Source organism: Cervus canadensis, chromosome 17 (assembly GCF_019320065.1).
Source record: "Cervus canadensis isolate Bull #8, Minnesota chromosome 17, ASM1932006v1, whole genome shotgun sequence".
NCBI lineage: Eukaryota > Metazoa > Chordata > Mammalia > Artiodactyla > Cervidae > Cervus > Cervus canadensis.
In genome coordinates this window covers 60,459,369-60,531,457 of record NC_057402.1, presented here as the reverse complement: position 1 = coordinate 60,531,457, position 72,089 = coordinate 60,459,369, and the positions used below count along the sequence as shown (strand labels likewise).

The window sequence follows — 72,089 nt, the reverse complement described above, 5'->3', positions numbered from 1 at the left end:
CAGTTCAGTTCAGTTCAGTCACTCAATCGTGTCCAACTCTTTGCAACCCCATGGACTGCAGCACACTAGGCCTTCTTGTCCATCACCAACTCCCAGAGTTTATTCAAACTCATGTCCATTGAGTTGGTGATGCCATCCAACCAACTCATCCTCTGTCGTCCCCTTCTTCTCCCACCTTCAATCTTTCCCAGCAACAGGGTCTTTTCAAATGAGTCAGTTCTTCGCATCTGGTGGCCAAAGTATTGAAGTTTCAGCTTCAGCATCAGTCCTTCCAATGAATATTCAGGACTGATCTCTTTTAGGATTGACTGGTTGGACCTCCTTGCAGTCCAAGGGACTCTCAAGAGTCTTCTCCGACACCACAGTTCAAAAGCATCAATTGTTCGGTGCTCAGCTTTTTTTATAGTTCAACTCTCACTTTCCATACATGACCACTGGGAAAACCAGAGCCTTGACTAGACAGAGCGTAGCTGACAAAGTAATGTCTCTGCATTTAAATATGCTGTCTAAAGTGCTCGGGCCTGGTGCACTGGGAAGACCCAGAGGAATCGGGTGGAGAGGGAGGTGGGAGGGGGAATCAGGATGGGGAATACGTGTAAATCTATGGCTGATTCATATCAATGTATGACAAAACCCACTGAAATGTTGTGAAGTAATTAGCCTCCAACTAATAAAAAATTAAATATGCTGTCTAGGTCGGTCATAACTTTTCTTCCAAGGAGTAAGCGTCCTTTAATTTCGTGGCTGCAATCACCATCTGCAATGATTTTGGAGCCCAGAAAAATAAAGTCAGCCACTGTTTCCACTGTTTCCCTATCTATTTGCCATGAAGTGATGGGACCAGATGCCATGATCTTAGTGTTCTGAATGTTGAGCTTTAAGCCAACTTTTTCACTCTCCTCTTTCACTTTCATCAAGAGGCTCTTTAATTCTTCTTCACTTTCTGCCTTAAGGTGGTGTCATCTGCATATCGGAGGTTATTGATATTTCTCTAGGCAATCTTGATTCCAGCCTGTGCTTCCTCCAGCCCAGCATTTCTCATGATGTACTCTGCATATAAGTTAAATAAGCAGGGTGACAGTATACAGCGTTGACGTACTCCTTTTCCTATTTGGAACCAGTCTGTTGTTCCATGTCCAGTTCTAATTGTTGCCTCCTGTCCTGCATACAGGTTTCTCAAGAGGCAGGTCAGATGGTGTGGTATTCCAATCTCTTTCAGAATTTTCTACAGTTTATTGTGATCCACACAGTCAAAGGTTTTGGCATACTCAATAAAGCAGAAATATATGTTTTTCTGGAACTCTCTTGCTTTCATTATAGGGGACTGGAATGCAAAAGTAGGAAGTCAAGAAACACCTGAAGTAACAGGCAAATTTGGCCTTGGACTAAAGAATGAAGCAGGGCAAAGGCTAATAGAGTTCTGCCAAGAGAATGCACTGTTCATAGCAAACACCCTCTTCCAACAACACAAGAGAAGACTCTACACGTGGACATCACCAGATGGTCGACACCGAAATCAGATTGATATATTCTTTGCTGCCAAGGATGGAGAAACTCTATATAGTCAACGAAAACAAGACTGGGAGCTGACTGTGGCTCAGATCATGAACTCCTTATTGTCAAATTTAGACTGGAATTGAAGAAAGTGGAGAAAACACTAGACCATTCAGGCATGACCTAAAGCAAATCCCTTATGACTATACAATGGATGTGACAAATAGATTTAAGGGATTAGATCTGATAGACAGAGAGCCTGATGAACTATGGACAGAGGTTCGTGACATTGTACAGGAGACAGAAATCAAGTCCATCCCCAAGGAAAAAAAAATGCAAAAAAGCAAAATGGCTGTCTGAGGAGGCCTTACAAATAGTTGTGAGAAGATGGGTAGCGAAAAGCAAAGAAGAAAAGGAAAGATATACCCATTTGAATGCAGAGTTCCAAAGAATAGCCAGGAGAGATAAGAAAGCTTTCCTCAGTGATCAGTGCAAAGAAATAGAGGAAAACAATAGAATGGGAAAGACTAGAGATCTCTTGAAGAAAATTAGAGATACCAAGGGAACATTTCATGCAAAGATGGGTTCAATAAAGGACAGAAATGGTATGGACCTAACAGAAGCAGAAGATATTAAGAAGAGGTGGCAAGAATACACAGAAAACTGTACAGAAAAGATCTTCATGACCCAGATAATCACGATGGTGTGATCACTCACCTTGAGTCAGATATCCTGGAATGTGAAATCAAGTGGGCCTTAGGAAGCAAAGGGAGTGGAGATGATGAACAAAGCTAGTGGAGGTGATGGAATTCCAGTTGAGCTATTTCAAATCCTGAAAGATGATGCTGTGAAAATGCACTCAGTATGCCAGCCATTTTGGAAAACTCAGCAGTGGCTACAGGACTGTAACACATCAGGTATCATTCCAATCCCAAAGAAAGACAATGCCAGAGAATGCTCAAATACTGCACATTTGCACTCATCTCACACGCTAGTAAAGTAATGCTCAAAATTCTCCAAGCCAGGTTATGTGAACTGTGAGCTTCCAGATGTTCAAGCTGGATTTAGAAAAGGCAGAGGAACTAGAGATTAAATTGCCAACATCCGTTGCATCATCAAAAAAGCAAGAGAATTCCAGAAAAATATCTACTTCTGCTTTATTGACTATGCCTTTGACTGTGTGGACCACAACAAACTGTGGAAAATTCTTCAAGAGATGGGAATACCAGACCACCTTACCTGCCCCCTGAGAAATCTGTATGCAGTTTAAAAAGCAACAGTTAGAACTGAACATGGAACAACAGACTGGTTCCAAATCTCAAAAGGAGTGTATTGTATCAAGGCTGTATATTGTCACCCTGCTAATTTAACTTATATGCAGAGGACCTCATGAGAAATGCTGGGCTGGATGAAGCACAATCTGGAATCAAGATTGCCGGGAGAAATATCAGTAATCTCAGATATGCAGATAACACCACCCTTATGGCAGAAAGGGAAGAAAACTAAAGAGCCTCTTGATGAAAGTGAAAGAGGAGAGTGAAAAAGTTGGCTTAAAGCTCAACATTCAGAAAACTAAGATCATGGCATCTTGTCCCATCACTTCATGGCAAATAGGTGGGGAAACAGTGGAAACAGTGACAGACTTTACTTTTTTGGGCTCCAAAATCACTGCAGATGATGACTGCAGCCGCGAAATTAAACAACACTTGCTCCTTCGAAGAGAAGTTATGACCAACCTAGACAGCATATTGAAAAGCAGAGACGTTACTTTACCAACAGAGGGCAGTCTAGTCAAAGCTATGGTTTTTCCAGTAGTTGTGTATGGATGTGAGAGTTGAACTATAAAGAAAGCTGAGCACTGAGCAATTAATGCTTTTGAACTGTGTTGTTGGAGAAGACTCTTGAGAGTCCCTTGGACTGCAAGGAGATCAAACCAGTCTATCTTAAAGGAAATCAGTCCTGAATATTCATTGGAAGGACTGATGCTGAAGCTGAAACTCCAATACTTTGGCCACCTGATGTGAAGAACTGACTTATTTGAAAAGATCCTGAAGCTGGGAACGATTGAAGGCAGGGGGAGAAGGGAACGACAGAGGACAAGATGGTTGGGTGGCATCACTGACTCAATGGACATGAGTTTGTGTAAACTCCGGGAGTTGGTGCTGGCCAGGGAGGCCTGGCGTGCTACAATCCATAGGGTCTCAACGAGTTGGACACGACTGAGCAACTGAACTGAACTGAACTGCATTTCACTGACTCTGAGGGCTACTCCGTATCTTCTAAGGCATTGTTACCCACAGTGGTAGATATACTGGTTATCTGATTTACATTCGCCCATTCCCGTCCATTTTAGTTCACTCATTCCTATAATGTTGATGTTCAGTCTTGCCATCTCCAGCTTGATGATGTACAATTTCCCTTGTTCATGGGCCTAATATTCCAGTTTCCTATGCAATATTGTTCTTTACAGCATCAGACTTTACTTTCTCTGCCAGACACATCCACAACCAAGCATCATTCCCACTTTGGTCCAGTCAGTTCATTCTTTCTGGAGCTATTAGTAATTGCCCTCCACTCTATGCCCAGTAGCATATTGAACACCTTCTGACCTAGTGGCCCATCTTCCAGTATCATATATTTTTGCCTTTTCATACCATCCATGGGATTCTCCAGGCAAGAATACTAGAATGGTTTTCCATTTCCTCCTCCATTGGACCACATTTTGTCAGAACATTTCACTATGACGCGTCCTGGGTGGTCCTGCATGGTATGGCTCATAGCTTCATTGGGTTACACAAGCCCTTTTGTCACAATAAGGCTTTGGTCCATCAAGGGGTTATTAGTCAGCTATAATTAATTTCAATGTTCCTATTTCTCCCTCTACTTCCATCAAATCTCTTCAGTCTGCTAATTGCTTTGATGTTGGGTGCATATATAATAATTGTTACATCTTCTTCTTTAATTGGCCTTTTAACTTTGTGTGATGGCTTATTTGTCTCTTGTTACAGTGTGTTTTTTTTGGTCTTAAAGTCTATTTTGTCCAATATAAGTATAGACATTCCTGCTCTTTTGTTGTCACTGCATATCTTTTTTCATCTCTTCACTTTCAGCCTATGTATGCACATAAATCTGAGATGAGTCTCTTGTACACAGCATATGGTTGGGCCCTGTTATTTTATCCATTCACTCACTCTATGTCGTTGAATCATGAGCCTGATTCTTTTACTGAAAGTAATCATTGACAGGTAAAGACTTACTATAGTCATTTTGTTAATTGTTTTTTGCCTGATTTGCAGTTCTCTTGTCCTCCTGTTCTCTTGAGCTCATGATTCTTTTTGCAGTTATATTGTTTATTTTCTCTTCAACTTTTGTGGATCTTCCATAGGTTATTTCTTTTGTAGCTACCATAAGACCACTTATAGTTATAATGATCTAATTTAAACTGAGATTTAATCACAACTTAACTTCAAGTGCATAAAAAGCCTAGGCCTTCCTGTCCATTGCCAACTCCCAGAGTTTACTAAAACTCATGTCCATTGAGTCGGTGATGCCACCTAACCATCTCATCCTCTGTCGTCCCCTTCTCCTCCTGCCTTCAGTCTTTCCCAACATCAGGGTCTTTTCAAATGAGTCAGTTCTTCGCATCTGGTGGCCAAAGTATTGGAGTTTCAGCTTCAGCATCAGTCCTTCCAATGAATATTCAGGACTGATCTCCTTTAGGATTGGCTGGTTGGACCTCCTTGCAGTCCAAGGGACTCTCAAGAGTCTTCTCCAACACCACAGTTCAAAAGCATCAATTCTTCAGTGCTCAGCTTTCTTTACAGTCCAACTGTCACATGCATACATGACCACTGGGAAAACCATAGCCTTGACTAGATGGACTGTGGTTGACAAAGTAATGTCTCTGCTTTTCAATATGCTGTCTAGTTTGGTCATAACTTTCCTTCCAAGGAGCAAGCATCATTTAATTTCATGGCTGCAGTCACCAACTGCAGTGATTTTGGAGCCCAAAAAAAATAAAGTCTGTCACTGTTTCCACCATCTGCAGTGATTTTGGAGACCAAAAAAATAAAGTCTGTCACTGTTTCCACTGTTTCCCCATCTATTTGCCATGAAGTGATGGGACCAGATGCCATGATCTTAGTTTTCTGAATGTTGAGTTTTAGGCCAACTTTTTCACTCTCCTCTTTCACTTTCATCAAGAGGCTCTCTAGTTTTCTTCCCTTTCTGCCATAAGGGTGGTGTTATCTGCATATCTGAGGTTATTGATATTTCTCCTGGCAATCTTGATTCCAGGTTGTGCTTCATCCAGCCCAGCGTTTCTCATGATGTACTCTGCATGTTAAGTTAAATAAGCATATAATATTATGATGGTCTGCCACATATCAGCATGAGTCAGCCATAGGTATACATATGTCCCCTTCCCTCTTCATCTCCTTGCCATCCCCCCCTCTAGGTTGTCGTAGCATCCCAGGTTTGGGTTATCTTCCAACTGGTTATCTTCCTTGCATATGGTAATGCATGTTTCAGTGCTCCGCTCTCTCAAATCAGTCCACCTTCTCTCTCCCCTACTGTTTCCAAAAGTCCATTCTCTTTATCTGCATTTCCATTACTGCCCTGTAGATAGGCTTGTCAGTACCATCTTTCTAGATTCCATACATACATGTTAACATATGTTAGTCTTTCTTTTTCTGACTTACTTCACTTTGTTTAACAGGTTCTAGCTTAATCCACCTCTTTAAAAGTGACTCAAGTGCATTCCTTTTTATAGATGAGTAATAATCCATTGTGTATATGCACCACAACTTCTATATCCATTCATTTGTCAATGGACATTTAGTTTGCTTCCATGTCCTAGCTAAATAGTGCATCATCAGAAAGTCTGCAAACAATAAATATCAGAGAGGGTGTGGAGAAAATGAAACCCTCTTTTTCTTGGTAGGAACTCAAATTGATACAGCCACTGTGGAGAACAGTATGGAGACTCCTTAAAATCTAGGAATAAAACTACCGTATGACCCAGCAACCCAACTACTGGGCATATACCCTGAGGAAACCACAATCAAAAAAACCACATGTACCCCTATGATCATTTCAGCCATTATATTTTAAAACAACTTCTCTTTCTTTTTCCTTTCCCTTTCTGGAATTCCCATAATGCAAATATTGTCCCATGTGATGGTGTTCCATTCTCCCGTAGGCTTTCATCTTTTTGAATTTTTTTTCTTTTTTTGTTCCTCTGACTGAATACTTTTAAATGACTTATCTTCAAAGTCACCACTTCTTTCTTCTGTTTGACTGAGTGCACTGGTGAAGTTCCCTATTGAAATTTTTAGTGTAATAGTTGTATTTTTTAGCTCTAAAGTTTCTATTTGATTTTTTCTTGTTTTTATTTCTTTGTTGAACTTCATTTTGTTCATGTACTATTTTTGGTTTTTATTCAGTTGTTTATGCATCTTCTCTTTTAGTTCTGAGTTTCTTTAAAATATTTTGAGTTCTTTATCAAGTTGTTGTTAGGGCTCCATTTCTTTAGGGTTAGTTATTATGACTTTGTTCATTTCCTTTGATAGTGTTCAACATCTCTGATTATTTGTGATCCTCATATCCTTGTATTGATATCTCCACATTTGAGGAAGTTGTCACTTCAAGTCATTAGAGCTTGGCTTGGAAGAAAAAGTTATTCATCAGCCAGTTCAGCCTGGGATTATGGAAAGGCCAGTTCTTAGCATCCATCGACAGTTGAAGCAAACTGCCAATATTCTGATGTTGAGTGAGGACACTTGCTGGGCTCTGAGATGGGGGAAGGATGGGTTTGGCCTTATAGTTGGGCAGGGCTGCAGTCTGGCCTCTCTGGCTGGGTGAAACTCGTGAAGGGCTCCTTGTTCTAGCAATGCTCCTCGCAAGGCTCTTGATGGACAAGGTTGCTGTTAGGGGTACAGGACTTCTGTCAAGATTTGCAGCATCAGTTGCAGTGAGCTCATGACCCTTTTTCTTGTGCCTACTATCCATGGGTGGTACATCAATGACAGTTCCCTCAGTGTTCCATGTGGGATAAGAGAGAAACATACCTCTCAAACAATGTCCTGAAACCCTGGGGAAGTGAATGTACATCTTAGTTTCTGTTTCCTAAACTGGAGAAATCATGGCCAAAGAGATCCTTCTCAGCATATTGCTGTTTCAGCTCAGGGAAGGGATGAGAGTGTAGAAAATGAAACATTTACTCTAACCCTTCTTGATGTGTTTTTCTTGTTCTTTTGTGCCCCATCAGTGTACTATAGCCTTGCACTTGAGGTGTCAGACTCTCTTTTCATTTGTGTATAGTTGCTAAATTGTTCTTCTGTGAGGGAACTAGGCCCAAGATGCCTCTTTTGCCATGTTGCCAGCGTTACCTTAGATTAGCCTTCAGCCTTAAAATGAGTATCTACACTGATAATAAATATGTTCTAGTATGCCACAAGCCAACTTTGGAAGAATGGAAGCTTTCAAATGTTGATAGAACTGAAATATTACATGAGATATGAATTACAAATGTATTAGAGTCATTGAAAATTCTCTAACAAATTTATATTACTCTTTATAAAACCCATATTGAGAAACAATTATCTTAAAAAAGAAACTTCAGATCAAATTGTGAAAAGAGCTACAAAGTTTTGGACTAGAAAACGTAAATGCCTGTTACTTCTACCCAGAAACTCCAATTCATAATTTCAGAAATATCTAACTCTATAAGAATTTAAAAATTATAAATCAAGGGTAAATAAGAACAACATGGGAAAATGGAAATTACATGATGGGAATTTTTCCTTACAATTTTTCGGTTGTATAATTGTGTGGCTTTTTCATGCTGCTGACCAATTCATTCAAACAGAGAAAATATGCTAATTATTTTGGAATCTTGCAACACTTTTATAGGGCTAAATAATTTAGGAGATAATACAAAGATATGTTGCTTGAAAAAATTCTTTACCACTAACTCCTAAGAAAGCTATCTACATCCAATGTTACCTGGAATATGGTGGCAAATGGACTTGATCAAGATTAGACCTTTATAAGGTATCAAATATTTTTAGTAATGCTGAGTATGATGTTTAGATGGCCAGACAAGTTTCCACAGGCTAAAACTGATGCCCAAGTATATTATCTGTAACACTATATAAGATCTATATAGGTCTATAACATCTAAAATATATCATCTCAACTTTGGGAATTCCTAAATATCTAGAATCCAGTAAATTGCTTCTACATTTTTTGTAATTTAGTAGCTTTGTAACATCCTTCAAATACTCAAAATTTGCCTATTTCTTACCATTTCCAGTTCCTAAAGAGTGGAATAAATGACCCATATCCTAAAATTTATTTGCCTCAGTTACATTAAACCACTCATGATGGCCCAAAGCCTTACCATTGGTTTCATTGAAATTAGATTAACTCCCTCTGGTAAGCATAGTATTTCTCAAATATCATTTAGAAGATGTTTGAATTTAGAGATTCAGCCTAATCCATTTTCTGATGCAGTAAAAAGTAGTCATGATCAAATATAATACTTAAAGATTGTGTGGCCTTCCTGGACTTATTTTGCCATCACTATAGCCAGATGCTATAAAAATTCCACTAAGAAAGTGTATCATCAATGTTGAACAGGAGATCTGGTATATATCGAATTGTTTCAATATCTCACCAGAGAGGTTTACTGATAATTCACCCTGCCATCAAGGTAAAGAAGAAACCCAAGTAGAGGCATATTTCTCTTGTGAGATCAACACCTATGGTTGAGTGGACTTCAATTTGCATTAAGAAAAGAAAAAGAAGAAAGTGAAAGTCGCTCAGTCATGTCCAACTCTTTGCGACCCCGTGGACTATGCAGTCCATGGGCTTCTCCAGGCCACAATACTGGAGTGGATAGCTGTTCCCTTCTCCAGGGGATATTCCCAACCCAGGGACAGAACCCCAGGTCTCCCACATTGCAGGCAGATTCTTTACTCTCTGAGCCACCAGGGAAGCCCATTAAAAACTTTAAGGTTAAAATGTGTTAGAGTTGAAAAAAAAAAAAAAAAAAAACTTTAAGGTTAAATCCTCTAGATAGTAACTAAAAAGTTTCTCTGGTGGACAAACAGCAGGAGAGATAGATTGCTGTGTTACTTCTTAATAATCTTGACCATTTATAATTTTGATATTTATCCTATTTCATGTTAGTTGAGCATGAAGCTTATGGTGTTAGTCATTCTTCCTTTAAAACTAAGTGTATTAACCTCAAGGAATTTTGAATTGATTACAAATGTTCTGAAAATAGAGTGGGAACTCTAGAAACATCTATTTGTCATAACACTTCATATACTTAAATTGGATAGTTTAAATTTAGAAGAATGGAAAATGTCCAAGTCCCATCAACTATCAATATTACCCAAATAACGCAATCTGAAGTGTCACCCTTTGTGTTATTGAATACACCAATGGGAAGAATTTTTTAACCCATCAAACTAAAGACAAATATATTCAAACTGAAAGTCCCTGAACAATAACACAAAACTCCAACCGCTCTCTATCTTACATAGCCACTGGAGTCCAGTTTAGCATAACTGAAATTAATGTCAATGAGAAAGAAGTATCCCCAGCCCCAGGGTATAAAAGGTAGTTTTTATATGTAAAAGGTAGCTTTTTATATATAAAAAGGTAGTTCCTTGCAAAGTCCCAAAATGTATCATCCCATTAAAAATAAGCCTACCCTGTTTAGAACTTGACCATCTCCCTTCCCATACTTAAGGTTCCTAGGATCATCAAATGAATTATTTCTTTTAATATTACTACTTCTAATTTGAGTCAATTCAATGCTACTTGTATGCAACAGGCTTTATCATTATGAAAAGTTTTTACATGAATATTAAAATGGTGTCATGATCAAACTAAATAGATTTACTAAATACTATGTTTATAGATAAACAGAAACTGAGGCCACAATTGCAAACTCTACGGATATAGAAATAGAGACAAACGTACTTAGTGTCTTAGAACAATTGCAGAAAGATGTAACTTAAATGCAAATAGGGTAGAATCAAAACCTAATACAGAATACAGCAATAGAGAAAAGTGAAAATAGAATTGAGAAATGACTTGTAATTGGACATCTGGGAATGAAACCTGCTGGAAAAAAAAATGTAGCCAAATATTTTTCACAAACCTTCACTCATATAACTGAATAACAATTAGTTATTCAACAACTGCAGAACTGAAATACAAAATTTCATCTATTTAGGGCAATAGTTAGATTTGGGCATGTTACCATATATGAAGAGATTAAATAATATAAAAAGATCAATCATAGACAGAAGAGCTGAAACTTAGCAATCGCAGATTGAAACTTCTGAAAACTACAAAAGCTAACTTCATTAAAAGATATGTATCCTCCTGTACATATCTGAAACTAATATATTAGATGGGTACCTGTCCTTCAAGGAGATATATTTGAATTAAGACAATAGAACCTTAAGAAAAACATTTTGCCTATACCAATTTATGTGCTTGTAAGTGAAGAAAATGTTCATCCATTAAGCTTTGTTTAATGATTTATAATTCCTAATAGTGTTGCAAGTTGGGTTCTATCCTTGGCTTTTTTTTTTTCCCTCTCTCTTTTTTCCTCTCTCTCTCTTTACATGTAAGCAGTAAGATATACTGCTAGGAATTACACCTTCACATTAAGTGGGAAGTGGCAGCCTTAGCCATAAATTCATTCCAGATGTATCACTGGCCAAAGCAGTTAGGTTTATTCTTTTAATCAGCCTGAATATTGATGTGAAAGTGAAAGTCGCTCAGTCATGTCTGTGCCACCCTATGGACTGTAGCCCGCCAGGCCTCCTCTGTCCCTGGGGATTCTCCAGGCAAGAATACTGGAGTGGGTTGTCTTGCCCTCCTTCAGGGGATCTTCCCAACCCAGGGATGGAACCCAGATCTCCCGCATTGCAGGCAGATTCTTTTAACAGCTGAGCTACCAGGGAAGCCCGAATATTGATATGGGATAATCTTATCGGTTGACTGATCTACTTGATGTCATCTTATGACAAAATCATTGCTTATTATTTGAATTTCACATAATAATTGTTAAGAAATTTTTCATTAACCAGTATATAGAAGAATGTTTACTACTCATCCAGGTCTCTATACACGACTAAATCCAATATTTATATAATATTAAATAAAGAAAGAAGTGAAAGTGAAGTCACTCAGTCGTGTCTGACTGTTTGCGACCCCATGGACTGTAACCTACCAGGCTTCTCCATCCATGTAATTTTCCAGGCAAGAATACTGGAGTGGGTTGCTATTTCCTTCTCCAGGGGATCTTCCTGACCCGGGGATTGAACCTGGGTCTCCTGCATTGCAGGCAGACTCTTTACCATCTGAGCCACCAGGGAAGCCTGCCTGTATAATATTAAATGGGATCCTAATAGTGTCATGCTGCCTTAGGGTCATTGAAAAAACTTTAACAAATGAAAGACTCTGCGACCATAGATTAAAATATGAGATTCAGTAATTTTCTATTCTTATTAAACCTAACGTTGATTATATTAATGAGGAAACCCATATATAAATTTCAGTGCCTGTATATCATGTTATTGCATTATTTTCAGTATAATGATGTTTGTGCTATGAATGATGTAGGATGCTTGGAAATGAATACTGTTTCTAGTAGCCTGATAATAGATTTGTTTCATGTCACTTCATATGCATCATTTTAGGAGAGTTCATTGGCAGAGACAATGCCAGATGTTACTGGTATGGCATTTTTCGATATTAGAGTAAGAAAAGGCAGCCCTCTTCAGTGTTCTTGCCTGAGAAATCCCATGGACAGAGGAGCTTGGTGGCCTACCGTCTATGCGTTCACAAAGAGTCAGACATGACTGAGTGACTGTATACACACATAAATAAATAAAGGATAATAGTTGAGACGCTCTTGTGTTCTCCTGACATCTTCTGAGTGGTTCTCCAAAGAAACCTGTATTTTGTGTCATTCTTGTGTAGGATTATCAATAGTCTACAACCTCTACACTAGGTCATTTTCTGACTATTCACCATATTGCTCCATTATTCAAGCATTCAAGAGTCATGTTTCACAAGATTTCGTTCTATATTTTAATACCTGTCCTACTCCTGTACCCTTAAATAATGAGTACAAAGGAAGAACATGGTTTGGCTTGCAACCTTGGAAAATTAATGTGATTCAGGTGCCCACTACTGAATATATCAAAATGCCAGTGCAAATTGGTACCATAATTGGCTGGTATGTATATTCAGGTCCAAGTGTATGAATGTGTATCGAGTGCCAGGGCTTGGAACAATGATGAGGACTTGTAGTCTTAAAGTAAGATGCAGACCTTACTGATCATGAAAATCATGATAAATATAATTAAAATGAAGATAAACCTAGGTGACAATACAGGGAAATATGTTAATATAGGGAATCATTATTTCCTTTTTAGACATTGTATTTGGGATTTGAGACAATGAAACCTTGAAAGAAACTCGTGTGAAGCAATCCTGTCTATCTAGCTCAAAGATAAAAAAAAATACTCATCCTGTAAGCTTTGTCTCAGAGATTTTTTTTATACTAAAGTACATTCAGGACCTAGTCCACTGCTTTTATTTCTTTGAGTAAGACATTCAACCAAGAAATGCAACACTGCATTAATGATGGGTGTCCAGTTACCTTTGGTCATATTTATATTCCAAATAGAAAATTGACTGAGGATGATGCACTCCTAAGCATAATAGGTTTAAGCAGAAGACAAACTGAATAGGGATATAGGATTTCCTTTTGAATGAGGGACTAACTTACTTTATCTAAGCTTATAAATTTCATTTGAACATGAAATTAATAATATTGAAGTTGAGAAATTTTGTTTCACTGGTCCCCAGCATAGTGGTTAATCTAATTCAACAAACATGATGAAAATGTTTTTATATTTTTACAGGATTCTATTTGAAGTACTAAAGAATGTCCCATACTGAAGGAAAATGACATTAAAAGGTTAGAGATACAGTAGTTGTACTGTCATAGAACCAAAATTCTTACCTAATAGTTAGTATATACACTAAGCAACATAAAAATTTATAGATCCTAATATGGACTGACTGTATAATAAATGATGCCAAAAGATTCTCATTTACAACTGAACATGAGTCACAGAGTTAGAAATAATTTTTTTTCTCAATGAGCAGCCAGATAACATTAAGGAATTATCAAGGGCAAACCCAGTATTTTGGATGGCGCTGTACGGAAATAGTGTGAGACACTTTCTGAGCCATGTTTGCCACGGGTCGGTGTAATTTATTTTTACCTAAGTATATAAGAAGATACATTTACATGCATTATGAGATGAGTTTCCTCTGTATCAAGTTTATCAGTCTTTAAGTCACATCCAACTCTTTGTGACCCCATGACCTGCAGGACAGCAGGCTTCCCTGCCCTCCATTGTCTGCCAGAGTTTGCTCAGACTCACGTCCTCTGAATCTGCCCCTCATCCTCTGCTGCCCTTTCTTCTTCTGACCTCAGTCTTTCCCAGCATCAGCATCTTTTCCAACGAATCAGCTCTTTGTATCAGGTGGCCAAAATATTGGAGCTTCAGCTTTAGCATTAGTCCTTCCAATTTGTATTCAAGATTGATTTCCTTTAGGATTGACTGGTTTGATCTTCTTGCTGTCTGAGGGACTTTCAAGAGTCCTCTCCAGCATCACAATTTGAAGGCATCAATTCTTCAGAATTCAGTCTTCTTTATGGTCCAGTTCTCACATCCATACATGACTACTGGAAAAACCATAGCTTTGACCATACTGACCTTTGTTGGCAAAGTGATATCTTTGCTTTTTATTTTATTTTATTTATTTTTATATCTTTGCTTTTTAATATGTTGTCATGGGTTTCCCTGGTAGTTCAGCTGGTAAAGAATCTGCCTGCAATGCAGGAGAACCCAGTTCGATCCCTGGGTCAGGAAGATCCCCTGGATGAGGGCATGGCAACCCATTCCAGGATTCTTGCTTGGAGAATCCCCATGGACAGAGGAGCTTGGTAAGCTACAGTCCATGGGGTCACAAACAGTCAGACACGACTGAGCAACTAAGTACAGCAGGTTTGTCATAGCTTTCCTTCCAACAGGCAAGCATCTTTTAATCTCACGGCTGCAGTCACCATCCACAGTGATTTTGGAGCTCAAGGAAACAAAATCTGTCACTGCTTCCACTTTCCCCCCAGTTATTTGCCATGAAGTGATGGGGCCAGATGTCATGATCTTAGTTTTTTGAATGTTGAGTTTTAAGCCAGCCTTTTCACTCTGCTTGAGGGTGAACCTCTCAAGAGACTGTATCAAGTTAGCAAGATATTAAAGAAAACAAATGACATAACAAAACTTTTTTAACATGGTTCAAAAAAGGCCATAAATTAATTTCCAGCTAAAAAATCAAAATTACAAATGCATGTAGATTTAATTTGTAGTCAAAAGACACATGTGGCTTCAAAATATTTGAAACAGTTCTTATGCAATGAAAAAAACAGGTATTGATATAAATCATAACTGATAAAAGCTCATCAATGAAATGATCTCATATATCATAATTAAACATGAAAAAAAGGTAATGAAATGTACAAACAGTCCATTTCTGTGGGAAATAATGGGGTTAACAAAACTATAACAATTACTTTTGAAAAAATATATAATTATCATTTAAAAAGTATATTTTCAACTATGACAATCCTAAAATTCAGAAAATAACAAGGAAAAAGCAACTATGCTTAGTAAAAAAAATTCCTAAAAATATTTCTAATGAATATCAAAAATATTATAGAGTTAATATTCACAAAATATTAATGTTAAACATTTTATACAAATAAGCGTGTTGAAGAAAGAGGAAAACAATACATGAAAATTTTAAAAAAATGCCTGAAAATAAAACATGTTAGCTCCTATTAACTCTCCTGTTGAAGAGAGATGATGGCTTAAAAATCATGTTCAGTAATGTAGTGAGGCCCAGTGGAGGTGGCAGTCCAGGGGCAAGAGGTTGAGAGTGATTCTGTCCCTTTCATAGCCCTGGGATTTGGGTGTGGAGGCACCCAATCCCTCAAGAAAAGCCCTTGAGACTCCACTTTTTCTAGGGGCTTCCACATGGCCAAGGTGTGGTCCTGCCTTCAGCTTTCCTGATCACTACTTCCACCAATCACCCAGAGACCATAGATGGAGCCTTTCCTTAACTCCTTCAAATTGTTCCTTTCCATAAGATATTCTGGTGAGAGTCTCACCAGAGACCAAATGAATACTTTTCAAAAATTAATTAGAAACATTTTTAGAGGTATTTTTACTAAGTATAGTTGTTTGTTTCTTGTTTATTTTTTCAATTTAGGATTGTCATAGTTGTGTGTTTTTTTTTAAGTCTTGTTAAATACAGGTTTTGTGTGTGATCATTATATACTCTTTCAGAACATTGACATGAATCAGCCATGGGTGTACATACATGTGTCCCCACTCCTGAACCCCCCTCCCACCTTCCTCCCATCCCATCCCTCAGGGTCATCCCAGTTCACCAGCCCTGAGCACCCTGTCTCATGCATTGAACCTGGACTGGTGATCTATTTCACATATGATAATATACATGTTTCAATGCTATTCTCTCAAATCATCCCACCCTCACCTTCTCCCACAGAGTCCAAAAGTCTGTTCTTTGTGTCTCTTTTGCTGTCTCGCATATAGGGTCATTGTTACTATCTTTCTAAATTCCATATATATACATTAGTATACTGTATTGGTGTTTTTCTTTCTGACTTACTTCACTCTGTATAATAGGCTCCAGTTTCATCCACCTCATTAGAACAGTTTCAAATGTATTATTTTTAATAGCTGAGTAATATTCCATTGTGTATATATACCACAGCTTTCTTATCCATTTGTCTGCTGATGGACATCTAGGTTGCTTCCATGTCCTGGATATTGTAAACAGTCCTGCAGTGAACACTGGGGTACACATGTCTCTTTCAATTCTAGTTTCCTCAGTGTGTATGCCCAGCAGTGGGATTGCTGGGTCATGTGGCAGTTCTATTTCCAGTTTTTTAAGGAATCTCCACACTGTTCTCCATAGCGGCTGTACTAGTTTGCATTCCCACCAATAGCATAAGAGTGTTCCCTTTTCTCCACACCCTCTCCAGCATTTATTGTTTGTAGACTTTTTGATAGCAGCCATTATCAGGGCTTCCCTGATAGCTCAGTTGGTAAAGAATCTGCCTGTAGGAGACACCGGTTTGATTCCTGGTTTGGGAAGATCCCCTGGAGAAGGAAATGGCAACCCACTCCAGTATTCCTGCCTGGAAGACCCCATAGATGAAGCAGAAAGGTGGGCTGTAGTCCACAGAGTCCCAAAGAGTCAGGCACGACTGAATGACTTCACGTTCACTTTCACTTTCATTCTGACCAAAAATGGCCAGGACCTTGCCATTCTGACTTGAATGATTTGAGGTCAGTGGTTCTCTTTGGTTCTGGACACCAGACACAGAGGATGTTGGACTATGGGGGAAGCCCGCCTCAATGCAGTCCAGAAGGGGGAGTCCTTTCAGGAACCTCAGTCTTCACAAAGGAAGGAATCTGGCCGCCACACCATCTTGCTAGTCTCCAAGCCCTTGGCCCTGAAAAGCCTTTCCTGAGACCTGAATTCTAGTCAGATAGTACGTGGAGGCAATGTTCGCTTCCCTGCACCCTGGGAACGTTCACACACGCGCCTCTATACACCTCCACGTGGCACACACTGAGCCACTGAGGGAAGTCTCCTGTGTGTGCTTTTCAGTCTCCCAAGAACCATTGGTAGGGAAATACCGTGCCCCTGGCCTGGTGACAGCGAGAGGCAGGTGGAAACCTGCCAACCAGGTCTTGGCAGGTAGATGTTATTGGCTGTTGAGAGAGCTGAAGTGTGGCCCCTGAGTTTCCATGGGGCTTGGCCAGGTCACCTTCAGGCATGCCAGTGTCTGGGTGAGACCAGTGGTTCCTGATGGGCTGTTTGATGGACTTTGCTTTGATCGCCCACTGGGGCCCCTTGTTTCTGCTGGGGCATTCTTCCTCTCCAGGAGCCACAGTCTTCGATGATAGCAGCCCCAGAGGAGAAACCCCTTCCAAGCACTCCTTCCTAGAAAGAAAGTTGAGAGCCCATAGGAGCCCCGGTATCATCTCCATAGTGAGGCCCTGATTGCCTGAAGTAGAGGGGAGTCCCCATGACTTGAGCCAAGCAGGGAGTATTGCATTGCTTTGTTTGGGGGCCATGGGCAGGCATGGGAACAGACACCCCACCAGTTGACAATCGCTCTTGTCCCTGGTATGAACATTCCTAAGGAAAAAAAAATTCCTATGCAGGTGTTCGTTGTTGGCTGTTAAGAGAAGCAGGCAGCCTCTGAGATTCCATGGGGCTAGGCCAGGTCACTTTTGGGCATGGCAGGGTCTCAGTAAGGCCAGCTACTCCTGATGGGCCCTTTGCTGAGTTTTGTTCCATTTGTACTCAGGCACCATGCGCCTCCTGGGGGCCACAGCCTTAACAATAGCACCTCCAGAAGAGAAACCCCTTTCGAGCTTACTTCCTAGTGAGGCTGTTGAGAGCTCTTGGCAGCCTATATTAACTCCATCATGAGGCACTGTTCACCTGAAGTAGAGGGGTGGTCCCATGACATGGTCCGAACAAGGAGTAGTTGCCTTCTTGTTGTTTGGAGGCCTTCAGAAGGCCATGGAGGGGATGCCTCATTAGGCAATGATGGCTCTTGTTTCCAACCTGAATGTTCGCTAGCAGGGCATTGCCAGGTTGACTCGTGATGAGCCCATGGGCCCGGCCACAGATACCTGCTTCCTCGAGCATCCATTGCGTGGAACTTCTTGACCTCTTTTTTTGTGTGTGATTGCGGCAAGTGGCCAAATTTCATGTTCCCTCAGCCACCCCTTGCTAGCACAGACCCGGACTGAGCTTGGAGGAGCATCTCCATTCCCCAAGACATGTCCATAGAATCTTGGCAGCTGAGAGGTCCTTGTGCTGGGTCTTCCATCAGGTGGAGAGACTATGAGGCTCTGTCTTCTCTCGGGACTCTTTCTTGAAGTCACCATTTCTATCTCCCTGGATGTATTGTTATTCATATTCTCACTCAAACATTGATCCATTCATCCACTTGTTTCTTCATGTTTGTCAGTATGTAGGATGGGAGGGAAAGATGGAGAAAAGTGAGGAGGTAGGGATGTAGCGAAGAGGATGGGAGATCAGAACTTAGAGAGGTAGGGAGGAAGGTCTGTGGTAGATGAGCATTTCAGCCAGGGATTTGTGTCCCTGCATATAGGTGCATTTCGTTGCTTTCTTGTGTTCCTGGACTTGTTGCTCTAGGTATGTCTTGTAGTAACATTTGCTACATCAAAGTGTAGCACACATGACTACCAAAGCCTACAGGGACAGACCAGGAGCTCTCACAGGAGTCTTTCTGCTCTCTAGACAGACAGCATCTGGAAAGGAAGGATTATCTGAATGTGGCCTGCTGCTCCTGGTGCAATTGATATCAGCCTTGGTGCTGCAGCTGGGTAGACAGAAACTCAAGTCCTTTACAGCTTCCTTATTTCCAGAAAGCTCTGGAGGTAAGACTACTTAGGTTCCTGTGCATGGATGCACTTCATGGGGCATGCCTCACTTGGGTTGATGAGAAGAATTCATATGGTTCTGAAAAGAGAAATGATTACCTAAAACTCATGTTCAACAGAAGTATGCTGAGGCCCATTGGAGGTTGCAGCCCAGAAACTAGAGGTCAGGGACATTTCTTTTTTCTCTGAAACCCTGGGATTTTGGTGTGGAGGCACCCTACCCCTCGAGGAGAGTCCTTGAGCCTCTACAATATCTAGGGGCTTCCACAGGGCAAAAGCCTGCTCATGCCTTTAATGATCCCAATTCTCACAGCCCACCAGGAGGTTATGAGGTGGGGTCTTTCCATAGTTCCTTCTTTTCAAATTGTTTCTTTTAGTCAGATGTTCTGTAGAGATTCTTGCCACATGCTAAATAACTTGAGGTGAGTGGCTCTCTTTAGTCCTGCACATGGGCCCCAGAAGGAGGTGGACCATGGGGGAGGCACCCCTTTAGGCAGTCCAGAGGTGGGAATACTTTTGGGAACCTCAGTCATCACCACGGTGGAACTTATGCTGCAGTGGCATTTCCAGGGGCTAGGAACTCCGGTATTGAAAAGCCTGTCATTAAACCTGAATTCTAATTAGATTAGACATGGAGGCAATGTTTGCATCCCTGGCCAACTGGGGTCATCCACACAAAGTTCTCTGCACACCTCCATGCAGAGCATGCTGATTGACTGAGAGAATGGTCAGCTGTGGTTGTTCTTTTCAGTCTCCCAAGAACCATCAGCAGAGAAAGATGGTGCCCCAGGACCAGTGATGGTGAGAGGCAGGCAGGAACCAATCTGCTGGGTCTTGGCAGATAGACCCTGCTGGCTATTGAGAGAGCTGAAGGTCAGCCCATGAGATTTCATGGGGCATGGCCAGGTCACTTTCAGGCATGGTGAGTTCTCAATGTGGCCACTTGTTCCTGATGAGCCCTATGATAGGTTTTGTTTCATTCACTGCATCGCTCAGGCCTGACACATATGTTTCATGTGGCGTTCTTCGTCTCTGGGGGCCATGGCCGCCAATGATAGCACCTTCTAGAGAAGTCCCTACCATGCTTACTTTCATAGTAAGGTTGTTGAGAACCTTTCAGGGTCACAGTATCACCTCCATCGAGAGGCACCATTTGTCCGAAGTAGAGGGTCAGTCCCATGATATGGACCGAGCAAGGACTAGATGCATTGCGGCTGTTTGAGGGCCTTGTGCAAGCCATGGAGGGGATGCTGAACCAGCCAGCAATGACTCCTGTCCCCATCCTGAAGGTTCCCATGCAGGGCACTGACATGTTAACTGGTGCTAAGCCCTCAGGTCCCGTCTCCAAATATCTGCATCCTCGAGCACCTCTTCTGAGGGATTTCATGGCCTTGTTTTCTGCATGTTTGCAGTATGTGGCCAGGCCCATGTCCCCTCTGTGATCCCTTGCTTGCAAAGACCAGGTTCAAGCATGGAGGAAGTCTCTATTCCCAAAACAGATCCATAGACTCTTGGAGGTTGAGAGGTCCTTCTGCCAGGCCTCTGTTGGGTGGAAAGTCCATGAGGCTCTGCCTTCTTTTGGAACTCCTCATTGAATATGCCATTTCTGGCTGCTTGTACATGTTATTCTTATATTCACTCATGCCTTGACCACTTGTCCACTCATTCCCTCATGTTTGGCAGTAAGTATGGTGGGAAGAAAGGAGTGTTTGAAAAAAGTAAAGAGGTAAGGAACTAGAGAGGTAGGGACCTAGTAGGGAGGAAGGTTGGTTGTAGTTATACATTTCAGCCAGGGATTTTTGTCTCTGCATATAAGTGTATTTAGTTGCTTTCTAATGTTCCTGGATGTGTCTCTATAGTTGTGTCTTGCAGTGTCATTCACTGCATGAAGGTGCAGCATGCATGACCACCAAAGCCTGCAAGGATGGAGTAGGTATTCTCATAGCTGTTGTTCTCCTTCTAGACAGACAACACCCCCAGAGGAAGGAAGATCTGAGCGTGGCCTGCTGCCCCTAGGGCAATTGATATCAGCCTTGATCCAGCCTTTGGTGTGGACAGAAACTCACATCCTCTAGGGCATCCTCCTTTCCAGAAAACATCAGAAGTAAGCCTACTCAGGTGCCTGTGCATGCATGCAATGCGTGGGGGCATGCCTTGTTGGGGTTGATGATGAGAACTCATATGATCCTAAAGAGAGATGGTGATCTAAAATCATGCTCAACAGGATTATGGTGAGGCTCAATGGAAGTGACATTACAGGGCCCAGAGATTGTGGTTTCTTCTGTCCTTTCTGGAGCCCTGGGATTTGGGTGTGGAGGGACCCTATCCCTGAGCCTCTACAGTGCCCGGGAGCTTCCATGTGACCAAAGCCTGTCCTGCCCTTGGCTTTCTTTCCTGATCCCTGCTTCCACCACCCACCCAGAGGATATAGCCAGGACCTTTCCTTAGCTACTTCTCTTCAAATTATGTCTTTCAGTCAGACATTCTGGAGAAGGCCTCACTGCGACCTGAACAATTCGAGGTGAGTGACTCTCTTTAGTCCTTAACATGGGCCCCAGAGGACAATGGGCTATGGAGTAGGCCCACCTCAAGGCAGTCAAGATTGGGGAGTTGTCTGTGGTCCACAGTCCTCTCAAAGGGGAACTTCTGCTGCAGTGCCTTCAAGACCATCTATGATCTTGGAGACTGAAATGCTTTCTGTTGGTCCCACATTCTAATCAGATTGATCATGGAGGCAGTGTTTGCTTCCTGGCTCCCTGAGGAATATCCACACACAGGTCTCTGCACACTTTTGTACAGAGCTTGCTGAACAACTAAGGGGATGGTCACCTGCTTGTGTGCTTTGCAGTCTCTGAAAAACAAGCAGGTAGAGAAAGATTATGCCCTAGACCTGGCAATGGTGAGAGGCAGGAACCTGTCCAGTGGGTCTTGGAAGTTAGATGGTGCTGACAGTTAAGAGAGCTAAAGAGCAGCCCCTGAGATTCCATGGGCTGTGGCTAATTAACTTTCAGGCATGGCAGGGTCTTGGTGAGACCACTTGCTCCTGATGGGTCCTTTGATGGGTCTTTCATTTTTCCATTTGGGCCCCAGGCATATCTTGAAGCATTCTCCCTCTCTGGGGGTCATGGCCTTCAATGATCACACCCCCAGAGAAGAAACCTTTTTGGAGTTTAACTTTCTAGTAAGGCTGTTGCAAGCCCTCCAGAGCCCTGGTAGCATCTCCATTATGAGGCTATATTTGCCTGAAGTAGAACAATGGCCTCAAGACGTAACCAATCCAGGAACAGTTGCGTTGTTTTTGTCTGGGGCCTTCAGCAGGCCATGGGAGAGGATATGCACCAGGGGACGAGGCCTCCTGTTCCCAGCCTGAACGTTCCCATGCAGGGCATTGCCAGGTTGACTGGTTCTGAGCCTATGTGCCCTGTCACCAGATATCTGCTTCCTCAAGAATCCATTCCGTGGGACTTTGTGGACTCGTTTTCTGTGTGTTGGCTGCAAGTGGCCTAGCCCCATGTCTTCCATTCCACCCCTTGCTTGCACAGATCAAGATCGAGCTGAGAGGTACATCTCTGTTTTCCAGGACACATCTATAAATTTTAGTGACTGACAGGCCCTTGTGCTGGGCCTTCTTCTGGGTATAGAGCCCATGAGGCTCTCCCTTCTCTTGGGGCACCTTTGTGGAGTTGCCGTTTTTTCCTTTCTGGACACATTACTTATGTATTCACTCAAGCACTGATCCGCTAGTCACTTGTTTCCTCAGGTTTGGCAGTAGGTAGGTTGGGAGGTAAGGATGAATGAAGAAAAGTAAGGAGGTAGATAACTACAGATAGGGTACATAGAAAGCTAGAGAGGTAGCAAGGAAGGTCAGTGGTAGGAGTACATTTTACCCAGGGGTTTGTGTCGCTGTGTATAGATAGATGCATTTTGTTGCTTTCTTGGGTTCTTGGATTTATCACTCTAGATATGTCTTGTAGCATCATTCACTGCATGAAGGTATAGCACACATGACTACAAAAGCCTACAGGGCCAAACTAGATGTTGGCAAAGCTGCTGTGCTCCTCTCTACTCAGACAGTGCTCCAAAGGAAGGAAGATCTGACTCATACCTGTTGCCTCCAGAGCCTTCAATGTCAGCCTTGGTGCAGCACCTGGGGTAGACAGAAACTCACATGCTTTGGGGCTCCATCATTTCCAGAATGAATTGAAGGCAAGCCTACTCAGACTCTTGGCATAGATGCAATGCGTGGAGCTTGCCTTGTTTGGGTTAATGATGAGAAGTCATATGGTCCTAAGGAGAGAAAATGACATAAAAATCATGCTCAAAAGGATTGTGCTGAGCTGAATGGAAGTGGCAGTCCAAGGGCAAAAGGTCCTGGTTCCTTCTGTCCCTTTTGGTGCCTTAGAATGTGGGTGTGGAGGTAACTGATCCCACAAGGAGAGCCCCTGTGTCTCTACCTTGTCTAGGGTCATTTACATAGGCTAATTCTAGTCCTGCCTTTGGCTTTCTTTGCTGATCCCTACTTCCACTGCCTACATGGAGGCCATAGGCAATGCCTTTCCTAAGCTCCTTCTCTTTGAATCTTGTCTTTCAGTAAGACATTCTGGTGAGGGTCTCACCACAACCTGGATGATTCAAAGTGAATGGTTCCCCTTTTTCCTGGACATGAGTACCAGAGGATGAAGAACTATGAGGGAGGCATGCCTCAAGGCAGTCCAAAGGGAGGAGTCCTTGTGGGAACCTCAGTCATCACAAAGGGTGAACTTATTCTACAATGCCATCTAGACAGGCTAGGATCTCAGACATTCAAAGGCCTTTCATTAAACCTGAATTCTACTCAGACTGGATATCAAGACAGTGTTTGCTTCCCTGGTCCCCTGGGGAACATCCACACAAATGTCTCTGCAAACTTCCATGCAGAGCACATCGATCACCTGAGGGGATGGTCACCTATGGTGTGTGCTTTCCAGTGTCCCAAGAATGGTTGGTAGGGAAGGATTGTGCCCCAGGCCTGGCAATGGTGATAAGCAGGTAGTAACTGGTCCACTGGGTCTTGGCAAGTGGACGCTGTTGCTGTTGAGAGAGCTGCAGGGCAGCCCCATGGGGCTTGGCCAGATCACTTTCAGGCATAGTGAGTTCTCAGTGTGGCCATTTGTTCCTGATGGGCCCTTTGATGTGTTTGTTTTGTTCACCCACTCGGGCACCTTGCATCTCCTGGGGCACTCTTCCACTCTGGGGCCACAGCCTTCAATGATAGCACCCCTCCAGAAGAGAAACCCCTTCCGAGTATACCTTTTTCATAAGGCTGTTGCGAGCCCTTTGGAGCCACTGTGTCAGCCCCAGCTTGAGGCCCCATTGCCTGAAGGAGAGCTGTGACACCTTGACAAGGGTCAGGCGAGGAGTAGTTGCCTTGGTATTGTTCGGGGCCTTTGCTGGGACACAGGAGGGGCCGCTGCTCCAGGCAACAGTGGCTCCAGCTCCAGCCTGAACATTCCCAGGCTGCGTGTTGCCAGAGTGACTGTGCTGGGTCTGTGTGCCCTGTCACCAGAGAGCCGCTTCCTTCAGGATCAGTTCTATGGGATGATGTGGCCTCATTCTCTGTGTGTTGGCAGCAAGTGACCAGGCCCAGTGTCTCCTCAGCCACCCCTTGCTTGAACAGACAAGAATTGAGCTCGGAGGAATGTCTCCATTCCACAAGACACATCTGTAGAATCTTGGCAGCCAAGAGGTTCTGTCAGGTGGAGAATCCTTGAGGGTCTGCCTTCTCTGGATTCCTTTATGGAATTACCATTTCTTCCCTCCTGGTCACATTATTCATGTACTCAGTCATGCACTTATCTGCTCATTCACTCATTTTCTAATGTTTGGCCATAGGTAGGGTGGGAGGGAATGATGAATAAAAGTAAGGAGGTGGGGAGGTAGAGAACTAGAGAGGTAGGGAAGAAGATTGGTGGCAGTCATGCATTTCAGCCAGGGGTTTGTGTCTCTGTATGTAAGTGCATTTTGTCACTTTCTTGGGCTCCTGTATGTCTTGTTCTAGGTATGTCTTGTAGCATTATTCACTGCATGAAGATGTAGCACGTGTGACCAAAGCTTACAAGAAATAACAAGGAGTTCTCACAGGTATCTTTTGGCTCTATAGACAGTCAACGTCCCCAGAGGAAGGAAGATCTGAGTGTGGCTTGCTGCCCCTGGGAAATAAATGTCAGCCTTGGTGCAGCACCTGGGGTAGCCAAAAACTCACAACCTTTGGGACATACTCATTTCCAGAAAGCTTCAGAGGTAAGCCTACTCAGGTGCCTGTGCCTGAATGCGATATGAGGGAAGTGCCTCAGTTGTGTCAATGTTTAGAATTCATTTGGTCCTGAGGAAAGATGATGACCTAAAAATCATGCTCAAAAAGATTATGCTGAAACCCAATGGACACGTCCATGCAGAAGCAGGAGGTCTCTCTGTCCCTTCTGGAACCCTGGGATTTGGCTGTGGAGGCCCCGTATCCCACAGAGAGTTCACTTAATTACTCTCAGCAGTGTCTCGGGGCTTCCATGTGGCCAAGGACTGGCTCTGCCTTTGGCTTTCGTTCCTAATCCCTGTTTTTACCACTCACCCGGAGGACATACACTGGGCCTTTCCTTAGCACCTTCTTTCTGAATTGTGTCTTTCAGTCAGACATTCTGGCGAGGATCTTGCCGTGGCCTGAATGATTCAAGATTAATGGCTCTCTTTTGTCCTCAACACAGGCCCCAAAGGAAGACGGACTATGGGGGAGGCAAGCATCAAGGTAGTTGAGAGAGGGGCATCCTTGCAGGAACCTCAGTTCTCACAAAAGGGGAACTACTGCTGTGGCACCATCACAACAGGCTAGGAACTCGGGCACTGAAAAGCCTTTCATTAAACCTGAATTCTTGTCATATCATACACGGAGGCCATGTTTGCTTCCCTTGCCCTCCGGGGAACATCCATCCACACACAGGTCTCTGCACATCTTTGTCCAGAGCACACTGATCTACTGAGGGGATGGTCACCTGTGGTGTGTCCTTTTCAGTTTCCCAGTAATTTTTTGTAGGGAAAGATCCTGCCTCAGGCCTGGCAATGATGAGAGGCAGGCATGAACCTGTCTAGGCAGGTAGACACTGCTGGCTGTTGAGAGAGCTGAAGGGTGGCCCCTGAGATTCCATGGTGCTTGGCCAGGTCATTTTCAGGATGGCAAGTTCTCATGACACCAGTTGTTCTGATGGGCCCTTTGACATGTTTTGTCCTGTTCGTCCACTTAGGCCCCTTGAATCTCCTGCAGCATTCTTCCTCTCTGGTGGCCATAGCCTTCAATGATAGCAACCCCAGAGGAGAAACCGTTCCAAACTTACCTTCCTAGTAAGGCTGCTGAGAGCCCTTCAGAGCCCCGGTATCATGTTCATCGTGAGGCCCCATTTGCCTGAAGTAGAGGAGTGTCTTCATGATGTGAACCAAATAGAGAGTAGTTGCATTGTTGTTGCAGGACCTTTGCAAGCCATTGGAGGTGAGGCTGCACCAGATAACAATGTCTCCTGTCCCCAGCCTGAATGCTCCTGTGTAGGGCATTGCCGGGTTGACTGGTGCTGAGCCCACGGGCCCCAAATCCAGATATCTGCTTCCTTGAGCATCATTTCTTGCTTGTTGCTTCATTTTTCCATATGTTGGTGCCAAACGACCAAGCTCCATGTCTTTTCACCCACTCCTTGCTTGCAAAGGCCAGAAAATGCCAGAGAGGAAGGAAGATCTGAGTGTGGCCTGCTGCCCCCAGACCAATTGATGTATCTTGGTCTGGAATCTGGGGTAGGCAGACTCTCATCCTGTGGGACATACTCATTTCCAGAAACCCTCAGAGATAAGCCTACTCAAGTCCCTGTGCATAGATGCAATGAGTGGGAAGTGCATTGTTTGACTTGATGAATAGAATGCATATGGTCCTGAAGAGAGATGATGACCCAAAAGTCATGCTCAGTACAATTACACTGAGGCCCAGTGGAAACAGCAGTCCAGGGGCAGGATGTCAGGGATCTTTCTGTCCCTTCTGGAGCCCTGGGATTTGACTGCAGAGGTACCCTATCCCTCAAGGAAAGCCCCTCTGTCTCTACAGTGCCTAAGGGCTTCCTTGTGGCCAAGGCCTGGTCCTGCCTTTGTCTTTCTTTCCTGTCCCCTACCTCCAGTGTTTTGTCAAGAGAATGCACTGTTCATAGCAAACACCCTCTTCCAATAACACAAGAGAAGACTCTACACATGGACATCACCAGATGGTCAATACCGAAATCAGATTGATTATATTCTTTGCAGCCAAAGATGGAGAAGTTCTATACAGTCAGTAAAAACAAGACTGGGAGCTGACTGTGGCTCAGATCATGAACTCCTTATTGCCAAAGTCAGACCTAAATCAAAGAAAGTAGGGAAAACCACTTGAACATTCAGGTATGACCTAAAGCAAATTCCTTAAAATTATTCAGTGGAAGTGAGCAATAGATTTAAGGGACTAGATCTGATAAACAGAGTGCCTGATGAACTATGGATGGAGGTTCCTGACACTGTACAGGAGTCAGGGATCAAGACCATCCTCAAGGGAAAAAAAATGCAAAAAACAGAATGGCTGTCTGAGGAGGCCTTACAAATAGCTGTGATAATAAGAGAAGTGAAAAGCAAAGGAGAAAAGGAAAGATATACCCATTTGAATGCAGAGTTCCAAAGAATAGGAAGGAGAGACAAGAAAGCCTTCCTCAGTGATCAGTGCAAAGAAATAGAAGAAAACAATAGAATGGGAAAGACTAGAGATCTCTTGAAGAAAATTAGAGATACCAAGGGAACATTTCTTGTAAAGATGGGTTCAATAAATGACAGAAATGGTATGGACCTAACAGAAGCAGAAGATATTAAGAAGAGGTGGCAAGAATGCACGGAAGAACTATACAAAAAAGATCTTCATGATCTATACAAAAAAGATAACCAAGATGGTGTGATCATTCACCTAGAGCCAGACATCCTGGAATGTGAAGTCAAGTGGGCCTTAGGAAGAATCACTATGAACAAAACTAGTGGAGGTGATGGAATTCCAGTTGAGCTATTTCAAATCATAAAAGATGATGTTGTGAAAGTGCTGCACTCAATATGCCAGCAAATTTGGAAAACTCAGCAGTGGCCACAGGAGTGGAAAAGGTCAGTTTTCATTCCAATCCCAAAGAAAGGCAATGCCAAAGAATGCTCCAACTACCACACAATTGCACTCATCTCACACGCTAGTAAAGTAATGCTCAAAATTCTCCAAACCAGGCTTCAGAAATACATGAGCCGTGAACTTCTAGATGTTCAAGCTGGATTTAGAAAAGGCAGAGGAACCAGAGATCAAATTGCCAACATCTGCTGGATTATCGAAAAATCAAGAGTTCCAGAAAAACATCTATTTCTGCTTTATTGACTATGCCAAAGCCTTTGACTGTGTGGATCACAGCAAACTGTGGAATATTCTGAAATTGATGGGAATACCTTCCCTGCCTCTTGAGAAATCTGTATGCAGGTCAGGAAGCAACAGTTAGAACTGGACGTGGAACAACAGACTGGTTCCAAATAGGATAAGGAGTACATCAAGACTGTATATTGTCACCCTGCTTGTTTAACTTATATGCAGAATACATCATGAGAAACACTTGGCTGGATAAAGCACAAGCTAGAATCAAGACTGCCAGGATAAATATTGATAACCTCAGATATGCAGATGACACCACCCTTAGGACAGAAAGGGAAGAAAAACTAAAGAACCTCTTGATGAAAGTGAAAGAGGAGAGTGAAAAAGTTGGCTTAAAGCTCAACATTCAAAAAACTAAGACCATGGCATCTGATCCCATCACTTCATGGGAAATAGATGGGGAAACAGTGGAAACAGTGGCTGACTTTATTTTGGGGGCCTCTAAAATCACTGCAGATGGTGATTGCAGCCATGAAATTAAAAGACACTTGCTCCTTGGAGGGAAAGTTATAACTAACCTAGACAGCATATTAAAAAGCCAAGACATTACTTTGTCAACCACAGTCCGTCTAGTCAAGGCTATGTTTTTTCCAGTAGTCATGTATGGATGTGAGGGTTGGACTATAAAGAAAGCTGAGCGCTGAAGAATTGATGCTTTTGAACTTTGGTGTGGAGAACACTCTTGAGAGTCCCTTGGACTGCAAGGAGATCCAACCAGTCCCTCCTAAAGGAGATCAGTCCTGGGTGTTCATTGGAAGGACTGATGTTGAGGCTGAAACTCCAATACTTTGGCCACCTGATGCAATGAACTGACTCATTTGAAAAGACCCTGCTGCTGGGAAAGATTGAAGGCAGGAGGAGAAGGGGACGACAGAGGATGAGATGGTTGGATGGCATTATCAACTTAATGGACATGAGTTTGAATAAACTCCGGGAGTAGGTTATGGACAGGGAGGCCTGGTGTGCTGTGACTCATGGGGTTGCAAAGAGTCAGATACGACTGAGCAACTGAACTGAATTGAGCCTCCAGGGCCAACCCAGAGGATGTTGGCAGGCCTTTGTTTAGCTCCTTCTCTCAAATTGTGTCTTTCTGTCAGACGTTCTGGTGAGGATCTTGCGATGGCCTGAATGATTTCAGGTGAGTGGGTCTCTTTGGTCCTAGACACAGGCTCCAGAAGTGTTGGACTGCATAGGAGGCCTTCCTCAAGGCAGTCCAGAGGGCCGAGTCTTTTTTGTAATCTCAGTCCTCACAAGGTAGGACTTCTTGACTTATATCAGGATGGTGGCACCACCTTGACGGGTTAAGATCTTCAACATTGAAGAACCTTTTGTTAAGCTTAAATTCTAGTCATATGGGTCACGGAGGCAATGTTTGCTTCCCTGGTCCCTGGAGAACATCCACACATAGGATTCTGCATACCTCCATGCAGAGCACGCTGATCCAATGGGGGTCAGTCACCTGTGGTGTGTGCTTTGCAGTCTCCCAAGAAGAGGGAATATCCCCAAGTCTGGCAATGTTAAGAGGCTGGCAGGAACCCATCCACCAGATCTTGGCAGGTAAATTCTGCTTGCTGTCGAAAGATGAGTCACAGTCCCTGGGATACTATAAGACTTGACCAGGTCATGTTCAGGCATGGCAAACAACTGTGAGGCCAGTTGTTTCTGACAGACCCTTTAATGGGTTTTGCTTCACTGGCCAACTCAGGCTTCTTGTGTCTCCTAGGGCATTCTTCCTCTCTGGGGGGCCACAGCTTTTAAAGATGGCTCCCCCTAGAGGAGAAATCCCTCTGAGAGTACCTTCCTAATAAGGCCTTTGAGAGCCATTTGGAAACCTGGTATCATCTGCAACATGAGGCCCTATTTGCCCAAAGTAAAAGGTTGGACCCATGACATGGACTGAGTAGGGAGTAGTTGCATTGCTGTTTGCGGAGTTTCATCAGGTCATTGGAGAGGACACTGCAGCAGACAATGATGGCTCTTTTGCACAGCCTGAATGTTCCCATGCAGGGCATTGCAAGTTTGACTGGTGCTAAGCCCATGGGCCTTTCTCCATACGTCTGATTTCTTGAGCATAAATTCATGTGGTCACATAGCCACATTGTGTGTTTTTACAAAGAAAAATAGAAGCCTAGTGTCTTGCACAAGCTGGGTTTCAAAGAGGTAGAGGAACCAGAGATCAAATTGCCAGCATTCACTGGATCATGGTGAAAGCAAGGTAGTTTCAGAAAAACATTTATTTCTGCTTCATTGACTTCACTAAAGCCTTTGTGCTGATCACAACAAACTGGAAAATTCTTAAAGATGGGAGTACCAGACCACCTTACCTCTCTCATGAGAAATCTATATGTGGGTCAAGAAACAATAATTAGAACAAGACATGGAAGAATGAACAGGTTCAAATTTGGAAAGGAGTGTAGCAAGGATGTATATCATCACCCTGCTTATTTAACTTATTTGTAGAGTACATCATGTGAAATGCTGACCTGAATGAATCAAGATTGCCAGGATAATTATCAACAACCTCAGATATGCAGATGATAGCACTTTAATGGCAGAAAATAAAGAGAAACTAAAGAGCCTCTTAATGAGGGTGAAAGAGGAAAGTGAAAAAGCTGACTTGAAACCCAACTTTAATAAAAACTAAGATTATGGCATCCAGTCCCATAACTGTATGGCAAATAAAAGGAAATAAAGTGGAAGTAATGACAAAGTTTATTTTCTTGGGCTCCAAAATCACTGTGATAGTGACTAAAGACATGAAAGTAAGGAAGGAAAGCTATGACAAACCTAGACAGCTTATTAAAAAGCAGAGACATCACTTTGCCAACAAAGGTCCATATAGTCAAAGCTATGGTTTTTCCGGTAGTCATGTATTTACATGAGAGTTGGACTATAGGGCTAACTGCAGAAGAATCGATGCTTTCAAATTGTTGTGCTAGGCTTCCCTCTTCAGAGTCCCTTGGACTTCAAGGAGATGAAGCCAATCATAAAGGAAATCGATCTTAAATATTAATTGGAAGGGCTGTTTCTGAACCTGAAGATCCAATACTTTGGCCACCTGATATGAAGAGCCAGCTCATTGGAAAAGACCTCAATGATGGGAAAGATTGAAGGCAAAAGGAGAAGGGGGCAGCAGAGGATAAGATGGAAAGATAGCGTCACTGACTCAAAGGACACGAATCTGAGCAAACTCTGGGGGATAGTGAAGGACAGAGAAGCCTGCTGTGCTAGTGTCCATGGGGACTCTAAGAGTCAGACAGGACTAAGAGACTGAACAGCAACAGCAGCGGTGTCCTGCTTGTCATCTGTAGTTTGAACAGACATTGAAGAACCAGTAAAAATTTCTCCCTTCTTTAATCATTCCATGTTGTGTGAATCAAATACTGCATAATTAATGGTGCTTTTGATTGCATTCTATATTTGTTTTTGATATAAAGACATGTCAAATAAATGATTTACCTTTAAAAATTTTTATTTCTCATCATTGAATAGTGTCCATTTTTTGTCCTTCATTACAGATTACTTAGTAAGATGGCTTTTTGGTCATTTTTGACTGTGCTTTTACCATCATATCTTCCTGCAATCAATCTAGCCACTTGTACACTGAAATTCAAACTTTATTCCCACTAGGTGCTTTCTGGACCTGTTATGGATATTTGTGAATATGCATATTCCCTAAATAAATTAGTTATTTGTTGAATGCCTTCTTAATAGCTGATACTAATTGGCAGGAATTTTCCAAATATTTTAGTGCTCTTCAGTTTTTATTTTTCAAGCCTTTTGATACTAGTTTTTTGGTACTTTTTATTCTCTTTTTTTCTTTCTGCATGTCTGATTGATAGGTGGTATACAAGTCTATGATATTATGTGAGTGACAACACCAGTGTAGCATGTGGTGACTCAAATTTCAAATAAAGCATTGGACTAGTGAAAACAGGGTTCTATGAAAGTTTCATTCAATTGGGAAACATGAAGATTATAATGGATTTTCTTCATGTAAATGACTGGTATAATTTCCAAGATCTTTTTGAGAAACTTTCATCTATCTTCTGAATTTACTTTAATTGAAACTTCAGAAGTTTTATTATTCTATGGTGAATATTTATCATAACCTAAAAATGTTTAAGCAATTCATTTTCATTGTATTTTAGTGTGGTTATAGTGCTGTAATATGTTTTAAGCATTCATGGACTACTCATAATTAAGAGACCTGGGCAACTGTGGCCTCATGTTTGAGATTCATGTCTATGCTTTGCCTATGATATGTGGTCTTGAGTACAATCTATGCAAACCGATGTATCTTCTAACATTTCTGATACTTGCATTGCTTTACTTCTTTCCTCAGACAGGAAGTGGGCGTCCCTGGTGGCTCAGATGGTAAAGCGTCTGTCTGCAGTGCGGGAGACCTCGGTTCCATCCCTGGGTTGGGAAGACCCCCTGGAGAAGGAAGTGGCAGCCCACTCCAGTACTCTTGCCTGGAGAATCCCATGGATGGAGGAGCCTAGTAGGCCACAGTCCATGGGGTCGCAAAGAGTCAGACAAGACTGAGCGACTTCACTTTCACTTTAGAAAGGAAGTACATAGTACAATTAATTATTATTGTTCTTGATATTGCATCCTTGATAATACACCTAAGGACTTGCTTGTTTATGTCCTTGATTGACAAACCTGTAGTCAACAACATGAGAATTTTGGATATTTTAGAGTAAGAATAATATTCCTTGTGTAGAAATTATAGAATAGTCCACATGAACAATACATACATGAGAGATGTAGTTCTCAATAATAATAATGAAAAAAATGAAATCTCAATCTCCTAAAGCATCTGGTAGATCCCCAGAAATGTTGTAGTAAATGTTCCAGTTTACCCTTGAAAGGTTGTTTTGGTCTACAGGTTATGGTTCTTGCCTCAAGCATGAGAGGTCCCAGGTTCAGATCCCGGACAAGCCCCCAAGATGAAAGGTTGTTGCTGAACCCTGAAAGATGCCAGGATTCTTGGCCTCCAGAGGAGAGGAATTCAAATGATGAGGCTTGATTGCTCAGAGCTTTTGTGTGATAATGTTTTATTAAAGTATAAAAGAGACATATAAAGCTTCTGACATAGACATCAGAAGGGGGCAGAAAGAGTGCCCCCCTGCTATCCTTTAGCTGTATGTTACATATCTATCAGCAGGCTGCTAATTAGAGAAAGGAAATGTCCCAAAACTCATAGTGGCACCCTCATCCACATGAATTTTGAGGTCACATTGGCACAAGGTGAGTCATCCCAGGCCATAAAACAACTGACATGAATCTTGAAGAAAGGCGGGTTTCCAAGCAAATATGTGGTTTCATTAATATAGATTAGGAGAACAATTGTATGAGTAAAACATACTGGTTTGTTGAGCCCTTATCGGTTCTGAGTCTTTTTTTTTTTTCCATTTATTTTTATTGGTTGGAGGCTAATTACTTTACAATATTGTAGTGGTTTTTGCCAACTGAGTCTTAAGCTGAACTAACCGACTTGAAGAAAGACAGAGTCTAGGGTGAAAACATTGTTCATTAACTTAGCTTAAGAAAAACATTTCCATAAGGAAAATGCATTGGTTAGCTCAAGATTTGAGAAAAGTTAAGTTCAGGTGGAACCAGGTGTCATCATGGCAGCACAGAATTTTAAGAGAAAACTTTTAATTTTGTATGGAGAAGGGAAAAAAATCTGACACTTGTAGTTTGTTTCTTCCTGCCGCTTAAGAGAGAGAGATGCCTGACACTTGCAGCCTATTTCCTCTGTTTGGAGACCCCTAGCCTTCCTGCCTGTTACCCTGTCACTCTGACACCAGGGTTTAAAGATACTATATCTGGTAAGAATTTTCAGGAAAGAACAATTAAATCTCTGGGTAGTTTTATAATTTATAATCTTCATCATCAATTAAAAATGGGCAAAAGACATGAATATATTTTTGCCAAAGAAGACAGGTGGAAAGCAGCTTTATCATTTCATTAATGAACTCTAGAATTTACTGGTAGCATTGTTAAGATTTTCTATGTATAGTATTATATCATCTGCAAAGAGTGACAGTTTTACTTTTTCTTCTCCAATTTGGCTTCTTTTCATTTCTTTTTCTTCTCTTACTGCCTTGGCTAGGGCTTCCAAAACTATGTTGAATAAGGTGGTGAGAGTGAACACCCTTGTCTTGTTCCTGATCTTAGCTTTCAGATTTCAGAAAAGGCTTTCAGATTTTCACCATTGAGTGTAATGTCATCTATGGTTTTGTCACATATGGCCCTTATTATGTTGTAGTAGGTTCCCTCTGTGACCATTTTCTGGAAAGTATCATAAATGGATATTGAATTTTATTAAAATAATTTTCTGCTTCTATTGACATGATCATATGGTTTTTATTCTTCAGTTCGTTAATGTGATGCATCACAGTCACTTACAGATATTGAAAAATTCTTGAATCCCACTTGATCATGGTGTATGGTCCTTTTAATGTATTTTAATGTATTGTTGAATTTGTTTTGCTAGAATTTTGTTGAGGATTTTTGCATCTATGTTCCTCAGTGCTATTGGCCTGTAGTTTTCTCTTTTGTGATGTCTTTGTGTGGTTTTGATATCAAGGTGATGGGGTCCTTTCTCTGAATTTTTTTGAGAGTTTCAGAAGGATTGATGTTAACTCTTCTCCAAAAGTTTGATTGAATTCACCTGTGAAGTCATCTGCTCCTAGATGTTTGTTTGTTGTGAGAGGAGTCTTTTCCATCACAGTTTCAATTTCAGTACTTGTGGTTGGTCTGTTTATACTTTCCATTTCTTCTTGATTCAGTCTTGGAAGGTTGTATCTTTCTAAGAATTTATTTCTCCCAAGTTTTTCAGTTTATTGGCATATAGTTTCTTGTGTGGTCTCTCACGATCCTTTGTATTTCTGTGATGCCAGTTGTAACTTCTCCTTTTTCATTTCTAATTTTATTGATTTGAGTCCTCTCCCTTTTTTCTTGATAAATCTAGCTAAAGATTATCAATTTTGTTTGCCTTCCCAAAGAACCAGCTTTTAGTTTCATTGATCTTTGTTATTGTTCTCTTTGTCTCTATTTCAATTATTTCTGCTCTGGTCTTTGTGATTTCTTTCCTTCTAATAACTTTGAGTTTTATTTGTCTGTCTAATTGCTTTAGGTATAAGGTTACATTGTTTACTTGGGATTTTTCTTGTTTCCTGAGGTAAGATTGTATTGCTATAAATTGCTATATTAGAATTGCTTTTTCTATGTCCCATAGGTTTTGGATCATCATGTTTTCTTTTACATTTGCCTCTATATATTTTTTTTATTTCCTTTTTGGTTTCTTCAGTGATCCATTAGTTATTTAGTGGCATACTGTTTAACTTCTATGTGTTTCTGGCTTTTATAGTTTGTGGTGTTTTTTTTTTTTCTTATAGTTGATTTCTCTTTTTTTTAATATAAATATATTTATTTTAATTGGAGGCTAATTACTTTACAGTATTGTAGTGGTTTTGCCATACATTGATATGAATCTGCCACGGGTGTACATGTGTTCCCCATTGATTTCTAATCTCATAGTATTGTGGTCACAAAAGATGCTTGATATAATTTTAATTTTTAAAAATTTACTGAGGCTCAATTTTTGGCTTAAGATGGATCTATCCTGGGAAAAGTTCCATGTGCACTTGAAAAGAATGGGTGTTCTGCTGCTTTTGGATGGAATGCTCTGTATATATATCAATTAAGTCTATCTTGTGTAATGTGTAATTTAATGCCTGTGTTTCCTTATTGATTTTCTTTCTGGATGATATGTTGTCCATTGATGTAAGGGGAATGTTAAAGTTCTCTACTATTATTATGTTACTGTCAATTCCTCTTTTTATGGCTGTTAGTATTTGTCTTACATATTGAAGTGCCCCTATGTTGAGTGTATATATACATTTACAACTGTTATATCTTCTTATTGGGTAATCCCCTGATCATTAGGTAGTGTCCTTCTTTGCATCTAGTAATAGCCTTTATTTTAAAGTCTATTTTGTCTGATATGAGTATTGATACTCCAGCTTTGTTTTGATTCCATTTGCATGAAATATCTTTTTCCATTCTCTTACTTGAGACCTGTCTGTGTCCCTAGATCTGAAGTGGGTCTCCTGTAGACAGCACCCATACAAATCTTGTTCTTGTATCCATTCAGTCACTCTGTGTCTTTTGATTGGAGCATTTAATCTATTTACATTTAAGCAAATTACCAATGTTTGTGCTTAATGCCATTTTGTTCATTTTTCTGGAAAAGAAGAAGTGAAACTCTCACTGTTTGCAGATGACATGATCCTCTACATAGAAAACCCTAAAGACTCTACCAGAAAATTACTAGAACTAATCAATGAATATAGTAAAGTTGCAGGATATAAAATTAACACGCAGAAATCCCTTGCATTCCTATACACTAACAATGAGAAAACAGAAAGAGAAATTAAGGAAACAATACCATTCACCATTGCAACAAAAAGAATAAAATACTTAGGAGTATATCTACCTAAAGAAACAAAAGACCTACACATTGAAAACTATAAAACACTGATGAAAGAAATCAAAGAGGACACAAATAGATGGAGAAATATACCGTGTTCATGGATTGGAAGAATCAATATTGTCAAAATGGCTATACTACCCAAAGCAATCTATAGATTCAATGCAATCCCTATCAAGCTACCAACGGTATACATCACAGAACTAGGATAAATAATTTCACAATTTGTATGGAAATACAAAAAACCTCGAATAGCCAAAGCAATCTTGATAAAGAAGAATGGAACTGGAGGAATATTTTTCTGAATATTTTCTATAGGTCTTTTTTCTTTCTCTTTTGTTCTCTTCTCTTGTGGTGTGATGTACAATTTTAGTGTTGTGTTGGTGTTGCTTTTTCTTTTGTTTGTATGTATCAATTGTAGTTTTTTGGTTTGTGATTACCATACAGTTTTGATATAGCAGACTATATAAAATAAGATTGTTTTAAGTTGCTGATCTCTTAATTTCCAATGCATTTCCAATATCTTGCCTTTTTATACTCCTCACAATTGCTAGATCTGATGCTGTATTTGTGTGCAGATGATTTCCCACTTCTATTTTATCTTTGCCTTTACCAGTGACTGATCCCATTTTTAATTTTTGTTGTTGTTGTTTGTTTCTAGTTGTGGGCTTTTCTTTTCCACCTAGAGAAGTTCCTTTAGCATTTCTTGTAAAGTTAGTTTGGTGGTGCTGAATTCTCTGGGTTTTTGCTTGTCTGTAAAGCTTTTGATTTCTTTGTTGATTCTGAATGAGGGCCTTGGTGGATATAGTATTCTTAGTTGTATAGTATTCTTAGTTTTTCCCTTTCATCACTTTAACTATATCATGCCACTCCCTTCTGTCCTGCAGAGTTTCTACTAAAAAATCAGCTGATAACCTTATGGGGATTTCCTTGTATATTATTTTTTGCTTGTTGGTCTTAATATTTTTTCTTTTCTTTTTTTTTTTCCAGTTTTATCAGTATGTGTCTCAGCATGTTCCTTCTTGGGTTTATCCTGCCTGGGGCTCTGCAATTCCTGGACTTTTGTGACTGTTTCCTTTTCCATGTCAGGGAAATTTTGAGCTATTTTCTCTTCAAATATTTTCTCAAGCCCCTTCTCTCTCTCTTCTTCTGGGACATCTGTAATGTAAATGTTGGTGAATTTAATGTTGTCCTGAGGTCTCTAAAACTGTCCTCATTCATTTATATTCTTTTTTCTTTATTTTGTTATGCAGCAGTGATTTCCACCAGTTTGTCTTCCAGCACATTTGTCTGTTCTTCTGCCTCATTTACTCTGCTACTTATTTCTTCTAGTGTATTTTTAATTTCAGTAGTTGTATTGTTTATCTCTGTTTTTCCTTTATATCTTCTAGTTCTTTGTTAAACATTTCTTGTATCTTTTTAGTCTATTCCTCCATTCTTTTTCTAAGATCTTGGATCATCTTACTATCATTACTCTGAATTCTTTTTCAAATACATTACCTATTTCCACTTCACATAGTTTTCCTCTGGAGTTTGTCTTGTTCCTTCATCTGGACCATATTCCTCACCCACCTTATTTTGTCTAAGTAATCCACAGGCTACAGGATCATAGTTTCTCTTGGTTCTGGTATCTGCCCCCTTGTGGGTGAGGCTGATCCAAGCGACTTGTTCAGGCTTCCTTGTGGGAAGTACTGGCGGCTGCCCACCAGTGAGTGAAGCTGGGTCTTGCCCCTCTGGTGGACAGGGTCATGTCGAGTGGTATATTTAGTAGTAGCTGTGGGCTCAGAAAGACTTTAAGTGGCCTATATGCTGATGGGGGGTGGGTTGTGTCATGTTCCAGCCCTGTGGATTTTTTGGCCTGAGGCATCCTAGCACTGGAGCCTAAGGGTTCTTGGGTGGGGCCAGATGTTGGCATCTAAATGGTCGCCTCTGGAACAGCTCATGTCAATGAGTACTCCCCAATGGCCCCAAACAAGGGAGCCTTACTTGGAGCTCAGAACTCTTACACCTACGGGGGAATCTCTGTGGTATAATTATTTTCCAATTTGTGGGTTTCCCACCTGGTGGCTATGGCATTTCATTGTATTGCATATGTGCCACTTCTACCATCTTGTTGTAGCTTCTTCTTTGTCTTTGGAAGTGAAATATCTTTTTTGTAGGTTTGTCTTTTTGTCAGTGGTTATTCAGCATATAGTTGTGAGTTTGGTGTGTTCATGAAAGTAGGTGAGATCAGATCCTTCTATTCCACCATCAGCCTTGCATCCAGGTTGCTGACTTAGGTGAGTTCAGCACTCACAATATGAGTCATCTGAAAAATTGAACTGGGAAGCTTAGACCTTGAGTAGCCATTCCATTCCTGGGAAGATATTTTCTGAATATACATTCAGCAATCATGCTAGCTTCAGAGCAATTGTCCCTCTGTGTCTGCAAGGGATTTGTTCCAGGAACCACAAGGATAATAGAATCCTAGAGTATTCAATTCCTTATAAATTGGTGTCACTGTAGCTTTTAATGTATTAATATTTATTTTTATTGAAATGCAATTGATGTGCAATATTATGTTAGTATCAGGTGTGCTAACAGTCATTTGACACTTATTACATACATTATGAAATAGTCACCACAATAAATCTAGTAACCACTTGTCTTCATATGTAGTTGTTACAATATTATTGACCATATTCCTTATGCTATATACTACATTCCCAAGGCTTATCTATTTTATAGCTTAAAATTCATACTTCTTAATTCCTTTCACCTATTTTACCTATGTACCCCCACCCCTATAGAAAACACCAATTTTTTTCTCTGTATTTATGAGTCTGCTTTGGTCTTTTGCTTGTATTGATAATTGATTCCACAGTTAAATGAGATCATATGGTATTTGTCTTTATCTGTTTGACTTACTTCACTTACCATAATTACTCTATAAGTCCATCCATGTTTTCATAAATGTCCAGTTGTATTCTTTTTGTGGATGAGTAATATTCAATTGCATATATATATATATTTATCTCATATATTAGTATTCATTCATCTATCAATGGCACTTAAACTGTTTCCACATCTTGGCTATGTAAATAATGCTGTAATAAACTTGGGGGTGAATATATATTTTTTCAATTAGGATCTCTGTTTTATTTGTGTAAATACCCAGCAGTGACATTGCTGGATTACATCTTGAGATATCTCTATACTGTTTTCCATAGTGGCTACACCAGTTTGCAATCCCACCAACAATGCATATGAGTGCAGTTTTCACCACATCCTAAACAATACTTATTTGTTGTCTTTTTTATTATTTAATGTAATTCTGATAGGTGTAAGGTAGTATTTTATGTTGATTTTTATTTGCTTTTCCCTGATGTTTATTAATGTTAGCATCTTTTCATGTATCTGTTGTCCATCTGTATATCTTCTTTGGAAAAATATCTGTTCAGGTCCCCAGCTCATTTTTTAATTGAGTGTTTTTTTCTGATGTACAGTTGTATATGTACATCCAAGCTTGTTTTGGTTAGTTGGAGTCAAGTTTCCAAATTTTAGAATTATTTGTTCCAGCTCTGTAAAAAAACAAATACCATTGGTATTTTCATAAGGATTGAATTGAATCTAAGGTTGGCTTGCATACAATGATCATTTTAAAAATACTAATTCTTCCAATCTATAAGCATGAAGTATATTTCCATTTATTTGTGTCATCTTCGATTTCTCTTATCAGTGTCTTATAGTTTTTTGAGTGCAAGATTTTTACCTCCTTGGTTAGAATTATGCCAGGATATTTTATCTTTTTTGATGCAATTATAAATCAGATTGTTTCCTTAATTTCTCTTTTGAAGCTTTGTTATCAGTATATGCTGCTTCCCTGGTGGCTCAGACAGTAAAGCTCTGCCTGCAATGTGGGAGACCCGGGTTCAATCTCTGGGTTGGGAGAAGGAAATAGCAACCTACTCCAATATCCTTGCCTGAAAAATCCCATGGATGGAGGAGCCTGGTGGGCTACAGTCTATGGAGCTGCAAAGAGTCAGACATGACTGAGAGACTTCACTATTAGGATATAGAAATGCAACAGATTTTTATCAATTTTGTGTCCTGCAACTCTACTAAAGCCACTGAAGATTTCCAGTAGTTGTTTGGTGATGTCTTTAAGAGTTCTTATATATAACATCCTGTCATCTGTAGACAGTGACAGATTTACTTCTTTCCAGTTTAGTTTTACTTTTTGTCTGATTTCTGTGGCTAGGACTTCAAATACTATGCTAAATAAAAGTGGTAAGAATGGGTATCCTTGTCTTGCACCTGATCTCAGATATGTATTTAATTTTTCATCACTGAATTGATGTTAGCTGTAGGCTTGTCATAAATGGCCTTTATTTTGTTGTGTTTATTCTATTCCTAATTTGTTGGGGGTTTTATTAAATGGATGTTGAATTTTGTCAGAAGCATTCTCTGAGTCTATTGAGGTTTTTTTATTTTTATTCCTCAATTTGATAGGAATATCACATTGATTGATTTGTGAATATTGAACCACCCTTGCATTCCTAGGCTAAATCCTAGGAATTAGGAAACCATCTAGTCCTTGACATTTTTGTTAGGAGTTTTAAAATTAATGATTCTTTTTTATTACTGCTAATTTGGTGTCTATACTGTCTGTTTTTTTCTGATTCTGTCTTGGCAGACTGTATATTTTTAGGAATTGATTCATTTTTTCCAGGGTTTTCATTTTATTGGTGTATATTGTTCATAGTCGGAGAAGGCAATGGCACCCCACTCCAGTACTCTTGCCTGGCAAATCCCATGGACGGAGGAGCCTGGTAGGCTACAGTCCAGTCACGAAGCGTCGGACACGACTGAGCGACTTCACTTTCACTTTTCCTTTCATGCCCTGGAGAAGGAAATGGCAACCCACTCCAGTGTTCTTGCCTGGAGAATACCAGGGACAGTGGAGCCTGGTGGTCTGCCGTCTATGGGGTTGCACAGAGTCAGACAAGACTGACGCGACTTAGCAGCAGCAGCAACATTGTTCATAGTAATCTCTTATGATATGTTGTATTTCTGTGGTGTTGATTGTAACTTTTTATTTTTTATTTGAACCTGCTCTCTTTCTTGAGGATTCTTGGTATCATTTAATTTTCTATTATTTCTTAGTCTCTGTTATTATTTCCACTTTTATCTTTATTATTTCTTTTCTTTTAATAACTTTTGAGTTTGTTTGCTCTTTTTTCTAGTTCCTTTAGATGTAATTTTGTATTGTTTGAGATGTGTTTGTTTTCTGAAGTAGGTTTGTGTAACTATAAACTTTCCTCTTATAACTGTTTTTGTGGCTAATATTTTGGAATGTTGTCTTTAGATTTTCATTTGTCTTCAGATATATTATTTTTTTAATTTATTTGTTTTAGTTGGAGGCTAATTACCTTACAATATTGTGGTGGTTTTTGCCACACATTGACATGAATCAGCCATGGGTGTATATGTTTCCCCCCCGTCCCGAAGCCCTCTCCCACCTCCCTCCCCATCCCATCCCTCAGGGCTGTCCCAGTGCACCAACTTTGAGTGCCCTCTTTCATGCATTGAACTTGGACTGGCGATCTATTTCACATATGGTAATATAAATGTTTCAATGCTATTCTTTCAAATCATTCCACTCTCACCTTCTCCCAGAGTCCAAAAGTCTGTTCTTACATCTGTGTTTCTTTTGTTGTCTTGCATATAGTGTTGTTGCTTTTATTGATTCTTTGACCATTTAGTAGCATATTGTTTAGACTCCATGTTTTTGCACTTTGTGCCATTTTTCTTGTAATTGATTTCTAGTGTATAATTGTGATTGGAAAAAATGCTTGATCTGATTTTAATTTTCTTAAATTTATTGAGACATCTTTTGTGGCCTAGCATGTGATCTATCCTGGAGAATGTTCCATGTTATTTGAAAATAATATTTATTTTGCTGCTTTTAGATGGAACGTTCTACATATATCTATTAAGGCTACATGATTTAATGCTTCATTTAAGCCCAGTGTTTCCTCATTGATTTTCTGTATGAATGATCTATCTGTCCATTGAGGTAATTGTGGTGTAAAAGTCCTATGTGTGTGTTAGTTGCTCAGTCACATCCAACTCTTTACAACTCCATGAACTGTAGCCTGCCAGTCTCCTCTGTCCATGGAATTGTCCAGGCAAGGATACTGAAGTGGGTAGCCGTTCCCTTCTCCAGGTGATCTTCCTGACCCAGGGATTGAACCCAGGTCTCCTGTGTTGCAGGTAGATTCTTTACCATCTGAGCCAGTAGGGAAGCCTAAAAGTCCTATACTATTATTTTATTACTGTCAGTTTCTTTCTTTATGGTTGTCACTATTTGCTTTATGTCTTTAGATGATCCTATGTTGAGTGCATAGATATTTTCTATTGTTATACCTTAATGCTAGGTTGATCACTTAATCATTATATAATATCCTTCTTTGTTTCTTATACAGTCTGTTTTAAGTCTATTTTGTCTGATGTAAGTATTGCTCTTCAAGATTTCTTTTGTTTCCATTCACATGGAATACCTGTTTTTATTCCTTATTTTCAGCCTGTATATATCTTTAAATCTGAAATGAGTTTATAGGTAGTATATAGTATATATCTATATCTATCTATCTACCTATCTATCTATCTATATCCTATTTTTATATCTGTTTAGCACCATTTTATGTCTTTTGAGTGGAACAGTCAGTCCATTACAACTAAAGTAATTATTGGTAATTCTGTACTTATTTTCATTTTGTTAATTGTTTCCTGATTTTTGTAGGTTTTTCTCTATGTGTTAAAAAGTGTATCCTATCCTATGTGTTTCAATATGAACACATGTCTTCTGTGGCTATGGAGTATAAATCTATCAGACAGAAGAAGTATCACATTGCATATTTTGCATACTTTAATAATCTTTTAGGTGATATAGCCTAAATTCACGGTTAACTACTGTTTCTTTAGACCTGGGTTCAATTGTTTCTATTATACCACATATACATATCAGCACTGAAAATCACCTCACTGCAATACCACTTCATGTATCTTTCTAGACAGAAGAATCTCAGGATGCTTCTGGAGTTGCCATTATAACCAAAGTTACTAAAATCAAGTCGAGTACCCACCTGTGCTGTTTTCCCTATAAGCTGAATGCAAGTGGTAAATTCTTAAGAGAATTAGTATGGTGTAAGGAATACTTATTGGTTGGTAGTTGTCCTGTCTGGATCAAGGATGAGCATAAATATCAGGGTTACTGAAATCCAGCCAAGTGGCCTTAGACAAGTAACACTCCCAGAACTGGCTTAATTGATAACTTCCTCAAATATCTGTCAATACCACTACCACATGCATGGCATTTTTTAATCATAGGATATTTTTATATCATAAGGTATTTTTATATAGTCTTTATTAGGTACAACTTTAGAATTTTCCATTTCATATAGTTGCTCTCTCATTTGCATAGTTCAGTGGAGAGGATTATAGGCTATTTGCAAAAAGTAAAAAACTCAGAGAGGGAACAAGTGGATAAGTGAAATATGAAGGGTGACAGTGCATGAAGCAACTGTGATGTTTGTGGAAAGAAATGCCTATATGATTCATTAAAATGGAATTATTCATGGTTTGATCTGATCTGTTTTCTTTGTGGTGTTTTGCTGCAGGTCAAAAACTAGAACAAGTTACCCTCCTTTCAAGTGAACAAGTTATTTTCAAGGAAGGAAAGTGAGCAGCTACACTGGTACAGTTGTAATTCTTACGTGTTTTATGACTAATGATGTCAGTAGTCAATGTCTGTGAGGTCATTCATTCAGAGACTAAAGGGAGAATACTTTTATGATAGATATATCTTTTCTTGTGAATGTCTCTATATCGTTCAAGGAATTCTGATTATAGTTTCTTCCTTTTTTAGAACCTTTTTTATAAAGAGTAACCTGAATAATTTTGGAGAGTCATTGTCATATTTTTTTTCTTCACCATTTTGTATTGAATGACAATAATCTTGTAATTAAATGCAAGTATGCTAAACATTGTTACTTTTAATTTTTATCTGGCACATTCAGAACATAGATGCTTCTACTTATATTTGTACTGTAACTATACTGCATATAACTTTGCTACATTATTTAATTTTCAAATTTTTAGTTAAATTTTCTTTATTGTCCCAATAGATTTTATATAATTTTATTAAAACAATTCAAAGTCACAGTTTTCCTCACATATGAGGGATATATATATATGAATTTCATTATTCAGGAGCTAAATATAATGTGTACTATACCAGGTACTATTCTTTATTCATAATGCAGTAGATAAACCTGAAGGAAATGAGCCTGGCTATGGAAATGCTTATTTGTTGGGAGGGTGCTTGTCTGGATCGATGATGAGAAAAACTGTCTGAGGATGCTGAGGGACTCATTCCAGATGTCAATCTGAGGTCCAGATGAATGCCCCTCTAACCGGACAAGTAAGACTCTCAGAGCCTGGCTCTATGTGGTGACCCCTCAATGACGACATGCCAATGTTAGCATGCTTTTTTTCTTTCTCAAAGAAAAGGGCATTAGTGTCCTATCCTGTATGGCAGTATATACCATTATGATATAGTGATCAATTTTGCTTTATTTTGCACTCTTTGAACAAAGAGTCATAAACATGACTCTATATATACATGTGTGGCTTTCCTGGTGGATCAGTGGTAAAGAACTCACCTGCCAATGAAAGAGATGTGGATTTAATCCCTGGGGCAGGAAGATTCCCTAGAGAAGGAAATTGCAACCCACTCCAGTGTTCTTGCCTGGGAGATCCCAGACAGATGAGCCTGGTGGGCTACAGAGAAGCCAGGTGGGCTACACTCCATGGGGCTGCAAAAGAGTCGGAGATGACTAAAGCACTTAAAAAACAACAAATACACTTGTATATAGGAAATAGTTCTTGAGTAATGAATGAGAAAATGAAAAGGGTTAAATTAAGAAGGGGACAAGTAACTGTGACAGGTACTGAAAGTGTCATTAAAGTTGGACTTAAAGAAGGGAATACCACATGCATGCAGTAAATAATGGTAGTAGAACCAAATTTTAGTTCTTTTTATTTCTGCTATTGAATATTTCCTAAGCCTCTGCTTTCCTTTTTGCCGTGCTTTGCTGAGACAGCAGGACTGGAATCGGGCCTTCCCCTTCGGAGGACGGGTGAGTAGCCATCTGAGACTCTTCTTATCATGTGCTCTGTACCAGGTCCCGAGGCTTCTCTGTTTATCTTGAGAATATTTTGGTGACGTGCCCTTTTGCTCACTAAGGTCACTTACATTATTAAATCTTTATAACTTCTTCTTTTGTTTTGACCTTTTTCTGCTTGATGGAAAAATGTCAAATTTTAGAGAATTTTTGGTAATTTCATAGTGAATCAAAAAATTATTGTAGTAAAATTCTATACGTGCCAAAATATTTTGAGATTTTCCTCATCTTTTTAGTTGGGATTTCAGGATACCAACGCGGTAATTCATAAGTATGGTGATCTCAGTGCATTATATTTTTGTTTCTGCTTTAGCATAAATTAGTTGTCTCTCATTTTTGCAACATGGAAAGTTGTACATGCACTTTTTAGATCTCTTCAAGGCCATGAAGTTTTTACATGATAAATTTTGTTCCTTTTGAAACACAAAATAGTTCAATTTTCAATATTGTATGGTACTAGAAAGAGTATTATTTGGAAATATTAAATGGAGAAATGTGAAATATTAATATCATATATGGAATCATCATTATTTCTTCCTGAAACTTGAAATATGCCTCACCAAAAAGAGTAGTCCATATATTTCCTGGCAAGCTATGTTAAAGATTATGTGTTACCTAGGACTTTGACATTAATGCCCTAAGAATAAGTAAATGTTTTTCTTGACAAACCTCTGTCACAAATTCTATCAACTAGTATTTATGCTTGTATTTATTATGTATTGTTTATTTATGTATATATTCTCTAGAACTATAGAATTCTATAGAATATATACAATATATAAAATATATAGAGAATATAGACTATAGTTCTAGAATTCTAAAGAACTGATTAATAACTAAAAATTAGTCATGAATTAAAAAGGAAATTGGCTTAGCCAGATATTGAAATGAACTCTAGAACCTCAATCATTAACAAACTTTGAGCAAGCATCTGAATAGCAGGAACAATGGAAAACATGTTTTTCCTTTAAAAATACCTTCTCAAAACCCCTTATTTGTATATTTATTTCTGTTAGTAGATGCACAGTGCCATGAAGTCAGGGATACTGTCTCAGTCCAAAGACTATAATACCCAATTCCCCAGTGGGTTTTAGGGAAGAATTTTTTTAAGATTTATTTATTTCAGTTGGAGGATAATTACAATATTGTGATGGTTTTTGGCATACATCAATATGAATCAACCACAGGCATACATTTGTCCCCTCCATCCCGTTCCCCCCACACACACACCTCTCCCCACCTAAAAGCAAGTGAGGGAGAGGAGTCACAAGGCATGTGATCAGCTTGTGCAGAACCCTCTTACTGGCTGATGATGCAGTAACAGGGTGGTAGTACCACAAGGGTTAACATTATCAGTCCTCAGGATACAGTAAGTCTGGGTGCCACATGTTCATGGTCATCAAGGAGTTAATTTCCTCCACTTGGTGGATGTTTTAGCATCTGTAAAACAACTCAGTAAATGTGCATTAGATACTGTTATTTAGGTACTTCAGAGAGAAGCTAAAGAGTCTGTGACTGCCACACAACTGATTTACTTTTTAACTTGTTACCAATTCTCCTGGCCCAAATGCTACTTTTGTCACTATATGTTCACATCCTTTCAATCATTAATTCTTGAGCCAGACCTTTGCAACTCCAGGGAATCCTGAGAGACTGTACCTTGTCTACAAACAAGAGGCAGACAGAGGATATGGGGGCAAGGGCCTGTCCTGGGATGGCCCCATAGAGTCCTGTTTAATTATCAAATAAAATGGAAAAATTTATCAAAGGACACAAACTACAAAAATCCAATCATGAAGACTAGATAATCTGAATAACCCTATTAATGAAATAATTAAGCTTGTGGTTAAAATCCTTTCCATAAAGAAAACTCTTAAGTCCATAAAGCTTCACATTAAATAAAAAAAATAATATCAATCTACACAATTGTCTATAAAATTTGAAAGAAAGAAATACTTTTCTATTCATTCTATATGAACAGCTTTACCTTGATTTAAAAAAAAAACATGCCATTTAAAAAATATTAAATAATTCCTCATGAGCATAAATGGAAAATAATCTGATCAAAATTGTAGTAAATGAAATCTGACAATATATAGAAATACTGTATGGCCAAGTGGGGCTTATCCAAGAACTGCAAGGTTGGTTAACATTTAAAAATCAATGAATGTAGGAAAAACACTTCCAGAAAGTCAAAGTGAAAAACCTTCAAATAATTTGCTTCTCTATAAAATTAACAGGAACCCTGACAAAAACGGTCAAAATTACTTTTTCAGAACTTTGGAAATTAACCAAAGATTTATAGAATTTCAAAGAACATTTATTCAAGAAAACTGGCTGACTTTCACCAAGGACAGCAAGCTTTGTAACATTTTAACTTGCCAGCTTCCAGTACCTCTCTCACTAGCACTATGGCAGGCTTGAAAATAGTAGACCAGCAGGCATTAGTGAAAGAACAGGTTTGGAGATCCCCCGAAAGTCCTGTCCTCAGAAAATTATTACATTGACCTCTCTGGAAGCTCCCTGAAACAGTCCTGTTTATGGGACTTTTATTTGTGTTGTGTGTGTCTATAGCAGGGGGGAAGGGCTAACTCAGAGCTCACTCAGTGGAGTAAGCCCTATTCCAGAACAGTAGCCAAAAGGAACCCATGGAATTTTTTTAGTGTGACATGTACTTAAAGTGTTGATAGCAACTGGGTTAAAGAATGTGTCCAAAAAACTAAAAAAAAAAAAAAAAAATCTTGGAAATGAGATGTACAAAGTATTCTTTGAAAACTTCTGAAAATTCCTTTTGACCTAGAAAACTACATATTTGTGCAGAGTTGCTTGACTGCACATGAAACACTTGAACAGAACATAATCGATTGCTTCTGGCTTTCTTTTTTTTTTTCCCATTTATTTTTATTAGTTGGAGGCTAATTACTTCACAACATTGCAGTGGGTTTTGTCATACATTGACATGAATCAGCCATGGAGTTACATTTATTCCCCATCCCGATCCCCCCTCCCACCTCCCTCTCCACCCAATTCCTCTGGGTCTTCCCAGTGCACCAGGCCTGAGCACTTGTCTCATGCATCCAACCTGGGCTGATGATCTGTTTCCCTATAGATAATAAACATGTTTCAATGCTGTTCTCTCGAAACATCCCACCCTCGCCTTCTCCCACAGAGTCCAAAAGTCTGTTCTGTACATCTGTGTCTCTTTTTCTGTTTTGCATATAGGGTTATCATTACCATCTTTCTAAATTTCATATATATGCGTTAGTATGCTGTAATGTTCTTTATCTTTCTGGCTTACTTCACTCTGTATAATGGGCTCCAGTTTCATCAACCTCATTAGAACTGACTCAAATGAATTCTTTTTAATGGCTGAGTAATATTCCATGGTGTATATGTACCACAGCATCCTTATCCATTCATCTGCTGATGGGCATCTAGGTTGCTTCCATGTCCTGGCCATTATAAACAGTGCTGTGATGAACATTGGGGTGCACGTGTCTCTTTCAGATCTGGTTTCCTCGGTGTGTATGCCCAGAAGGGGTATTGCTGGGTCATATGGCAGTTCCATTTCCAGTTTTTTAAGGAATCTCCACACTGTTCTCCATAGAGGCTGTACGAGTTTGCATTCCCACCAACAGTGTAAGAGGGTTCCCTTTTCTCCACACCCTCTCCATCATTTGTTTCTTGTAGACTTTTGGATAGCAGCCATCCTGACTGGCATGTAATGGTACCTCATTGTGGTTTTGATTTGCATGTCTCTGATAACGAGTGATGTTGAGCATCTTTACATGTGTTTGTTAGCCATCTGTATGTCTTCTTTGAAGAAATGTCTGTTTAGTTCTTTTGCCCATGTTTTGATTGGGTCATTTATTTTTCTGGAATTGAGCTTCAGGAGTTGCTTGTATATTTTTGAGATTAATCCTTTGTCTGTTGCTTCATTTGCTATTATTTTCTCCCATTCTGAAGGCTGTCTTTTCACCTTGCTTATAGTTTCCTTTGTTGTGCAAAAGCTTTTAAGTTTCATTAGGTCCCATTTGTTTAGTTTTGCTTTTATTTCCAATATTCTGGGAGGTGGGTCATAGAGGATCCTGCTGTGATTCATTTCGGAGAGTGTTTTGCCTATGTCCTCCTCTAGGAGTTTTATAGTTTCTGGTCTTACATTTATATCTTTAATCCATTTTGAGTTTATTTTTGTGTATGGTGTTAGAAAGTGTTCTAGTTTCATTTCTTTACAAGTGGTTGACCAGGTTTCCCAGCACCACTTGTTAAAGAGGTTGTCTTTTTTCCATTGTATATCCTTGCCTCCTTTGTCGAAGATAAGGTGTCCATAGGTTCCTGGATTTATCTCTGGGCTTTCAATTCTGTTCCATTGATCTATATTTCTGTCTTTGTGCCAGTACCATACTGTCTTGATGACTATGGCTTTGTAGTATAGTCTGAAGTCAGGCAGGTTGATTCCTCCAGTTCCATCCTTCTTTCTCAAGATTACTTTGGCTATTCGAGGTTTTTTGTATTTCCATACAAATTGTGAAATTATTTGTTCTAGTTCTGTGAAAAATACCATTGGTATTTTGATAGGGATTGCATTAAATCTATAGATTGCTTTGGGTAGAATAGCCATTATGACAATATTGATTCTTCCAATCCATGAACACGGTATGTTTCTCCATCTGTTTGTGTCCTCTTTGATTTCTTTCATCAGTGTTTTGTAGTTTTCTATGTATAGGTCTTTTGTTTCTTTAGTTAGATATACTCCTAAGTATTTTATTCTCTTTGTTGCAATGGTGAATGGTATTGTTTCCTTAATTTCCCTTTCTGTTTTCTCATTGTTAGTGTATACGAATGCAAGGGATTTCTGAGTGTTAATTTTATATCCTGCAGCATTACTATATTCTTTGATTAGCTCTAGTAATTTTCTGGTGGAGTCTTTAGGGTTTTCTATGCAGAGGATCATGTCATCTGCAAACAGCGAGAGTTTCACTTCTTCTTCTCCTATCTGGATTCCTTTTACTTCTTTTTCTGCTCTGATTGCTGTGGCCAAAACTTCCAAAACTATGTTGAATAGTAGTGGTGAGAGTGGGCACCCTTGTCTTGTTCCTGATTTTAGGGGAAATGCTTTCAATTTTTCACCATTGAGGGTAATGCTTGCTGTGGGTTTGTCATATATAGCCTTTATTATGTTGAGGTATGTTCCTTCTATTCCTGCTTTCTGGAGAGTTTTAATCATAAATGGATGTTGAATTTTGTCAAAGGCTTTCTCTGCATCTTTTAAGATAATCATATGGTTTTTATCTTTCAATTTCTTAATGTGGTGTATTACATTGACTGCTTTGCGGATATTAAAGAATCCTTGCATTCCTGGGATAAAGCCCACTTGGTCATGGTGTATGATTTTTTTAATATGTTGTTGGATTCTGTTTGCTAGAATTTTGTTAAGGATTTTTGCATCTATGTTCATCAGTGACATTGGCCTGTAGTTTTCTTTTTTTGTGGCATCTTTGTCTGGTTTTGGAATTAGGGTGATGGTGGCCTCATAGAATGAGTTTGGAAGTTTACCTTCTTCTGCAATTTTCTGGAAGAGTTTGAGTAAGATAGGTGTTAGCTCTTCTCTAAATTTTTGGTAGAATCCAGCTGTGAAGCCATCTGGTCCTGGGCTTTTGTTTGCTGGAAGATTTCTGATTACAGTTTCGATTTCCTTGCTTGTGATGGCTCTGTTAAGATCTTCTATTTCTTCCTGGTTCAGTTTTGGAAAGTTATACTTTTCTAAGAATTTGTCCATTTCATCCAAGTTGTCCATTTTATTGACATAGAGCTGCTGGTAGTAGTCTCTTATGATCCTTTGTATTTCAGTGTTGTCTGTTGTGATCTCTCCATTTTCATTTCTAATTTTGTTAATTTGGTTCTTCTCTCTTTGTTTCTTAATGAGTCTTGCTAATGGTTTGTCAATTTTGTTTATTTTTTCAAAAAACCAGCTTTTAGCTTTGTTGATTTTTGCTATGGTCTCTTTAGTTTCTTTTGCATTTATTTCTGCCCTAATTTTTAAGATTTCTTTCCTTCTACTAGCCCTGGGGTTCTTCATTTCTTCCTTCTCTAATTGCTTTAGGTGTAGAGTTAGGTTATTTACTTGACTTTTTTCTTATTTCTTGAGGTAAGCCTGTAATGCTATGAACCTTCCCCTTAGCACTGCTTTTACAGTGTCCATAGGTTTTGGGTTGTTGTGTTTTCATTTTCATTCATTTCTATACATATTTTGATTTCTTTTTTGATTTCTTCTATGATTTGTTGGTTATTCAGAAGCGTGTTATTTAGCCTCCATATGTTTGAATTTTTAACAATTTTTTTCCTGTAATTGAGATCTAATCTTACTGCACTGTGGTCAGAAAAGATGACTGGAATGATTTCAATTTTTTTGAATTTTCCAAGACTAGATTTATGGCCCAGGATGTGATCTATTCTGGAGAAGGTTCCGTGTGCACTTGAGAAAAAGGTGAAGTTGATTGTTTTGGGGTAAAATGTCCTATAGATATCAATTAGGTCTAGCTGGTCCATTGTGTCATTTAAAGTTTGTGTTTCCTTGTTAATTTTCTGTTTAGTTGATCTATCCATAGTTGTGAGTGGGGTATTAAAGTCTCCCACTATTATTGTGTTACTATTAATTTCCTCTTTCATACTCGTTAGCATTTGCCTTACATATTGCAGTGCTCCTATGTTGGGTGCATATATATTTGTAATTGTGCATATATATTTATAATCTTCTTCTTGGATAGATCCTTTGATCATTATGTAGTGTCCTTCTTTGTCTCTTTTCACATCCTTTATTTTGAAAGTCTATTTTATCTGATATGAGTATTGCAACTCCTGCTTTCTTTTGTTCTCCATTTGCGTGAAATATTTTTTTCCAGCCCTTCACTTTTAGTTTGTATGTGTCTCTTGTTTTGAGATGGGTCTCTTGTAGACAGCGTATATAGGGGCCTTGTTTTTGTATCCATTCAGCCAGTCTTTGTCTTTTGGTTGGGGCATTCAACCCATTTACATTTAAGGTAATTATTGATAGGTGTGATCCCGTTGCCGTTTACTTTGTTGTTTTGGGTTCACGTTTATACAACCTTTCTGTGTTTCCTGTCTAGAGAAGATCCTTTAACATTTGTTGAAGATCTGGTTTTGTGGTGCTGAATTCTCTCAGCTTTTGCTTGTCTGTAAAGCTTTTGAATTCTCCTTCATATCTGAATGAGATCCTTGCTGGGTACAGTAATCTAGGTTGTAGGTTATTCTCTTTCATTACTTTAACTATGTCCTGCCATTCCCTTCTGGCCTGAAGGGTTTCTATTGATAGATCAGCTGTTATCTTTATGGGAATCCCTTTGTGTGTTATTTGTTGTTTCTCCCTTGCTGCTTTTAATATTTGTTCTTTGTGTTTGATCTTTGTTAATTTGATTAATATGTGTCTTGGGGTGTTTTGCCTTGGGTTTATCCTATTTGGGACTCTCTGGATTTCTTGGACTTCGGTGGCTATTTCCTTCCCCATTTTAGGGAAGTTTTCAGCTATTATCTCCTCGAATATTTTCTCATGGCCTTTCTTTTTGTCTTCTTCTTCTGGGACTCCTATGATACGAATGTTGGGGCATTTCACATTGTCCCAGAGGTCCCTGAGGTTGTCCTCATTTCTTTTGATTCTTTTTTCTTTTTTCCTCTCTGCTTCATTTATTTGCACCATTTTATCTTCTACCTCACTTATCCTATCTTCTGTCTCTGTTATTCTACTCTTGGTTCCCTCCAGAGTGTTTTTGATCTCATTTATTGCATTATTCATTTTTAATTGACTCTTTTATTTCTTCTAGGTCTTTATTAAACATTTCTTGCATCTTCTCAATCTTTGTCTCCAGGCTCTTTATCTTTAACTCCATTTTGTTTTCAAGATTTTGGATCATTTTTATTATCATTATTCTAAATTCTTTTTCAGGTAGATTCCCTATCTCCTCCTCTTTTGTTTGACTTCGTGGGCATTTTTCATGTTCCTTTACCTTCTGGGTATTTCTGTGCTTTTGCATCTTGTTTAGATTGCTGTGTCTGGAGTGGGCTTTCTATATTCTGGAGGTCTGTGGTTCCTTTTTACTGTGGAGGTTTTACCCAGTGGGTGGGGTTGGACAATTGGCTTGTCAAGGTTTCCTGGTTAGTGAAGCTTGCATCAGTGTTCTGGTGTGTGGAACTGGATTTCTTCTCTCTGGAGTGCAATGGAGTGTCCAGTAATGAGTTTTGAGATGGGTCTATGTGTTAGGTGTGACCTTGGGCAGCCTGTATGGTGACGCTCAGGGCTATGTTCCTGCGTTGCTGGAGAATTTGCGTGGTATGTCTTGCTCTGAAACTTACTGGCTCTTGGGTGGTGATTGGTTTCAGTGTAGGTATGGAGGCTTTTGGACGGTCTCTTATTACTTAATGTTCCGTGTAGTCAGGAGTTTTCTGGTGTTCTCAGGTTTTGGGCTTAAGTCTCCTGCCTCTGGATTTCAGTCTTATTCTTCCAGTAGCCTCAAGACTTCTCCATCCATACAGCACTGATAATAAAACTTCTAGGTTAATGGTGAAAAGATTCTCCCCCTTGAGGGACACCCAGAGAGGTTCACAGAGTTACATGAAGAAGAGGAGAGGGAGGAGGGAGATAGAGATGAGCAGGAGGAGATAAAGGGGGACTCAAGAGGAGAGAGACAGATCTACACAGTTGTCTGTTCCCAAAGTGTTCTCCCTAGCCCAGACACACACAGAGATTCACAGAATTGGATTGGGAAGAACAGGGGAAAGGAGGAAATAGAGGTGTTCTGAGGTAGAAAACAGAGAGTCAAAATTGGGAGAGAGTAATCAACACACTCCTGAATAAAAATGGGAACTGAATATTGGATTCTTAAATGTCCAAAATTTATATCACATACTGAAAAACAAAGATTAAAAATCTAGAGTAGAGGTTAGACTCTTAAAAATACAATATTAAAAACAAAAACAAAAACACAAAAAATTTTAGAAATATATATGAAGTTCAGTTTAAAAATAGGGCTTCTCTCTTTTTTTTTTGCAAGGTTATAGTGAAATGAAAATGAAAATTAAGGGGTAGTAGAGGAGTAATAGAGGACTTTAAAAGGAAATAAGAGAAAAAAAAAGAAAAAAAACACCAAGAAAAAAATTTTTTTCCTAATTAAAAAAATCGTAAAAATCTATGAAAATGAAAGTTAAGGAGTAATGGGGGAGTAATAGGGAATTTTAAAAGAAAATAAAAGAGAAAAAATAAAAAAGAAAAGAAAAGAAAAAAAAATTTTTTTAATTAAAAAAAAGGTAAAAATATATCTAGGAATTTCTTTGGAGCTGTTGCGGTCAGTGTGGGTTCAGTTCAGTTTCAGATAGCTCCTCGTTCCAGCTTACACTTCTCAATATCTATAGGCCCCTTCTGGTGTAGTCGGTGTTATCTCCAGGGATTTTAATCTGTTGCACCGATCCCTTCTGAAGCGGTTCCCTTTGTTTATTTGGCTTCTGTTTGCCGGTCTTTTCAGTGCCTAAATTCAGCCCTGACACAGGCGGGCGGAGGTGGTCTCTTGTTCAGGTTGCTAGTGCCCCCGCGCTGCGGGGAGGGGCTGGCGCTGCTTTCCCCTCCACGCTGGTCAGGCTCCCAGCTGCTCTATATGGAGCGTGCCCTGTGCTGCGCGCGGTTCCAGCCCTCAGGTGTTCCACAAAAGCGCGGACTCAGCTGCGCCTGCGTTTTGTGCATTCCCCGGCCAAAGCAGCTCAGGTAGCCAGGAGCTTGACGGGCACACTCTCCCCGGGTGCATGCGCCTTCTCCCCTCTGAGACCCCAACCCCAGTCCCTGCCCGCGCCTGTCGGGTGCCTGCGCCCTGTGTCTCGCCGCGACCCTCCCGGCGGATGTCAATCATCCAGAATCTCAGGAAGTCTTTGGTTAGAAACTGGAGGCCTGTTTGCAGTGCGGTAGGGGATGCAGTCCTTGGGGCTGAGCCTGCCCTTTTCCCCTCCCCTCTGCCTCCTGCCTCCGGCGAGGCTGGGCTGGTCTGCAGCCAGCTAGCTCCTCTGGACTTGCTCGGTCCCTTTGTTCTGCGAGCGGCCGGCAGTGTGTTCGGGCCGGTTAATTTTCTCTCTCTCTCTTGCTATCCCACAGTTTAAATTGGTAACTCACAAAAGCTCCCTCCGATTGCCCTCAGGGCACTCAGGCCCAGTCCTTACCCTAAGCAATGCCACCTGCTCCTCTCTGCTCTGCCCCCACTTGCTGGTGGCGGATGCGGGCGTCTGGGGTACTTTTCTGCTGGGAGTTGCTTTTAGGCACGTAATCTGTGGGTTTTATTTATTTTTCCCCTCCCAGTTAGGTTGCCCTCCGGGATTCAAAAACTTCCCCCAGACCCGCCAGTGCGAGGGTTTCCTGGTGTTTGGAAATTACCTCTTAAGACTCCCTTCCCGGGATGGATCTCCATCCCTAGCTCTTTTGTCTCTCTTTTTATCTTTTATATTTTGTCCTACCTCCTTTCGAAGACAATGGGCTGCTTTTCTGGGCGCCTGATGACCTCAGCTAGCGACCAGAAGTTGTTTTGTGAAGTTTGCTCTGCATTCAATTGTTCTTTCAATGAAATTGTAGGGGAGAAAGTGGTCTCCCTGTCCTATTCCTCTGCCATTTTGGCTCCTCCCCTCTGGCTTTCTTTTTGTTAATTAATTAATTTTTGGCTGGTCTGGGTGTTGGTTGTGGTGCATGAGTCTCTCACTGCCATGGCTTATCTTGTTGCAGAGCACAGGATCTAAGCACATGGGCTTCAGTAGTTGCAGCTCACATGCTCTAGAGTGTGGGCTCAGTTACCCCATGGCATGTGGAAACTTCCTGGACCAGGGGTTGAACCTGTGTCCCCTTCATTGGCAGGCAGAGTCTTAGCCACTGTATCACCAGGAAGATCCTGCCTTTGGGTTTCTTTGAGGATCTGTCCAATCAAAAGGTGAAGAAGGCTAAGGAAGTGTTGTGAACTACCTTGTGCTTAAATGTAAGCCTCAACACACACAAACACACCCTTAACAAAGGGTGAGAGATGTATTTATTAGAGGCATTGAAGGTAATCTTGGTCTAATTAATAGCTGACCACTAAGATAACCAAGCAGAAACTTCAGTGTCTACCTACTGCTGGGAATAGAGACTTTACACAATTAGTCCATGAGGATCATTTTTAAGACAAACAGCAATAACAGCAAACAACTGCAACAATAAACTTTTGGAATTGAGAAAAACAGAAAAATGAGTTGCCACGTTATATATAAAACATTCAGTTTTCAACAACAGCAACAAAAAATACAAGACATTCAAAGAAACAGAAAATTATGGCCCATACATCAGAAAGAAAATATAGAAATTTTCTATATTTCAATAGAAAATTTTCTATTTTCAATAGAAAATATCTCTGAGGCAGGTCAAGGTTGGACTTAATTGACAAAGACTTTAAATTAGCTAGTAAAAGTCTACTCAAAGAGCTGAAGTAAAGCATATCTAAAAAATGAAAAAGAAGTATAAGAATTATGTCTTACCAAATACACAGTACCAATAAATATATAGAAATTAATAAAGGACTACATGCAAATTCTGGACCTAAAAAATAAAATAACTAAAATCGAAATTACACAAGAGGAGTTATCACAGCAGAGCTGAGTGAATAGAAAAGTTAGTGAACCTAAAGATAGCTCAGTTGAGATTATATGGTATGTAGAAGGAAAAATAATAAAGAAAAATAAACTGAGCTATAGGAAACTGAGATATCATGAAATATACCAATAGACTTATAAATTAAAGCCCTAGAAGGAGAAAAAAGAGAAATATTAGAAAAAAGAGAAAACATAATAACTAAAATCTTTCAAAGCTTGATGAAAAACATTAATCTCCAGCCCACTCCAGTACTCTTGCCTAGAAAATCCCATGGATGGAGGAGCCTGGTAGGCTATGGTCCATGGGGTCACAAAGAGTCGGACATGACTGAGCAACTTCACTCATTCCACATCCAAGAAGATCAGCAAATTCCAAGTAAGAATAAACTCTAAGAGATCCAGACCCATACACATCACAGTCAAACTGCTGAATGATAAAAACAAAGAGAAAAATGACTCAGTAAGTTTAAAAATTGACTTCTAATAAGCCATGCAGACCAGAAGGCATGTGATGACATGCTCAAAATTATAGGGAAAAAATCTCAACCGAGAATTCTATATTTACAAACAAAAATCATTTAAAAGGGGAGAAATTGACAATCACAGATGAAAAATTTTAAAAAAAAGAATTTCTTGCTGTAAGATATTTTCTACAAGAAATGTTAAAGAGATTTCTTCTGTCCGAAATAGAGACACTGGAGAGTAACTGAAATCCATATGACAAAATAAAGAGTAATTGCCTTAGCTGAAATTACAAATATAAATGTAAAAATATAAATGTGTTTTTATTTCACACAACAGCAGGTTGCAAATTCTATTCACGTTTCCATAGACTATAAACCAGGAGACACTGGAACATATTCAAGGACATAAAACAAGGTGCAAAAAGTTCATGTTCTAAAGGTATTGAAATCATAGAGTCTGTTCTCTTATCACTCTAGAATTATGTTACAAATCAATATCAAAATATATTTAAAAATAACCCACATATTTTCAAGTGCAATGTGACATTTACCAACAGAGATCTTTGACTTAGCCATCAAAAACCTCAGGAAGGTAAAGATACTGAAAAAACATAGCGGGTGATTGCAGAGAAGAAAGCATTTAAATGAGAAATTACATCAAAATGAGAAATTAATATCAAAGATACTTTTAATACCCTGTGTATTGGGAAGTTAAATGTCCATTTTTGAATGAAGGATGTATCTAAGAAGCCATAACAAGGAAAATTAGAAAATATTTAAATCAGAATAAAAATGAAAAGAGAATTTATCAGAATTTGTTGCATAAAGTTGAAGTTGCTCAAATACAATGTGAAATCTTGAATAAGGTATGAAAATGAATAATGGACACTAACATAATTTCATGAAATTTGAACAAAATCTGTACTTTAGTTAATAATACTCTGCATACTAAGTTCCTTCAGTGGTGTCTGACTATTTGCGATCCTATGCACTGTAGTCTGCCAGGCCTCTCTGTCCATAGGATTTTCTAGGCAACAACACTTGAGTGGGTTGTCATACTCTCCTCCAGGGGATCTTCCCAACCCCCGGGATTGAACATGCATCTCTTATGCCTCCTGCATTGACAGGCATGTTCTTTACCGCTAGTGCTATCTGGGAAAATAATACTATAAAACATGTTAATTTCCTGTTGTTTTCTTTTTAAGAAATATATTTCTTTATATTTTCAGAAGTGGATTAAAGGTGTCAAGACTTATTCAATTTTTTTTTTAAATCACTAAAGTAATAAGTTTCTAAACTTTTTTAAAATTTTAATTTACAATATTATGGTGGTTTGTTCCATACATTGACATGAATCAGCCATGGGTGTACATGTGTTCCCCATCCTGAATCCCCCTCCTCCCTCGCTCGCCATCCTTCCTCCATGGTCATCCAGTGTACCAGCCCTGAGCACCCTGTCTCATGCATCAAACCTGGACTGGCAATCTATTTCACATATGATAATATATATTTTTCAGTGCTATTCTCTCAAATCATCCCACCCTCGCCTTCTCCCACAGAGTCCAGAAGTCTGTTCTTTACATCTGTGTCTCTTCTGCTGTCTCGCATATATGGTCATCATTACCACCTTTATAATTCCACATATATGCCTTAATATACTGTATTGGCGTTTTCTTTCTGGCTTATTTCACTCTGTATAATAGGCTCCAGTTTCATTCACCTCATTAGAACTGATTCAAATGCATTCTTTTTAAGAGCTGAATAATATTCCATTGTGTATATGTACCACAGCTTTCTTATTCATTCATCTACCAATGGACATCTAGGTTGCTTCCATGTCCTGGCTATTGTAAACAGTGCTGAGATGAACACTGGGGTACATGTGTCTCTTTCAATTCTGGTTTCCTCAGTGTGTATGCCCAGAAGTGGGATTGCTGCATTGTATGGCAGTTCTATTTCCAGTTTTTTAAGGAATCTCCACACTGTTCTCCATAGTGGCTGTACTAGCTTGCATTCCCACCAACAGTGTAAGAGAGTTCCCTTTTCTCCACACCCTCTCCAGCACTTATTGTTTGTAGACTTTTAGATAGCAGCCATTCGGATCGGTGTGAGATGGTACCTCATTGTGGTTTTGATTTGCATGTCTCTGATAATGAGTGATGTTGAGCATCTTTACATGTGTTTGTTAGCCATCTGTATGTCTTCTTTGGAGAAATGTCTTTTTAGTTCTTTGGCTCATGTTTTGATTGGGTCGCTTATTTTTCTGGAATTGAGCTGCAGGAGTTGCTTGTATATTTTTGAGATTAATCCTTTGTCAGTTCCTTCATTTGCTATTATTTTCTCCCATTCTGAAGGCTGTCTTTTCACCTTGCTTATAGTTTCCTTTGTTGTGCAAAAGCTTTTAAGTTTCATTAGATCCCATTTGTTTAGTTTTGCTTTTATTTCCAATATTCTGGGAGGTGGGTCATAGAGGATCTTGCTGTGATTCATGTCAGAGAGTGTTTTGCCTATGTCCTCCTCTAGGAGTTTTATAGTTTCTGGTCTTACATTTATATCTTTAATCCATTTTGAGTTTATTTTTGTGTATGGTGTTAGAAAGTGTTCTAGTTTCATTCTTTTACAAGTGGTTGACCAGTTTTCCCAGCACCACTTGTTGAAGAGATTGTCTTTTCTCCATTGTATATTCTTGCCTCCTTTGTCAAAGACAAGCTGTCCATAGTTGCATGGGTTTATCTCTGGGCTTTCTATTTTGTTCCATTGATCTATATTTCTGTCTTTGTGCCAGTACCACACTGTCTTGATGACTGTAGCTTTGTAGCATAGTCTGAAGTCAGGCAGGTTGATTCCTCCAGTTCCATTCTTCTTTCTCAAGATTGCTTTGGCTGCTCGAGGTTTGTTTTTTTTTATTTCTATACAAATTGTGAAATTATTTGTTCTAGTTCTGTGAAAAATACCGTTGGTAGCTTGATAGGGATAGCATTGAATCTATAAATTGCTTTGGGTAGTATACACATTTTCACGATATTGATTCTTCCAATCCATGACCATGGTATATTTCTCCTTCTATTTGTGTCATCTTTGATTTCTTTCATCAGTGTTTTATAGTTTTCTACATATAGGTCTTTTGTCTCTTTAGGTAGATTTATTCCTAAGTATTTAATTCTTTTCCTCGCAATGGTGAATGGAATTGTTTCCTTAATTTCTCTTTCTGTTTTCTCATTGTTAGTGTATAGGAATGTAAGGGACTTCTGTGTGTTAATTTTATATCCTGCAACTTTACTATATTCATTGACTAGCTCTAGTAATTTTCTGGTGAAGTCTTTAGGGTTTTCTATATAGAGGATCATGTCATCTGCAAACAGTGAAAGTTTTACTTCTTCTTTTTCAATCTGGATTGCTTTTATTTCTTTTTCTTCTCTGATTGCTGTGGCTAAAACTTCCAAAACCATGTTGAATAGGAGTGGTGAGAGTGGGCACCCTTGTCTTGTCCTGGCTTTAGGGGAAATGCTTTCAATTTTTCACCATTGAGGATAATGTTTACTGTGGGTTTATCATATATGGCTTTTATTATGTTGAGGTATGTTCCTTCTATGCCTGCTTTCTGGAGGGCTTTTTTTTTTTTAATCATAAATGGATGTTGAATTTTGTCAAAGGCTTTCTCTTCATCTATTGAAATAATCATAGGGTTTTTATCATTCAATTTGTTAATGTGGTGTATCACATTGATTGATTTGCGAATATTGAAGAATATTTGCATCACTGGGATAAAGCCCACTTGGTCATGATGTATGATCTTTTTAATATGTTGTTGGGTTCTGTTTGCTAGAATTTTGTTAAGGATTTTTATATCTATGTTCGTCAGTAATATTGGCCTGTAGTTTTCTTTTTTGTGGCGTCTTTGTCTGGTTTTGCTATTAAGGTGGTGGTGGCCTTATACAATGAGTTTGTAAGTTTGCCTTCCTCTGCAATTTTCTGGAAGAGTTTGAGTAAGAGAGGTGTTAGCTCTTTTCTAAATTTTTGGTAGAATTCAGTCGTGAAGCCATCTGGTCCTGGACTTTTGTTTGTTGGAAGATTTCTGATTACAGTTTGATTTCTGTGCTTGTGACGGGTCTGTTAAGATTTTCTATTTCTTCCATGTTCAGTTTTGGAAAGTTATACTTTTCTAAGAATTCATCCATTTCTTCCAAGTTGTCCATTTTATTGGCATATAGTTGCTGATAGTAGTCTCTTATGATTCTTTGTATTTCTATTTTGTCTGTTGTGATTTCTCCATTTTCATTTCTAATTTTGTTGATTTGATTCTTCTCCCTTTTTTTCTTGATGAGTCTCGCTAATGGTTTGTCTATTTTATTTATCTTCTCAAAGAACCAGCTTTTAGCTTTGTTGATTTTTGCTATGGTCTCCTTTGTTTCTTTTTCATTTATTTCTGCCCTAATTTATGATTTCTTTCCTTCTACTAACCCTGGGGTGCTTCATTTCTTCTTTTTCTAATTCCTTTAGGTGTAGAGTTAGGTTATTTATTTGATTTCTCTCCTGTTTCTTGAGGTAGGCTTGTATTGCTATGAAACCTTCCCCTTAGCACTGCTTTTACTGAATTCCATAGGTTTTGAGTTATTGTGTTTTCATTTTCATTCGTTGCTATGCATATTTTGATGTCTTTTTTTATTTATTCTGTGATTTGTTGGTTATTCAGTTGTGTGTTGTTTAGCCTCCATATGTTTGTGTTTTTAATAGTTTTTTTTTTCCTGTAGTTGACATCTAATCTTACCACATTGTGATCAGAAAAGATGCTTGAGATGATTTCAATTTTTATTTTAGTTTACCAAGGCTAGATTTATGGCCCAGGATGTGATCTATCCTGGAGAAAGTTCCATGTGCACTTGGGGAAAAGGTGAAATTCGTTGTTTTAGGGTGAAATGTCCTGTAGATATCAATTTGGTCTAACTGGTCCATTGTATCATTTAAAATTTGTATTTCCTTGCTAATTTTCTGTTTAGTTGATCTATCTATAGGTGAGTGAGGTATCAAAGTTTCTCACTATTATTGCATTGCTGTTAATTTCCTGTTTCATATTTGTTAGCATTTGCCTTACATATTGCAGTGCTCCTATGTTGGGTGCATATATATTTACAACTGTTATATCTTCTTCTTGGATTGATCCTTTGATCATTATGTAGTGTCCTTCTTTGTCTCTTTTCACAGCCTTTATTTCAAAGTCTATTTCATCTGATATTTGTATTGCTACTCCTGCTTTCTTTTGGTCTCCATTTGCGTGAAATATCTTTTTCCAGCCCTTCACTTTCGGTCTGTATCTGTCCCTAGGTTTGAGGTGGGTCTCTTGTAGACAGCATATATAGGGGTCTTGTTTTTGTATCCATTCAGCCAGTCTTTGTCTTTTGGTTGGGGCATGCAACCCATTTATATTTAATGTAATTATTGATAAGTATGATCCCATTGCCATTTACCTTGTTGTTTTGAGTTCGAGTTAATAAACCTTTTCTGTGTTTCCTGTCTGAAGAAGATCCTTTAGCATTTGTTGAAGAGCTGGTTTGGTGGGTTGTAGGTTTTTCTCTTTCATCACTTAAGTATGTCTTGTCATTCCCTTCTGTTGAAGAGTTTCTATTGACAAATCAGCTGTTATCCTTATGGGGATCCCCTTGTGGGTTATTTGTTGTTTTTCCCTTGCTGCTTTTAATATTTGTTCTTTGTGTTTGATCTTCATTAATTTGATTTAATATGTGTCTTGGGGTGTTTCACCTTGGGTTTATCCTGTTTGGGACTCTCTGGATTTCTTGGACTTGGGTGGATATTTCCTTCCCCATTTTAGGGACGTTTTCAACTATTATCTCCTTCTCATGGCCTTTCTTTTAGTCTTCTTCTTCTGGGACTCCTATGATTTGAATGTTGGGCATTCAACATTGTCCCAGAGGTCTCTGAAGTTGTCCTTATTTATTTTAATTCTTTTTTCTGTTTCCTCTCTGCTTCATTTGTTTCCACCATTCTATCTTCCACCTCACTTGTCCTATCTTCTGCTTCAGTTATTCTACTGTTGTTTCCCTCCAGCATGCTTTTGATCTCAGTTATTGCATTATTCATTATTGATTGACTCTTTTATCTCTTCTAGGCCCTTGTTAAACTTTTCTTGCATCTTCTCAATCCTTGTCTCCAAATTATTTCTCTGTAACTCCATTTTGTTTTCAAAATTTTTGATCATTTTTACTATCATTATTCTGAATTCTTTTTCAGTTAGACTCCCTATCTCCTTTTTTTTTTTTTTTTTTTTTTTTGGTTTGGTGGGCTTTTAGCATGTTCCTTTACCTGCTGAATATTTCTCTGCCTTTTAATCTTGTTTAGGTTGCTGTGTTTGGGGTGGCCTTTCTGTATGCTGGAAGTTTGTGGTTCCTCTTTATTGTGGAGGTTCCTCCCCGTGGGTGGGATTGGACGAGTGGCCTGTCAAGGTTTCCTGGTTAGGGAAGCTTATGTCGGTTTCTGGTGGGTGGAGCTGGATCTCTTCTCTCTGGAGTTCAGTGAAGTTTCCAGTAGTGAGTTTTGAGGTGTCTATGGGTTTGCTGTGACTTTTGGCCGCCTGTATTTTTGTGCTCAGGGTTATGTTTCTGCTTTGTTGGAAAATTAGCTTGCTATGTCTTGCTCTGAAACTTGTTGGCTCTTGGGTGGAGCTTGGTTTCAGTGTAGGTATGGAGGCTTTTGGATGAGCTCTTGTCAATTAATGTTCCCTGGAGTCAGGAGTTTTCTTGTATTCTCAAGTTTTGGATTTAAGCCTCCTGCCTCTGGCTCTCAGTCTTATTCTTACAGTAGCCTCAAGACTTCTCCATCCATACAGCACCAATGATGAAACATCTAGGTTAATGGTGAAAAGATTCTCCACAGTTGGGGACACCCAGAGAGGTACACAGTGTTACATGAAGAAGAGAAGAGGGAGGAGGGAGATAGAGGTGACCAGGGGGAGAAGAGGGGGATACAAAAGAGGAGAGAGCAATCTAGTCAGTTATCAATTCCCTATTTGCTCTTCACAATCTGGAACACTCAGACAGGTTCATGGAGTTCCACAGAGAAGAGAAGAGGGAGGAAGGAGATAGAGGTGACCAGGAGGAGAGGAGGGGAGTCAAAAGGAGAGAGACCAGTCTATCCTGTGATCAGTTCCCTAAGTGTTCTCCATAGCCTGGAACACATAAAGAGATTCACAGAGTTAAGAAGAGAAGAGAAGAGGGAGGGAGGAGATAAGAGGTGACCTGGGGGAGAAAAAGGAGAGTCGAAAGGAGAGAGAGCAATCAAGCCAGCAATCACACTCCTAAGTTAAAATGGGTACTGAAGATTGTATCCTTAAAGGTATAGACTTGATAACAAATACCAAAAAGCAAAGGTTAAAATCTAGAGTAGAGGCTAGCCTGTCAAAAATACAATATTAAAAAGAAAATCTCAAAAATTATTTTAAAAATATGAAATTTGCTTTAAAAAATGGTCTTTTTTTTTTCAAGGTAATAGTAGGTTTTAAAAATGAAAATCAAAGGAGCAATAAAGAACTTAAAAATTTTAAAATGATAATAGTAAAATATATCTAGGAATTTCTCTGGAGCTGTTGAGGGCAATGTGGGGTCAGTTCAGTTTCAGATAGTTCCTTGTTCCAGCTTATACTTCTTCTCAAGGTCTATAGGTCCCTTCCAATGTAGCCAGTGCTAACTGTGGTGTTTTAATCTGTTTCACCTGTTACTTCCAAAGCCGTTCCCTCTTCTTTGTTTATTTTGGCTTCCTCTGTTTGCAAGTCTCTTCAGTATCTAACTTCCGCCCTGACACAAGGGGGCGAAGGTGGTCACTTATTTAGGCTCACTTGTTCAGTCGTGCTTTTGGGAGGGAGGAGCACTGCAAACAAATATCACTGGCGTGTGTGGGGAGTGCTCGCAGGGTCTGGGCCACACTGGGTTTGCACCCGCTCACTGCGTGTGTGCTTTCCCGGTCTGCACTGCTCGGGCTCCAGGTTGCTCTGCCGGGGAACTGTCTAAGGCAGGCCCTGGGTTGTGTCACTTCCCAGGTCTACGCTGCTCAGGTTCAGGTTCTCGGGTACTCCACAAAGGCACAGACTCGGTTGGGCCTGTGTTTTGTCCTATTCCCAGGTCCGAGCAGCTCAAGCAACCAGGTGCTTGGTGAGTGCACTCTCCTCAGATGGAGGGGTGCGTCTTATCGCCTCCCTTGTCCCAGCTGCTCAGTATCCTGGGTTTGCAGCAGGCGCACCGTCTCAGGTGTGCCATGTGTCTTCTCTGGGGAGCTGATCTCTGGCTGCGACCCTCCTGGTGGATGTCAACCATCCAGGATCTCAGGAAGACTTGGTTAGCAACTGGGAGCCTGCTTGCAGTTTGGTAGGGGATGCTGTCTCTGGGGCCATGATTGCCCCTTGCCTTCCTGCTCTGGCTGTCGCCCTCCTTCCTCCCTGCCTCCAGCGGGGGATGGGCCAGTCCACAGTAGGCTAGCCCTCCTCTGGTGATTGCTCAGTCCTTTGTTCTGTGAGCGGGCCTGGCAGTGCCTTAGGTTAGGGCTTTTCATGGGAAAGTTCTCTCTCTCTCTTTTTTTTCTCTATCTCTAGCTAACCCACAGTTTGGGTTGCTATCTCACATTAGCTCCCTCAGATTGTCCTCAGGGCATCCAGGCCCAGTCCCTACTCTAAGCAATGCAGCCCGCAGCTCCCTGTTCAGCCCCCGCTTGTGGGTGGCAGACACGAGCGTCTGGGCTACCTCTTCACTGGGAGTTGCAGTTAGGCGTGTAATCTGTGGGTTTTATTTATTTATTTTTTCCTCCAGGTTATGTTGCCCTCTGAGATTCCAAAACTCCCACAGACCCACTGGTGAGATGGTTTTCTGGTGTTTGGAAAGTTCTCCTATTTTATGACTCCCTCCCCGGGACAGGTCTCTGTCCCTAACTCTTGTCTCTCTTTTTATCTTTTATATTTTGTCCTATCTCCTTTTTTTTTTTTTTTTTTGGACTGGGGGTAATAGAAGAAAATATTTTATTTAAAGTTAGCAGTATTCCCTGGCACTTTTTCAGGAGAATCATTGATCTTCTTTATATAGTGTACTTTTTTTTTTTTTTTAAGACAATGGGCTGCCTTTCTAGGTGCCTAGTTTCCTCTGCCAGTGTTCAGAAGTTGTTTTGTGGTATTTGCTCAGCATTCAAATGATCTTTCAATGAATTTTGGGGGGAGCAAGTGGTCTCCCCATCCTATTCCTCCATCATCTTAGGACTGCCCCCCAGTTTTCCAGGCTTTTAGCAGATGTCAGAATACTAGATGTCAGAATAAATGGAACTATATCAAAATTTTAAGTGAATATAAATTAGATATCTAGCATTCTATTCATACTTTGTCAATCAAGTGGAACCAAAATGTCATAAATTTTTTAGGTAAGCCAAAATTCATAAGTTTTATAAAGTATATATATATATATATATATATATATATATATGTATATATATAAAAGTTTTTCTACTACACTTGATAAAGGCTTGAGAAAGAGCAACAAAAAAAGGAGATGGAGAAATTGTAAAACATAGTCTAAATGAAATGGGAGTGCTGAATATAAAATATAAAAAGTGAAACAAACTAGATAGAAGTAAAAGATCATCATATAGTCCAGTTGTTTGTAAACATGGCTGCTCTTTAGAATCACATCTGGAGTTTTGGAGGAAAAAAAAATACCTGGGCATTTATATTTTTCAAAAACTTCCAGGATAATTCTAATGTGCATGTGGATTTTAAAAAGTGATCACAAGTTTTTCTATTAAATGTTAGTTTTAGTCTATATAAGAAGTCTATATCAGACTTCTATTATTTTCTGTTGGCAATCATGATACAATGGTATTAAAATGAATACTAGCTACATAATCACAATATAAAAGATATTTATCAGTTTTCACAATTAATAGCCAGACAAAAAAATAAAAGATAATTACAATTGCAAGCAATAATGAAAACATGATTAGCCTAACCATATAAAATAATTACACACAATTTGAGGGGTTGAGGACAGTGATGTGATAAGTTAAAGTGTATGCATGCACGTGTTTTCATCTACGCAGCCAGTCTGTCTTTCAGTTGGTGGATTTAATCCATTTACATTTAAAGTAATTATTGATATGTATGATCTTATTACCATTTTTAAATTTAATTTTAAAAATTTATTTATTTTTAATTGGAGGATAATTATTTTACAATATTGTGTTTCTGCCATACATCAACATGAATCAGCCATAGGTACACATCTCCTCCATTTGAACCTCTCTCCCACCGTCCACCCCTTCCAAACCCTCTAGGTTGTCACAGAGCACCAGATTTGGGTTCCCTGCATCATACAGCAAATTCCCACTGGATATCTATTTTACATATGGTAACGTAAATGTTTCAGTGCTACTCCATCCGACCATCCGACCCTCTCTTTTATTACCATTTTCTTAATCGTTTTGGGTTTATTCTTTATAGGTGTCTTCCTTCTCTTGTGTTTTGTGCCTAGAGAAGTTCCTTTAGCGTTTGGTGTAAAGCTGGTTTGGTGGTGCTGAATTCTCTTAACTTCTGCTTGTCTGGAAAGCTTTTGATTTCTCCATCAAATCTGAATGAGAGTCTTGCTGGGTAGAGTATTCTTGGTTGTAGATTCTTCCCTTTCATCGCTTTAGATATATCATGCTAGTCCCTTCTGGCTTGTAGACTTTCTGTTCAGAAATCAGCTACTAATCTTATGGGAGTCCACTCATATATTATTTGTCACTTTCCCCTTATTCCTTTTAGTATTTTAATATTTGTCTTTAATTTTTGTCAGTTTGATTACTATGTGTCTTGTGTTCCTCCTTGGGCTTATCTTGCCTGGGACTCTCTGGGCTTTTTGGACTTGACTATTTCTTTTCCCATGTTAGGGAAGTTTTCAGCTATTATCTCTTCAAATGTTTTCTTGGGTCCTCTCTCTCTTCTCCTTCTGGGATCCATATAATATGAATGTTGATGTGTTTGATGTTGTCCCAGAAGTCTCTTACGCTGCCTTCATTTTTTTTTTTTCATTCTTTTTTCTGTATTCTACTTTGTAGCAGTGATTTCCACCATTCTTTCTTCCAGATCACTCATTGATTCTTCTGCCTGTTATTCTGCTATTGATTCCTTTTAGTGTATTATTCATCTCTGTCCTTTAGTTCTTCTAGGTCTTTGGTAAACATTTCTAGCATCTTCTCCATTCTGTTTCCAAGATCCTGGATCATCTGCACTATCATTATTTTGAATTCTTTTTCTGGAAGGTTGCCTATCTCTACTCCATTTAGTTGTTTTCCTGGGGTTTTGTTCTTTCATCTGGGAGTAATTCTCTGCCTTTTTATTTTGGTTAACATCCTGTGGCTGTGGTTTTTGTTCTGGAGGCTGTGGGGTCGTAGTTCTTCTTGCTTCTTCTGTCTGCCTTCTGGTAGATGACGCTGATGGGAGGGACTGGCAGTGGGAAAAACTGGGCCTTGCTCTGGTGGGCTGGGTCATGCTCAGTAACACTTTAGTCTGCTGATGGGTGGGGCTGTGCTCCCTCCAAGTTAGTTGTTTGGCCTGAGGTGACCCAGCCCTGGAATCTACAGGCTTTATGGTAGGGCTCATGGTGACCTCCAAGCGGGCTCACTTGCCAAGGGACACCTCCCAGGACTGCTGCTGCCAATGCCATTGTCCCCACAGCAAGTCGCTGCTGACCCCCCTCCACAGGAGACCCTCCAACTAGCGGGTGCCTGGTTCAATATATTGTTGGGTCAGTGCTCCTTTCCCCTGTGTCCTGGTACACACAAGATTTTGTTTGTGCCCTCTATGTTTCCCCCAGTCCTGTGGAAGTCCTGCAAACAAATCCCACTGGTTTTCTAAGTCAGATTCCCTGAGGATTCTTAGTCACTTTGCTGGATCCCCAGGCTGGGAAGCCTGACAGAGGGCTCAGAACCTTCATAACAGTGAAAGAACTTCTTAGGTATTATTGTTCTCCAATTTGTGGGTCACCCACCTGGTGAGTATGAGATTTTATCTTATTTTGATTGTGCCAATCCTACTGTGTTGTTGTGGCTTCTCCTTTGTCTTTGGACATGGGGTATTGTTTTCTGGTGGGTTCCAGTGTCCACCTGTTGATGGTTGTTCAACAGCTAGTTTTGATTTCAATGATTTCACGGGAGGAGATGACCACATGTCCTTCTACTCCACCATCTTGATTTGATCTCCTAAAGGTGTTTTATTTATAACATCTTTGTTTTATAACATTTACATTTATAACATGTATTTATAATGCTTCTATTTGATTAAAGACAATAATTTCAATTATAAATTTGTGCTGAAGGTCTTGTAATTTATATAATAATATTTGTAACTTATAGACAATAATAACACAAAACAAAGGGAAGGAAATGGAGCTATATAGATGCTAATAATTGTAATTACTAGAGCAACTACTACTTATATATATATGAATGTGCATGCTAAGTCACTTCAGTCATGTCCAACTCTTTGTGACCCTATGTACTGTAGCCCACCAGCCTCCTCTGTCTTGGGATTCTCCAGGCAAAAATACTGGAGTGAGTTGCCATGCACTTTTCCAAGGGAATCTTCCTGACCCTGGGATCTAACTTGCATCTCTTATGTCTTCTGCATTGACACACAGGTTCTTTACCACTGGCACCACTTGGAAGCCCATATATATGAATATATAATGACATTTAAGTGATACACTGGAAAATATCTATTTAATAAAAAAGGAGAAATACAAAGGAAAAATACATAAGCCATATAGAAAATTAATAGCAAATCAGCTGTCATAAATCCTACCATATAAATAATTATAAGTTATTATATTAAATACAAAAGGAATAAACATTTCAATCAAAAGGCAGAGGTTTCCAAATTGCAGGAAAAAGCATGGTCAATTATATGCTATATATGAGAGGTACACATTAGATTCAAAGCACAAATAAATTGAAAGTAAAGGATAATAAAAAGATACATTGTAAAAACTGTAGCTAAAATAAAGCTGGATCAGCTCAGACAAAATAGACTTTAACAAAAATTATTGTTAAAAACAAAGACTGTTTTAAAACAAGCAATGCATGACATAATTGTTAACATATATTGAATATAGTAAACAAAAAGCACAAAATACACAAAGCAAAACCTCCTAGAATTAAAAGTAAAAATAGATGATTCAACTATTAAAGTTAGAGATCTCAAACCTAATTTTCAATGATTTTCAATATCTAGAACAGCAGAATGCCAGCAAGATGGCAGAATAGGAAGTCCCCTGCTTGTATCATTACTCAGGAACAGTAACTCAGCAGCTATTCACGGGCAAAAATGCCTCTTTGGGAGCTTTGGGACCAGGGTTGGATATTGTTAAACACCACTGTGGCTCACGAATAAGGAGGGTCATTTTGAGAAAGCAAGCCTATGCTCAGTCAGGAGGCTGAATTGCCAACTATGGACTCAGCTACATAGCCCAGAACATCTCCATTCCTCAGTCAGCTCCGCTATAGCCTCATTTTCTTTTGGTCCTCCTACAATAACCAAATATTAGAGGATGCAAGAAGAGCCCCCTGGAGTAGGAAATGGAAACCCACTCCAGTATTTTTGCCTGG

General features: G+C 39.5%; 1 long non-coding RNA gene and 6 other non-coding genes across 7 annotated transcripts; all 7 read left to right on the top strand.

Moving 5' to 3' along the window:
* Positions 1-19,170: 19,170 nt before the first annotated feature.
* On the top strand, positions 19,171-19,253 carry LOC122419847. Its single transcript, XR_006263060.1, has one exon. It is a non-coding gene; the product is annotated as a small nucleolar RNA SNORD115 (small nucleolar RNA).
* A 1,830-nt stretch (positions 19,254-21,083) lies between these two features.
* Positions 21,084-32,981, top strand: LOC122454827. The gene is made up of 4 exons (XR_006273530.1): positions 21,084-21,222; positions 21,595-21,639; positions 25,258-25,397; positions 32,948-32,981. It is a non-coding gene; the product is annotated as an uncharacterized LOC122454827 (long non-coding RNA).
* Positions 21,279-21,358, top strand: LOC122419845. Its single transcript, XR_006263058.1, has one exon. It is a non-coding gene; the product is annotated as a small nucleolar RNA SNORD115 (small nucleolar RNA).
* Positions 23,379-23,457, top strand: LOC122419846. The gene has a single exon (XR_006263059.1). It is a non-coding gene; the product is annotated as a small nucleolar RNA SNORD115 (small nucleolar RNA).
* On the top strand, positions 25,453-25,533 carry LOC122419844. The gene has a single exon (XR_006263057.1). It is a non-coding gene; the product is annotated as a small nucleolar RNA SNORD115 (small nucleolar RNA).
* Positions 27,035-27,115, top strand: LOC122419848. The gene has a single exon (XR_006263061.1). It is a non-coding gene; the product is annotated as a small nucleolar RNA SNORD115 (small nucleolar RNA).
* Positions 32,982-45,479: 12,498 nt separating the features above from the next.
* Positions 45,480-45,546, top strand: LOC122419923. The gene has a single exon (XR_006263129.1). It is a non-coding gene; the product is annotated as a small nucleolar RNA SNORD109A (small nucleolar RNA).
* Positions 45,547-72,089: the final 26,543 nt, after the last annotated feature.